Source organism: Corylus avellana (assembly GCF_965113065.1).
Source record: "Corylus avellana chromosome 8 unlocalized genomic scaffold, dhCorAvel1.hap1.2 SUPER_8_unloc_1, whole genome shotgun sequence".
Lineage (NCBI taxonomy): Eukaryota > Viridiplantae > Streptophyta > Magnoliopsida > Fagales > Betulaceae > Corylus > Corylus avellana.
This window is the reverse complement of record NW_028290471.1, coordinates 1-72,089: the sequence shown is the minus strand read 5'-3', so window position 1 is coordinate 72,089 and position 72,089 is coordinate 1. Positions and strand designations below refer to the sequence as shown.

The 72,089-nt window shown below is 34.1% G+C and overlaps 5 protein-coding genes and 2 pseudogenes across 5 annotated transcripts; 1 reads left to right on the top strand and 6 right to left on the bottom strand.

Moving 5' to 3' along the window:
* Positions 1 to 117: 117 nt before the first annotated feature.
* LOC132163080 (receptor-like protein 49) lies at positions 118 to 3,971 on the bottom strand. Its single transcript, XM_088512026.1, has one exon. The coding sequence runs from the start codon at positions 3,969 to 3,971 to the stop codon at positions 975 to 977; it is 2,997 nt and encodes a 998-aa protein (XP_088368152.1). The 3' UTR covers positions 118 to 974.
* A 2,502-nt stretch (positions 3,972 to 6,473) lies between these two features.
* Positions 6,474 to 8,946, top strand: LOC132164430 (pentatricopeptide repeat-containing protein At5g59600 pseudogene; annotated as a pseudogene).
* Positions 8,947 to 9,707: 761 nt separating this feature from the next.
* LOC132163227 (receptor-like protein 54) lies at positions 9,708 to 12,761 on the bottom strand (annotated as a pseudogene).
* A 5,769-nt stretch (positions 12,762 to 18,530) lies between these two features.
* Positions 18,531 to 22,596, bottom strand: LOC132163075 (receptor-like protein 6). Its single transcript, XM_088512029.1, has 2 exons — positions 19,412 to 22,596; positions 18,531 to 18,684 (listed from the first exon to the last, which is right to left on the bottom strand). Exon 1 carries the CDS (start codon positions 22,533 to 22,535, stop codon positions 19,440 to 19,442), a length of 3,096 nt encoding a protein of 1,031 aa, XP_088368155.1. The 5' UTR covers positions 22,536 to 22,596; the 3' UTR covers positions 18,531 to 18,684; positions 19,412 to 19,439.
* Positions 22,597 to 39,662: 17,066 nt separating this feature from the next.
* Positions 39,663 to 43,372, bottom strand: LOC148582958 (receptor-like protein 41). The gene is made up of 2 exons (XM_088512030.1): positions 40,150 to 43,372; positions 39,663 to 39,755 (listed from the first exon to the last, which is right to left on the bottom strand). The coding sequence occupies exon 1, from the start codon at positions 43,315 to 43,317 to the stop codon at positions 40,210 to 40,212; it is 3,108 nt and encodes a 1,035-aa protein (XP_088368156.1). The 5' UTR covers positions 43,318 to 43,372; the 3' UTR covers positions 39,663 to 39,755; positions 40,150 to 40,209.
* A 20,697-nt stretch (positions 43,373 to 64,069) lies between these two features.
* LOC148582957 (18.5 kDa class I heat shock protein) lies at positions 64,070 to 64,758 on the bottom strand. The gene has a single exon (XM_088512025.1). The coding sequence runs from the start codon at positions 64,549 to 64,551 to the stop codon at positions 64,108 to 64,110; it is 444 nt and encodes a 147-aa protein (XP_088368151.1). The 5' UTR covers positions 64,552 to 64,758; the 3' UTR covers positions 64,070 to 64,107.
* A 3,293-nt stretch (positions 64,759 to 68,051) lies between these two features.
* Positions 68,052 to 71,905, bottom strand: LOC148582956 (receptor-like protein 49). The gene has a single exon (XM_088512024.1). The coding sequence runs from the start codon at positions 71,903 to 71,905 to the stop codon at positions 68,909 to 68,911; it is 2,997 nt and encodes a 998-aa protein (XP_088368150.1). The 3' UTR covers positions 68,052 to 68,908.
* Between the last annotated feature and the right edge of the window lie 184 nt (positions 71,906 to 72,089).

Genomic DNA, 72,089 nt, shown 5'->3' with positions numbered 1-72,089 from the left:
AAATGAAGCATGAATTTCAACTCAAACACATTATAATGTCATCCAAGACCACTTCCAATACCATCTAAGAGAAAACACTATTCAATTATTCATCATTTTAATACCCTTCAAAGATATGCAAGTAATGGAGTTGTCCTTTAAGTCAAAAGTCATTTTCACCTATGCCTCTCTAAATCTGCTCTTCTATTAAAAGTGTTTGGATAAATTTCACACACAGCACTTGGGGAAGATTTTCTTCATCGTCATAGAAATTGATAAGTCTAATATCTAGCCCTACAGCTTCTCGATCTAGTCCTTTCACAAAGCCTTTCTCCTGCAGAAAAATGACTTCTGCAACAGGAGGTCTAAAACATATATAGGGTCTGCAGATTTATTAAGTAAAAAAACATTTCTAACTTATATCATTCATTTGGCTTCAAAGCCACTGTAGATCTTCTTTAAGTTCAAATATATGAGTTGCACATTGAGATGACTTTTGAAACTAACCATAGTCCCTATGGAAAAGAGGATGTGAGCACAACAGATGGTGAGCAAACATAGAACACAATCTAAAGTTAGGAGTGTAGATAAAATTCCTTTCCATTTCCATACTTCTAGACAAAATATTCTAGCCCCAAAAGATCTGCTTACTAAACCATTATTCATTTCTCTTTCCAAAAACTGAATTCGTCTCAAACAATTGGATAACCCCAGCTGCCAACAAATCCCAATACAGACATGCACCAAATGAGTAAAATATATCCAGACATCAAATCTATACAGCTATACAAGACAACCGTAATACAAACAAAACCACACCAGAAGAGTTCTGCTGGTGTTGCCATGTAAAGTTAAATTTTCCATTGGAGTCATACCTTAAGAAAATGACAGCATCCAATCACGTGCATCCATTTTTTCATTTTGATTTATATTGAAACTGAAAAAGCAAGTGTTTATCATGACAAACCTGGAGGTGTTGTGCCTCAAAACTGAAACTAGCGCCTCGGCTCCTGATTGCGGAATGCTCGTCTTTGACGATGTTCGTTTCGGAGATACAGTTTAGGGAAGATCCTAAAACCAATGTCATCAACATGTTTATAGTACCATATCTTCCATTTCTTCCAAAACATAAGAGGCCCAATTATAATTCCGAAGCCAAAAACAAATCCTAGTTCAGCGCTTATATAATTCCACTCAATCACAGTCCCAGAATTGGAATGAGATTCTTCATATGCTGGAGGTGACAACCGTGGCTCCTCATGCGAGCACTGTGATTTCAAAGGGAAACCACATAATCTTTCATTTCCTTTGAAGCAATTTTCTGAAAATGTAGCAAATTGCTTGATGAATGGAATCTGTCCCACCAATTGGTTGAACGAAAGGTTGAGGACCGAAAGGAAAATAAGACCATTTGCGAGTTGCATAGGAATCTCTCCGGTAAGCTTGTTACTTGACAAGTCTAGAGACTCAAGATGACTCAATTTCCCCAGAGATGCAGGGATTTTGCCCGTGAAAGCATTATGTGACAAGTTGAGATTATATAACAGGGTGAATTCCCCAATTTCTTCAGGTATAGCACCTTCAAAGTTGTTGCAAGAAAAATCAATGGTGGTGAAAATATTTAGAATCTTCACAAGTTCCACCTCTAAACCTTTGGTGATAACTATTACCATATCTCGATAATAAAAACTACCAATATTAACTTGGATGTGATCGAGCTCAGAGGTTGCCTCATGTGCATTATCCATCACTGCCATCCAAGTAGAAAGGAGTATTATTGGAAGTTTACCAGTAAAATTGTTTGAGGCTACATCTAGGATTTGAAGCATCGGCCAAGGGACATCAAGCTTTGGATGAGCAATGAGCCCGTAAAATTTGTTAGATCGCAAAATAAGAACCTTCAATATGGTTATTCCGTTCAAGTAAAATGGGAAGGTATCCTCAATGTGGTTGTTCCCAACATCCAAGACCTCCAAAGAATGGCAATTCGCCAAAGATTTTGGTAACTCTCCTTCGAGATGGTTTTCATTGATAACTAAAGTTTGAAAATAACAAGACTCTGGAAATGTATCAGGAATTGTACCACTGAGATTGTTTCTCCTTAAACTCAACACCTGAAGAAGAGTCCCACTCATCTCAATCAAGCATTGAGGAATTTTGCCACTAAAGTAATTATCAGACATATCGAGAAATCGAAGATACGTGGCATTGCATATCGATACAGGGATACTCCCATATAATTTATTGCTTGAAATAGAAAAGAATTGTGTGGAATCAAGGGACTGGCCAATGCTAGCCGGTATGGCAGAATGGAAATTATTCATCGAGAAATCCAAGTAGCTCACAAGTGGGAGAACTGGGAGTTGACCATGGAACTGGTTGGAGCGAAAGTCTAGATATCTTGCAACAGGAAGAGAAAGATTAAGGATAGGCCCTTCGAGAGTCACCAAGAGGTTATAAGAGAGATTTAGAAATCTAAGTTGAGGAAGTTTCCAGATCCAGTTGGGCATCTCTCCATAAATCTGGTTTTTTGAAAGGTCTAAAGAGTATAAACTGGATTGGTTTCTAAGGAAATCGGGGATTTTTTCCAACTTGCTAGAAGCCAAGCCTAAAGAAGCAATTTGGGGGAAAGGGGGTGATGAAAGGTTAAAACCACTATATTCAATCAACAAATTGGAGCCATCAAAGTTGTTTGAAGAAAGTGAAAGGATTTCAAGACCTCGAAGTTCAAAGATAGACATGGGTATTGGACCTTCCAAGTCGTTATTGCTCAAATCAAGTTCTTGTAGCATGTAAGAAGAAATGTTAGAAAATTCTTTGAGTTGACCAGAAAATTGGTTATTGGAAAGTTGTAATACCTGCAATGATGGAAGGGAAAAGAGTGAAATTGGAATATCCCCATTCAGTGAATTGTCACTTAAATCAAGAATCTCTAAATTCAGAAGTTCTGCCCATTGAGTGGAAGCAATCTGACCAGTTAGATTATTGGAAGAAAGGTCTAGTTTGGTTAGATTCTTGGCCATACTAAATACTGGAATTAATCCACTAAACATGTTCGATGACATGTCTAAATAGACCAACTGTGTGAGGTTGCCAATAGAATGTGGCAAAGAACCTTGCAAGTCATTGTATGATAAGTCAAGCGTCCGTAGTGTTGGAATCTGGAAGATCTTTTTCGAAAATTTTCCATTCAACCCAGAAGAGGAGACTTCCAAAGATGTCAAGTTTTTGAAATCTGCAAAAAATTCTGGAACTGGAGCAGAAAAGTCGTTATAATTCAAACGAATAATTGAGAGGGACTTAAGATTTCGTAAAGATGAATCAATAGGGCCTGAAAGATTGCAGTTTGACAAGCTTAACACTCTCAAATTTGGTAATGAAGATGATAAGACCTGACACCACTTGTTACCTTGTGCTGATATAGCTACACCATCAAGATAAAGTTCGATAAGCTTTGAAAGGTTCCGAAGAAGCATATTTAAATTTGGTTTCTCAAGATAAAGGCCATTGTTGATAAATAAATCAAGAGTAACCAACCTTGTCAAATGCGAAATTGCAATAGGAATCTGCTCAGCAAACCCAGCATTGGATAGATTCAAATAACTCAAATTCTTAAGCTTGCCAAACTTTGATGGAATCTGAGAATTGTCGAAGCCGTTATAAGCCAAACTCAGGCTCTGAAGATGTTGAAGATTGAAGAGGGTGTTTGAATTGTCAAGTCCACCCGCGATGGATTCATTGGTCAGGTCGAGACCAATAACATGTCCCTCATTACAGGTTATGCCTTCCCAGGAACAGCAATCAAAACTTCGATTCCACTTAACAAGTTTTGTGGACATAGTAGGATCGAATGTAAGGTTGTTCTTAAGTTGCAGCAACAAGGACTTCTGATTGCTACTACATTGGCCAGGCAACCCAAAGACAGAAATGGTGAGGAAAAGTGAGTAAATGGCCATCAAGAAAAGCCACGATAAGACTGCAGGAAGTCTCATTGAAGGCTGTTACAAGAGATAACCTTACAATAATAAAGAATCGAAAGGTTGTTGCCTAATTTCTTTTGAGTGTGATTAAATTTATAGATGGGGGTTGTGGCTCCGAGTAGCTCTCATCATGTGCATGCTGAAAATATAATGGTTCCACTAACACGACTTTTTGACCTGTGACTTTGAGTCGTACGTGGCCGACCAAGAAGAAGAAGTAAGAGAAGATGATCTTATAGATCGAGCTCCATTCTTTGATCTTATTTAAGTATGAATTTCTTTCAAATGTCTTTCCTTTTTCGAGTGCTTTTTGAGGTTTACTTGGCTCCTGGCAATACGTTTTGAATCATTGGTCTTCCATTACAAGTGGAGTTGACCCAAGTGGTCAAAAAGTAGAACATTGGGTCATAGAAAACAGAAAAAGAGGAATGTGGAAGACAAGTGGTGGTGGGGAATTCCTACCGGTTCTGGCCCGCACGGCAACGTTTTGGAGAGAAATAAGATACCATCTTATTTATTTCCTTTATTTTTCATCCATAAAGCATTAAAAAAATAATCCTAACAAAATTATCACTTAGTCTAACTTTTCTTATCTAACCTTAACAACATAATGTGACTTCTTATTTATTTCTCATTAACTTTATTTGGATTTATTCTCGGTTAGTTAAGAGTGGGTACTCAAAAAGTCTTTACTCATTTTCTCAACATCAATAAAGTATTATACCTCAGGCTTTCAATGGAAGGGTACGTACGTACCATATAACATACAATATGTTAGATATAATTTTAACTCGAAATTGAGTTAGATGGTATGAATTGAATAACATTAAATTTGTTATTCATTTATCCAATATTATCTTATATGAAACCTTATGCTACAGAAATTATATATATGCTCCTTTTTCTATCTTCTTGTCACTATTTGAGGTGTTAACTTGCTGTTTAATTTCTATCTTCTTGTCGTATGGTTTTGAGTCCCAATGCTCTCTTTGAGGACGACACTAGAAATATTGCACCCATTTTACTGTATTGCTGAAATGGTTTTAGTTGGTTTACTAAAATCAAGAAGTTGCCATATAAGGAAAGTCTGTCTTTGGTTGATAACTCCTCTGTATTGCATCAATATTATGGCTTTCTGAGTACCGATGGAGTTTACTGCAGATGAATGAGTTTGTTCTGAAAACTTGTTGATTGGTTGGCCACTTGGCCATTGAAGCAATGAATATCAGTTTTATCAAATGAAGGCTTCATCCTTCATCATGGTAAAACAATACATCCATCCGATTACATGGATCCATTTCTTTATTTTGCTGAACAGTGAAACCAAAATGACGAGTTAATTAATCATGATAAACTGAGAGGCATTGCTTCTCATAGCTCTCACTAGTGCCTCGGCCTCGGCCTCCGATTTCTCTATCTACGTCTTTGATGGTATTATTTTACTAAGCGGAAGTAATTTCACTTGACAAATTATTTGCAAAAAGATGTACTTGAGTTAGATTCTTGCACTTGCTGAAAATTGGAATCGGTCCACTGAAATTGTTTAATGACATGTCCAAATAGATCAATTGTGTAAGGCCGGCCATTGAACTTAGAATTGATCCACTAAATCCATTGAACAAAATGTCTAAATAGACCAATTGGGATGGCCGAACCACCCATGGCCCTTGGGGTGGTCCGGCCACCCCCAGAAATCAAACTCATATTTTTTTTTTATTTTCTTTTGCCCCTTTGGGGGTGACTGGACAACCCCCAATGGCCATGGGGTAATTCGTCCACTCCAGACAGGCCATGCGAGGTGGCTCCAGCCACCCCTTGGCCAAGATGGGGTGGCTGGCCTCAAGACTTTGTCTGAACTAAAGATTGCATCACTGTTCTCTCAAACTACAAAAAAATTGCAATTTTGTCTTACAAAAACACAAAAATGATTATACAAAAATTTCAATAAGATGAAGTACCCTTATAAATTCAAAATAAACACTAATAAATTTTATTTAAAACAAAAAACAAAAAAAACAAAAAAAAGAAAGAAAGTGGAAGAGCTGGCCACCTCAAGGTCACGAGGTCGTTCAACCACCCTCATGGCCAAAAAATTAAAAAAAACGAGTGTGACTAAACCACCCCTAATGGTCCAATTCAAGTTCAACCACCCCCTAAATGGCTGAACCACTCCTGACCATGTGGAGTGGTTTGGCCAACCTCATTTGGCTGATGGGTAGGTTTTAATCTATTTTTTAATTTTTTTTAATAAAAAAATATTAATGCTTCTTTTGTCATCTGAGGTATATTGCAATTTTTTATAGTTTGGAGGGGTTGATGCAATCTTTAAGTCAGACTTGAAGGACATTGCAAATTGCCTATTAATTTGAAGAGAGTATGTCTAATTTTTTTCAGAAAAAATAAAATAAAATCATCGACCACATTTAACTATATGGCTAACCAGTTGTAGGCTGGCAGCCCATGGTGAAAGACAAGTTGAAGTCACATGTCATAACGCAACGACCTTTGGAAGAAATGGTCTATGCTTCCTCCCCGCGTCTGCACCCTCTTACATCAAAGCCACAGCCTTCAATTTTTCAAACATCACACGGCGTCTACGATGAACTCATGGACATGTACGCTGGTGGTCGAGCGTTGCACTCGGGAAAAAAACTCCACGCCCACTTCATCATCACTGGCTTGGCTCGTTTAACCCGTTTTGCCGCCAAGCTCATTGCCTTCTACGCGGGATGTGGAGAACCTTCCTATGCTCGCAAACTGTTCGACCAAATTCCCGCTACAAATGCACGCCGCTGGATCGTCCTTATCGGGGCCTACTATCAATACGGCTTTTATGAAGAGGCTCTGGGTCTGTTCCGTGAGATGTAGGGGCAAGGCCTGAGACCCAACGAGTTTGTCATTCCCAGCACTCTCAAAGCCTGTGGGTGCATCTCAAATAGGGAAACCGGGGAGAAAATACATGGTGTAGTTTTGAAATGTTCGTTTGAATCTGATGCTTTTGTTAGAAGTGCATTGATTAATATGTACTCAAAATCTGGTTTAATTGAAAAGGCGAGGCGAGTATACGATGCAATGGTTGAGAAGGATTTGGTGGCTTTGAACGCTATGGTTTCGGGCTATGCTCAACATGGGTTTGCTAAAGAAGCAATGGACTTGGTGGAAAAGATGCAGGCTTTAGGAGTCAAGCCTAATGTGGTGACTTGGAACACCTTAATTGCTGGGTTTTCGCAAAAGGGTGATGAAGTAATGGTCTCTGAACTTTTTAATTTGATGCGCAGCAATGGGGTTGAGCCTGATGTGGTCTCTTGGACTTCGGTTATATCAGGGTTTGTGCAGAACTTTCGAAATGAGGAGGCGTTTGCCACTTTTAGAAAGCTGTTGGATCATGGGTTCTATCCGAAGTCGGCTACAATAAGTAGTCTCTTGCCTGCTTGTGCAACTGCGGCCAATGTGAGGCGTGGGAAGGAGATTCATGGGTATGCACTGGTGATTGGAGTAGCGGATGATATATTTGTAAGGAGTGCCCTTGTTGACATGTATTCAAAATGCGGTTTTATAGCCGAAGCAAGGAATTTGTTCCATCGGATGTCTAAGAGGAACATAGTTACTTGGAATTCAATGATATTTGGGTATGCTAATCATGGGTATTGCAATGAAGCAATTGAGCTTTTCAATCAGATGGAAAAGGAAGAGGGAAAGAAGCTTGATCATCTGACTTTCACAGCAGTTCTCACAGCATGTAGCCATGCTGGAATGGTTGAACTCGGACAAAGTCTGTTTCACTTGATGCAAGAAAAGTATGGGATATTTCCCAGATTAGAGCATTATGCATGCATGGTGGATCTTCTTGGTAGAGCAGGAAAACTTGCTGAAGCTTATGATATGATTATGAAAATGCCGGTTGAACCTGATTTATTTGTATGGGGTGCACTATTAGGGGCATGTAGGAATTATGGGAATGTTGATCTTGCTAAAGTAGCAGCTAAGCATTTGTCGGAGCTTGAACCTGACAATGCAGGAAACAACTTACTATTGTCAAATTTGTATGCTAATGCTGGGAGTTGGGGAAATGTGGCAAGGTTGAAGACGACAATGAAGAAAAGGAAGTTTAGAAAATTTCCAGAGTGCAGTTGGGTAGAGGCAACCTGACACATGGGCATTACTTTACAAGAAGCTGTACAAATCTTCATCCAGAACAGAAGGAATCTTGGGGTTTGATGCAAGTTGCAATTGATCATTAGGCTCGTGCTAGCTTTCTTCTTCTAAAGTTTGCTCGCCAGAGCTCCCCTCTGAATCTTTTTACAGATTTGCTTTTGGGTTATCCATGGTTTGAGTTCTAACGACAGTTTCCAATGAAATCTACAGCAAGATGACAATTGTCCATCAGCTGACTCTTATGGACAATCAATCCTCTACAACCAAATTGAAGATGGGAGACAAGAGGGGCAATTTAAGAATTACCCCAAGGTGTTGGGGGGTGAAGAAGTCGACAGTAGAAAGACATACACTCAAGAAACTGCTTAGAAAATAAAAATAGCATGGGAAAATTGTGAAGGACAGAGGAGCATGAATTTCTTCTACAATGTTTGATGAGCCAGCTGTGCTCATTTGAGGTTATAGGAATAGCAGCTGCATTTTTAATTTATTTTAAGACTGCCAAACCAGAATGGACAGGAAACAAGACTCCCTGAGGAGGTCAGTGCATATTAGGTGTTTGAAATTCTTAAGAGGCTGCATTAGCTACTGTCATTAAGGTTATGTCTTTGTTTTTCCTGATAACAAAGTTATTGTTCTTTTCTGGAGATTCATCTAAAACTGAATAGCCCCAGGCCCCCATATGCAATACTTTCCCAATCCTATGGTCTAATTTGAACTAAATAAAGAGAAGAAGATTAGTGAAGCCAGAAACTATTTTCATTCATATGTCAAGGAGAAGAGGAGGTCGTTCAGCAGTTGTATATATTCAGATCAAATATTTTTATCTGTATGTTGTTGTTTGTGCTTCATTAGAGTTAGAAGAGATATTCTTCCTGTATTATGTGTGAAGGCTCAAAGACCTGTCGAAAGAGTGAAATGGAATAAAGCAGTGCGCTATCAACCAAAACTCATACAAGTTCAATTCATTAATTATTTACTGAGTAGGATTCAGTCTGACATGCTTTTCAAGCATAAGCAACACTAAAATAAAGCACTAAATAGGAAAAATAATTAGAATTATTAAGTGGTACATGTCTATGAAGAGGTACACTGGTAATCATCTTTATTGATAGCTTGACAAAAGTACTATGAATTATTAAGTACCCTGGGAGAGACGTTACAGACTTCAGCAAACTCCCTCCAAAGTAAACTTGGAGCAACATATCTCTGCAAATGAGGCATACCTTGGTGTAAGTCAGTATCAACCGAAAGTTCTTTTACACAACCTAACGCAATTTTTAAAAACGCACTTATTGAAATCGCAATCTCAAACGGGCCCTGAATTAATGCAAAATGAACCGTTATATTGTCATCCAATACCATCTAAGAGAGAACACTAATCAATTATTGACCATGAAAAATATATTGTTAATACCATTCAAACAATTGAAACTAATTAAGCATGGACTTAGTCCTTTCAGTCAAAAGCCATTTCTCCAACGCCTCTCTGATTCTACTCTTCTATTAGTATTGTTTGGACAAATTTCAAGCACTAGCACTTGGGGAAGACTTCTTCATCCTTACAGAAGTTGACAAGTCTAATATCTAGCCCTACAAATTCTCTAGCCCTTTCACAAAGCCTTGCTCCTGCTGAAAAATGACTTCTACAACAGGAGGTCTAAAACATACGGTCTGCAAATTTATTGAGTGAAAAAACATTTCTAACTTGTACCGCTAACTTAGATATACATAATTCATTTGGCTTCGAAGCCACTGTAGTTCTTCTTTAAGTTTTAGATCTTTTAACTCTTCCAAGTTCAGATATATAAACTGCAACTAATTATTAATATAAGATACAACTAATTAACACAGAGTTGAAAACAAATGGTCATAGGAAGCCATTTTGTTCAAGGCATCCCGGATTTCCCACGGAAGCCCACATTGCGGAAAATTCTCGCAAATAAGATGCTTGGAAGTGTTGGAAATTCCTCTTTTGGGTTGCTATGAAAAGCTACATTTGCCATTGGAGTCATATATACCTTAAGAAAATGCTGGCATCCAATTATGTGGATCCATTTCTCATCTTGATTTATATTGATGAAGTTGAAAAGGCAAGAGTTTATCATGACAAACCTGGAGGCATTGCATCTCATAACGAAAACTCGTTCCTCGGCTCTTGATTTCTGAATGCTTGTCTTCGACGATATCCTTTTCCAAGATATAGTTGAGGGAAGATCTGAAAAATAATATCATCAACATGTTTATAATACCATATCCTCCACCTCTTCCAAAACATAAGGGGCCCAATTACAACTCCAAAGCCAAAACAAAATCCCACTTCAGCACTTATGTAATTCCACTCAATCACAATCCTAGTATTCAAATGAGATTCTTCATTTGTTGGAGGTGACAATAGTGGCTCCGCATAACTACATTTTGATTTCAAAGGCAAACCACATAATCTCTCGTTTCCTTTAAAGGAAGTTTCCGAAAATGTAGCAAATTGCTTGATGAATGGAATATGTCCCACCAATTGATTGAAGGAAAGGTTGAGAACTGATTGGAAAATAAGACCATCGGTAAGTTGCATAGGAATATTACCAAAAAGCTCGTTGCTTGACAAGTCTAGTGACTCAAGATTACTCAATCTCCCCAAAGATGGTAGAATTTGGCCTGTGAAAATATTATGCGACAAGTTGAGAATATATAGGATTTTGAGTTCTCCCATTTCTTCAGGTATAGGACCGTCAAAATCGTTGCAAGAAAAGTCAATAGTTGTGAAGATTGTTAGGATCTTCACCAACTCCACCTCTAAACCCTTGCTAGTAATTCTTACCGAGTCTCGATAATAAAAATTGCTCGTATCCATTAGGTAACTAGGCTCTAATTGGACCTCAGGTGCACGATCTATCATTGCCTTCCAAGTCAAAAGTAGCATTATTGGTAGGTTACTAGTAAAATTGTTTGAAGCCACATCTACAATTTGAAGCATCGGCTAGGTCACATTGGGCCCTGGATCAATAATGGGCCCATAAAATCTGAGGAAGATACCTTGGATATGGTTGTTCCCAATGTCCAAGACCTCCAACACGAAGCAATTGGACAAAGATTTTGGTAACCATCCTTCTAGTTGGTTTTTATTGAGAGCTAAAGTTTGTAAACAACAATTATCAGGAAATGCATCAAGAATTGTGCCATTGAAGTTGCTTGTCCTCAAATTCAACACCTGAAGAATCCCACTCATCTCAATCAAGCATTGGGGAATTGTACCATTGAAGAAATTATTGGACAAATCTCGAAGTTAAAGATTTGTTGCATTGCATATTGATCTAGGGATGCTCCCATATAATTTATTTCTTGAAAGAAACAAGAATTTAGTTGAAACAAGGAACTGACCGATGCTTTCTGGTATAACAAAATGGAAACTATTGCTCGAGAAATCCAAGTATGAGAAGGATGTAAAGATGATTTTTCTTTGGAAATCCAAGTATTTGACAGACGAAATAATTGGGAGCTGTCCTTGGAGCTGATTGGAGCGAGGGTTTAGGCTTTTAAGAGAAACATTGAGGATAGGTCCTGCCAAAGTCACCAAACAATTATAAGAGAGATTTCAGTCATAAAGATGAGGAAGTTTCCAAATCCAGTTGGGTATCTCTCCGTTGTTTGAAAGGTCTAGAGATAATAAATCGGATTGGTTTCTCAAGAATTCAGGAAATGTTTTCAACTTGCAAGAAGCAAGATATAATGTTTCAAGGGGAATAGAGGATAACGAAATGTCAAAACCATTATCTTCATCAATCAACAAGTTGATGTTAGAAAGATCAAGGATATTAAGATCTTTTAACTGCTGATCACACTAAGGTCTAGGGAGTTATTAAATTTGTTTGAACCAAGTGATAAGGCTTCAAGACCTCGAAATTCAAAGATCGACATGGGTACTAGCCCTTCCAATTGGTTGTTACTCAAATCACGACTTTTTAGTTTGTAAGAAGACGCATTGGAAAATTCTTACTGGGTGGGGACACGTTTTTAGGACGCCGAAATTCAAATAGTCGCCGATCGTGGCAAGAAGATTCGTAACGAGGCAAACGTTGTTTTGTGTTTGGTGTCTTTTTCTCGTGAAATTGACGAATTTGGGCCCCACTACTCTAATAATGCTTTGTTTGTTCTTTGTTTAGGTTAGGATTAGGAACGTGCTGAGTGTAATGCAAAGTTTATTTAAAAAAAATATATGAAAAAATTCCATAAATTTTCTTGGAATTTCATTTTAATTTTTGAGTTTTCAACTTAAGCAATTAATTTCCTAAATTTTAAATTGTAAATAGTTTCCTTATAAAGCGATGTCAAATTAATTAAGGGTATGTCACCAATTAATTAACACATAGTGACTTTTTGTTTGACATATCATGTTTTTTTTTTTTTAAAGGGAAGCATTTCATACTCATTTATTAATAAAAGGTTGTAAGCAAAAAGTTCTGAAATAAATCATAGCCGAAGCTAAAGTTACAGTCGTCACCAACATACCAAATCAACCATTACAAAAACATCCGCTAACCCATGACTAATCATCATGTTTAATATCAAATCTGCACCAAAACAAACACCATCCAATGCATAGGTAGCACTTATTTTTTGGCCTTGAGAGCAAAGAACCCTCAAGCCCATGCTCATCATGTGTTAATTATAAGTGCAAGTGCCATGCACATAGCACAACTAGTGGTCATCTTTATTTATTTATTTTTTTTTAAAAAAGGAAATAAATTCGAAATTGAAAAGTTAAAAATTAAATTAAAATTACATGATAAGACTAAGGACTAAAATTGATTTTTTTATTTCTCCCTTAAAAAAAAATGGTGTGTTGGTTTAATGGTCACGATTACGTCCAAATACCAAGTCATATTGATGTTAAACGGCATAAACTTTTGTGGGTTCAAAGTACTTGCGATTTACAAGTTGTATTTGTTTTAATGTATATGGTGATGAAGCATGCTGGTGTGAACGAATAATTAAATGTTTTTTGTGAAAATGTTGATGTATATGTGTGAACAGATAACGAGCTGTGGTTCAATAATGTATTAAATTAAGATAAGAAGTTAGGAGTAAAGCAAAATTAAGTTCAACTTAATCTTCTCACTCCTCACATTTATTATACCACACTGTATCTCATTAGACAGTAACGTTTTGAAACGGTGCGTTACGATAGGAGTAGGAAGATAAGGAAGAATATTAGGTATTTTTTTGGTATTTTATTGAAAATATCCCCCCCTTTTTTTTTTCTTTTATCTTTTTGTTCATTGAAGGGACATTGCTATTCCTTATATATGTGTGTTTTTTTTCTTGTGAGAACAATGTGATTGTAATAAGTCCATGTATTGTCAAAGCATTAGATCTTATTTGGACCGTGTAATATTCCCGTAACATGCTTCATGTTGATTGAATTAGAAAATTAATTAAATAATTAAATTTATTGTTATTTTCAACTTAAAATTTTCAAATAATTGATCATTTAACATAATATTAAAGCAATTTGAACTCAAACTTTATCTCTGCAATTCACTTCACATTAATATTTTATGTCTTGCGACTCATTAAGAAAAAGTTTCAAGTAATATTAAAAATTATATTTTTATCTCATAATTATCCAACAATACTAATGCGGCAACCTCAACCAACCCGGACTTATTGGAATTGACACTCAAACATTGTATAATAATTATAAGAATAAAATGTAGTTTCTAGTATTACGAGAAAGTTTAACTTCACATTTTTATTAAATATTTTACGTGTTAAGTCACACTTAAAAAAAAGTTTAAATATGCATAAAAATTATTAAAATATTAAATATAATACCAACATTATGAAAAAGCTAAAGGCAGAAAACGGTGAAAAGCATCTTATTGTCTTTGTCAATTTATTTATTTTCATTTGATTTGGGAGATGGTAGTAAGGTAAATATTGTAGTTGGTGTGGGGTTGGATGGATGACTGATAAAAAGCGAAAGTTGAGTTTGTGTGTCTTGTTTCCTTAATATTCGTAGAGAGCTTTTGTTGAGGTGCACGCGTGAAGCATGTCTATCATTGCAACTCCCACGAGATGCGCCGGATTCCATTTTCTCCTACTTTTTGCCCTATAGTACCATAAATTATCATCAAATATTACACCTATTTTTTTTTTTTTTTAGCAAATAAATTTTCTCCAATCCAGTCTGAGCGAAATATTCTCTAACTCATTTAAAATAGTGCAAAGTGTCTACAAACATTTAAAACACATATTAAATTATTAAGATCATTAATTGCAGTTTACTAACTTAGACTAACGTTTTAAATGCTTATACACAGTTGACACTATTTTAAATGAGTTGAAAAATATTTTCTCCAAACTAATTTAGAGGAAATTTCTGTCCATTTTTTAGTATATCATCCTAAGCTAATTTTCACTTAGAGTGAACATGTGGTATTTGTCTTAATACAATTCGTTGGGATAATAAATTAGCTTAGGGCTCAAGTTTAAAGCCCATTTAAAATAAAAGGAAAATTACAGTTTAGCCCTTTAAAGTTGACAGCGTTTTTCAATTCGAACACTAAAGTTTCAATTTTTGCAATCCTCCCCCCAAAGTTCCAAATTTTTCCAATTTGACCAATTGTATCCAAAACTTCCCATATTGTCCCTAATTTTTTTTTTTTTCATAAAATTTTTTTTAAAAAAAATTCGGGGTGGTCGTAGCCACCCTTTGCCCATCTGGCCATTTTTGTACCCCCAAATTTGTATTTTTTTTCATAAAAAAATAAAAATCAGGGGCAATATGGGAATTTTGAGATAATATTAGTCGAATTGAAAAAAATTGAAACTTTGTGGGGGTGGATTGCAAAAATTAAAATTTTGATGTTCGAATTGAAAAACGCTGTCAACTTTGGAGGGTGAACTGTAATTTTCCCTAAAATAAAAGATCCACTCAAAAAACTAACTATATAACAAGAATTAAATGGGTCTCGGTCCGTCTCTTTATCTCCACATTCCATTGTTCTTCCTCTTAAGCACTGTATTGAGTTAATGATCAGAGTGTCTTCGATCTCTTGAGAGATAGATTAGCAGCTTGAGAAATATTTTTTATTTTCTTTTGTCTTTTGGTTTCTCTTCTAAAAAATTATTGACAAACGACTCCAATCCACCAACATTTTGAGAGCATTATGATCACTTCTCTCTTCTCTCCCCTCAAACTACACTCTCTGAGCTCCTCCTCCTCTGAATTTCATTTTGTCTCATTAAATAAAAAAAGAAAAAGAAAAAGAAAAAGAAAAAGTAAAGTAGAAAGACGAGTATAATATATTGACTGACCCAGCCAATGAGATTGACCTCAATGAAAAGGAAAAGGTCAAGAAAAACCCGTAACGTGCTTTATGGTCTTTGTCTTTGAGGTAATTGATTATGCCCCTCAACTTGTTTAATTATAAGCACCCAACAAAGAACAAAAATAAAAAGTCTATAAATTACTCTATTTGTGTCCAAGAAAAGAGAAGTTGCTTTTCATCAAGCCTTTAAAAAGCAGCTTGTGACCAGTGGCGGAGCCAGCCATTTTATATTGGGGGTGCCACTAAATATTTTTTTGCGTCTTACAAATTTTATTTACCCTAAAAATTTGGTAATTCACACAATATATGTATTACAAAAAATATCTATAAAAGTTCATAAATATGTGCTTAAATTAATATATTAAAAATGTAACATGTCGACATTATATCAAAAAGATAAAAATACAAAAAAAAAAAAAAATTGTCTAGAATTTTTTGAGGGTGCCGTGGGTTAAAACAATTTTTTGAAGGTGCCGTGAGTTAAAACAAAAAAGAATTTTGAGGGTAAAAAGAATAGAATTTTTTGTAAAAAGATTTTTTTTTCTTTATTTTTTATTTTGAGGGTGCCGTGGGTTAAAACCAAAATAATAATAATAATAATAATAATAATAATAAAATTAAAATCCTTGGGGGTGCGGTGAGGGGCAACGTGGCTCCACCACTGATTTACTTTTTATATCATATCATTTATTTTTTACTACTATTCAAATAAAGAAATCATTACAAAACAAAAATTTTCACTTTTTAATATAATTATTTTTACTTTTTTATACTAATTATTATTCTTTTTTTTTTTTTTTCACAAATTGATAACAAACAACTCCTAGGTTTCGTTTGGCAAAGGCCTTTGAGACTTGATACTATTATCTTACTTTTTCATTTTCTCAACATTCTTACTTTTTATATTACACAAATCACTTTTTATTACTGTTAAAAAAAAATCATTACAAAATAAAAAAGTTTCACTTTTTCATACAAAACATCCATACTTTTTCATTTTTCTAAAAAAAAAAAAAAAATTTCTTTTTTTTTACGTCAAAAAAATATATTTCCACTAAAACCTCTAAAGCCTTTAACAAACGGAAAGTGAACCAATTATATACACACATTTCATTCCCTTGGTTGACAAGTTGTGTTGGTATGGGAATAGAATAAACGTGAGTGGCATTGGTCTCCTGTTATCACTCATTTCTTGAAATTATCTTTTACTGCAATAATCGTATTGGACATGACTTTTAAAAAAGAAGTCCTCCACTACCCCTATGAAAAGGATATGCACGAAAGAGGACTGTGAACAGTACATGCACGAAAGAAGTCCTCCACTGTTTCGTGCCTCACGAAAGAAGTCCTCCACTACCGGTGGTGGAGTCAGTCATTTTATATTGGATGTGACATTAAAAAATTTTTTGCGTCTTAAAATTTTTTTTTATCCTAAAATTTTAGTAATTCACACAATATATACATTACAAAAAATATTTATAAAAGGTCATAAATATGTGCTCAAATTGATATATTAAAAATGTAACATGTCAACATTATATCAAAAAGATAAAAATACAAAAAAAAAAAAAAAAAAAATTGTCTAGAATTTTTTGAGGGTGCCGTGGGTTAAAACAATTTTTTGAAAGTCCCTTGAGTTAAAAAAAAAAAAAAAAAAAAATTAAAATCCTTGGGGGTGCCGTGCAACGTGGCTCCGCCACTGCTTGTGACGAAGACTTCCCCACGACAAGAAAACGCGTTGCCCTCAGCCAACATCAAATACAATACACCATATATACGTACGGGCTTTGTTGGTGTCGTTTTCTGCCACAGACCATCAAAGTGTCTTGAAAACCCAACGAATGGATCCCCTGTAATACCCAATGTCTAATTGTAGGCTGAGCCAAGGGTCTCGAAACCGCTTATAACTGCTAACCGCAAAGCGGAACGGTTAGCCATTTTAAGAGTAGAAAAAAGTAGTTAATAAGTGCTAACCGCCCACGCTTATATATAATAATATAAATATATATTATATTAAATATAACATTAAAAACAACGCCGTTTTGGTGTCATTTTAAATACGAGTTAGGGCTATAGTTTCATCATATTCATTGTTTTTTAGAATACTTTGATTTGATCCAAAACTATTTAAAATAAGCTCAAAAAATAGGCACAATGAAGGCCCAAAATATCTACAAAAGCTCATATAAAAAAAATGGTTATAAAACTGCTGGTTATCGACTTGAATAACCATTAACCGTCAGTTATAAAATAACCGCTAAACGCCTAAGCGGAGCGGTTGCGGTTATTAAAATTCAATAACAGCCTTACGCGGTTGCGGTTAACGGTTTTAACCAATAACCGCTAACCACAACCGCTTGTAAACCCTTAGGTCGAACTAAAATTTTTTTGAGTCATATGTTCGTCTCAAACAACTAGCCCATTGTTAATGTTTCCTAAAATAATTTCTCTCAAATTATAAAAAATTGTCATCCTCTTCTAAAAACAAAAATATTCTTAATAAAAGTAAAAAATAAGAAAATGAAAAAATGGTGACCCACAGCCGTGGGGAAAAATTATTCTTAATAAAAAAAATAAAATAAAATAAGCTAGTATTTTTTTTCTTATTATTTTGGCCCTTGGGGAAAAAACTTTGATAAATTTCATAAAAAGACTAAAGGATAGTCAAAGTCAAATTCTTTGTCTCACTCTCCAGTCTCCACTGAGTGATAATTTGAAGCTATTTACCTTTAAATGATATTCTTCACTTTTATTTTACTCTGCTTTATGACCATCTCCTCAATCACTAAAGAAGCTTTAGACAAAAACGTAAAAATTCACCTTTGATTCGGTCTGCTTTCATTCTTTCCTATTTACGGTTTATAATTTTTCACTTTATTTAAATTTTATTACTATCTTCACTATAAAGCCTTCACAAATCATGAAGCATCTTCTTCTGCGTCATTTGTTATATCAGAACTTAAAAATTTTATTTTTCACATCAATTTTATTTTTTATTAATAACTGTTACATCGACATGTCAGTCTGACATGCTTTTGATCAGGCACAAACAACACTAAAATAGGAAAAATAATTAGAATTCAAAGAGGTACATGTAACATGTCTATATATGGAAAGGTACACTGGTAATTATCTTTATTAACGGTATAACAAAAGTACTGTGAATTATTTAACCCCATCAGAGAGACCTTATGGACTTCAGCAAACACCTTTCAGAGTAAACTTGGAGCAACATATCTCTGCAAGTGAGGAGTACAGTGGTGTAAGTCATTATCAACCAAAAGTTCTTTTAAAAAAAACCAGATTGAATAATTGCAAAATGAAGCATGAATCTCAACTCAAACACATTATAATGTCATCCAAGACCACTTCCAATATCATCTAAGAGGGCAAAAAAAAAAAAAAAAATTAATTAGAAGTGTTTGGACAGATTTATTAAGTGACAAAACATTTCAAACTTATATCATTCATTGGGCTTCAAAGCCACTGTAGCACAAGAGAATATAGTTGCACTTTTAATTTTTTGTGAATTTTTAAGCTAAAGAGAAGTTCAAACAATACTCTACGAAAGTAGAATCACATGCATAGAAGGGATTAGAAGATTCATAAAGTTTGCATTCAAAACATTAATTGTACAAACTTCAATGAATCTGCAACAACATTTCCCCCTACCTGCATTGATCCGAGTCACTGCAAGTCTGCAACTAATTACTAATTACTAATTAAAGATACATAATGAATTGTGAATAGTCTCGAGGCCCATAGAGTTGAAAAGAAATGGCCCATACATAAGAGGTCCATTTGATTCAAGGCATCCTAGATTCCTAGGAAAGCCCACATGCATTTCCGCAAATAAGATGCTTAGAAATGTGGGCATTCCTCATTCAAGGTGCTATGTGCAGTTACATTTTAAATTAATTTTTCATTTTGATTTAAAAAAATAAGCAAGAGTTTGTCATGACAAACCTGGAGGTGTTGCGCCTCATAACCATAACTAGTGCCTCGGCTCTTGATTTCTGAATGCCTGTCTTTGATGATATTCTTTTCTAAGACACAGTTGAGGGAAGATCCTAAACATAATGTCATCAACATGTTTATAGTACCATATCCTCCACCTCCTCCAAAACATAAGGGGGGCAATTACAATTCCAAAGCCAAAAACAAATCCCAGTTCAGCACTTATGTAATTCCACTCAATCATACTCCTATGACTTTCTTCATATGTTTGAGGTGGCAATCGTGGATCCTCATATGTGCATTGTGATTTCAAAGGCAAACCACATAATCTTTCATTTCCTTCGAAGGAAGTTGACGAAAATGTATTAAATTGCTTGATCAATGGAATCTGTCCCTCCAATTGGTTGAATGAAAGGTTAAGGACCGACAGAAAAATCAGACCATTGGCAAGTTGCACGGAAATCTCACCAGAAAGCTCGTTGTTTGATAGGTCTAGTGACTCAAGATGACTCAATTTTCCCAAAGATGGTGGAATTTCGCCTGTGAAAGCATTATGCGACAGGTTGAGAGTATATAACAGTGTGAGTTCTCCAATTTCTTCAGGTATAGGACCATCAAAGTAGTTACAAGAGAAGTCAAGGGTGGTGAGGATAGTTGGAATCTTCACCAGCTCCATCTCTAAACCCTTGCTAATAATTGTTACCGTATCTTGATAAGAAAAATTACCGTTATATGCAAGGTAATTACTCCCCATGCCCACCCCACGCCCACGATCCATCATTGACGTCCAAGACAAAAGAAGTATTATTGGAAGGTTACCAGTAAAATTATTTGAAGCTATGTCTACAATTTGAAGCCATGGCCAAGTGACATTAAGTTCTAGATGAGTAATGGATCCGTAAAATTTGTTAGATCGCAAAACAAGAACGCTCAACCAGGGTGTGTTCTTCAAGTAAATTGGGAACGTACCCTCGATGTGGTTGTTCCCAATGTCCAAGACCTCCAACCCAATGCAATTGGCCAAAGATTTTGGTAACCCTCCTTCCAGTTGGTTTTTATTGAGAGATAAAGTTTGTAAACGACAATTATCTGGAAATGCATTAGGAATTGTGCCAATGAGGTTGTTTGTCCTTAAATTTATCACATTAAGTGAACCACTCATCTCAATCAAGCACTGGGGAATTGTGCCACTGAAGAAATTATTAGACAAATCTAGACCTTCAAAATATGTAGCATTGCATATTGATCTAGGGATGCTCCCATTCAATTTATTACTTGAAAGAAAAATGAATCTAACGGAAGGAAGGGACCAACTGATGTTAGCTAGAATGGAGGGATCCAAACTATTCTCTGAGAAATCCAAGTATTCGACATGCGGGATATTTGGGAGCTGCCCTTGGAGTTGATTGGAGCGAAGATTTAGGCTAGAAAGAGAAACATTAAGGATAGGTCCTTCCAAAGTCACTAGAAAATTGTAAGAGAGATCTAAGTCAAAAAGATTAGGAAGTTTCCAGATCCAGTTGGGCATCTCTCCAAAGATCTGGTTGTGTGAAAGGTCTAGATAAAATAAATAGGATTGGTTTCTCAAGAAATCAGGAATTTTTTTCAACTTGCAGGAAGCGAGACTTAATGCTTCAAGGGGAACAGAGGATAACGAAAAGTTAAAATCATTATATTCAGATAACAAGCTGGTGTGAGAAAGCTCAAGGTATGAAAGATTTTTTAGCTGCTGAATCACACTAAGGTTCAGGGAGTTATTAAATTTGTTTGAACCAAGATAGAGGTATTTAAGACCATGGAGTTCAAAGATAGACATGGGTATTGGCCCTTCCAAATGGTTGTTATCCAAATAAAGGCCTTCCAAGAAGGAAGAAGCGTTGGAAAATTCTTTGAGTTGACCGGAAAATTGATTATGGGAAAGATATAACACTTGCAATGATGGATGTGAAAATAGAGAATCTGGAATATTCCCATTCAGTAAATTGTCACCCAAGTACAAAATCTCAAGATTCTTGCACATGCTGAAATTTGGAATTGATCCACTGAATTTGTTGTCTGAGATATCCAAATACTTCAATTGTGTGAGGCTCGCCATTGAATCTGGAATTGATCCAACAAAATTGCATCTCCAAAGATCTATTTTTGACAAGATTTTAAGGTTACCGATAGAAGATGGTAATGTCCCAGAAAAACTTGTTCCCCAAAGAACCATGGTTTGAAGAGATCCATTTAGAGGAAATTCTGGCAAAGAACCCTGCAGGTCATCATTATATGACAAATCGAGCGTTTGTAGTGTTGGAACTTGGAAGATCTTTTCTGGAAACTTTCCATTCAACTCAGAATGGGAGACTTTCAAGGATGTCAAATTTTTGAAATCTGCAAAAAATTCTGGAACTGGAGCAGAAAAGTGGTTATCGTTCAAACGAATAATTGAGAGGGAATGAAGATTCGGCAAGGAGGAATCAATCGGGCCTGAAAGATTGCAGGATGACAAGCTCAACACTCTCAGATTTAGAAGTGAAGATGATAAGGCCCGACACCACTCATTACCTGGAGCTGATATAAGTACATCATCAAGATTAAGTTCCATAAGCTCTGAAAGGTTTTGAACCAACACTTTAAAATTTGGATTCTCAAGATGAAGGTCATTGAAAGATAAATCAAGAGTAACCAACCTTGTCAAATGCGAAATCGCAATAGGAATCTGCCCTGTAAAGCCAGCAGATGAAAGATTCAAATAACTCAAATTCGCAAGCTTGTCAAACTCTGATGGAATCTCATGAGAATAGTTGAAGTTGTTATAAGCCAAACTCAGGCTCCCAAGATGCTGAAGACAGAAAAGGCTGCTTGAATTGTTGAGTCCACCCGAGATGGATTCGTTGGTCAGGTCGAGACCAATAACACGGCCCTCGTTGCAGGTTACGCCATCCCAAGAGCAGCAATCAGCACTTTGATTCCACTTAACAAGTTTAGTGGACATAGTAGAATTGAACGTAAGATTGTTCTTCAATTGCAGCAACAAGGACTGCTCATTGCGGAAACATGGGCTAGACACCCCAAAGACAGAAATGGTCATCAAGAAAAGTGAGTAAATGGCCATTAAGAAAAGCCAAGAAAAGACCGGGAGTCTCATTGGAGGGCGTTATATATATAAATAAGAGGAGTACAGTTTTACAGTAAATTAAGGATGGAAGACGTGGTGGTGATATAAGATATATGAATGGTGGATTCAGGAGTATATATATAGATGGGGGTTGTGGGCCCGATCGAGTAGAGCCAAAATGTAATTAAGCTGAAAATATAATGGTGGGATCAGAACTGCAATTGAAGATCACGTGGTCACCCAATTTCTTGTGTTTGGGCAGGTGGAATTATTGGGGAATGTCCTTTTTTCTAATACATATTTGTATTAACAAGGATTATTAATAATTGGAGGTCATTGCTTCAGCCATGGGATTAAACCCATGTTTTATTGGGTTTCACTCTTCTTTCTTTTGCGTAGCAAGATTCTTATTTGAATAGTTAGTGATGTATTCTTAATCAACTCTCTATTCTTTAGCTAAATAATAAACTCTCTAAATTTAAGTAAATAATAAACTCTCTAAATTTTTTTATCCTATTTAAATATAATATTTATTTTATCTTCATTCATTTTTTATTCTCAAAAGCACTCCACAAAGTTACAAACCCATAAGGTTGTTGGATACAAAATTATTTAAAAATTAAATAAAAAATTATAGGAAAGAAAAATCATATATAAAACTTGGTTTTTCTTTAATTTTCCAATATATAAACTATTTATATTATTTAATTATTTTTGTTATCTATTTTCCCTAAATAAAACATGTTCATTAATTCGATTTTTGTGGAACAAAATAGTTCAAATACAGATTTATATACAGATTTTACAAATGATCACAATCAAATCCAAGAAAAAATTTCATATTTCAGCAGAAGACAATTGGGAGGGGATTCAGTGATTCACATTTCTTTGAGTATCCGAATTCTCTATATTTAAATATAACCAAACGAAATAATCTTTTAAAATTCTCAAAAATCTTAAAAGCGAGTATTAAAACGATAATCTTCAGAAATCTTAAAATCCTCATAAATCTTAATACTCTCATAAGTGTGTATGAAAATGATAGTCAACACATTAAGTCTTTTGTGCCCACTTTTGATGCAATGCCCCTCCCTTTCAACAAATTTGGTTGCCGTGTAGTGGGGTTGGACCCTTTTTCACTTTGCGTATTTAGATTTGGATGGAGAAACTTGTTTTCAATTTGAATACAAAACTTGAAATTAACAGGCAATTTACATGTATAAAACTCAAGGCATGGAGTCTTTGCATCAAGATAAGATTTATTTTTTGTTGTCTATCGTCTTTACTTTTGAGATAAGCTTCAAAAATCAAAGTGGACGGACCATAATAACAAATGTGACCTCTTATTTATTTCTTATTGTCTTTCTTTGTATTTATTCTCAGTCAATCAGAAGTGGGTGCTCAAAAAGTTCTTACTCCTTTTTCTCAACTACTGACGTTTAATTTGTTTTCGTGAAATTTATGTAAGGATTGACTTCATGTCATGCTTTTATTGATTATTAGTTTCAAATAATTGAGATGATGGAGCCCATATGGAACTTCACAGGCAATTTACATGAATGAGACTTAAAGCACAGAGTCTTTGAATGGAGATAAAACTTATTCCTCATGATGGTCTATCGTCATTTCATTGAGATAAGCTTTAAAACCCAAAGTGGACGGACCAGCATAACAAATGTGTCATAACTCACATATTTAATTAATAACAATTTTTAAATGGGTAAAAACAATTTAAAGCTATATTATTAAATTTAAATCTTAAAATTATTTTAGAAGACTATGTGAACTGAATGATTAATATCACTATCGATCGATTGATGGAACTCTAACACTGAACGAGGTTTCCATTTATCGATAGATGAAGGTAACGAACAATCGATTAACAGTTACAAGGAATAAAAATAAAGACCATAGAACCACCTTCTCGTGCATGAGCGTTCATAAAATCACCATCTCGTCCATAATCTTCATTTTGGTAATCCATAACCTCTGAAAAATCTTAAAGTGAGTGAGAAAATAAATGAGAAGAGAGAAAGAGTTCATACTTGGAGGAGTCAATCCTCAAACCTTGAAAGCTTATGATTTGAGTTAATCTTTTTAATATAAACCTTCATACTCTGTTTTCTACGTTCTTAAAATGTTTAATCTATATCTAAGTTATGTTTAGCTATTTTCATAACTATGTGTAAGATATAGTCATCTTTTGAAATATATGGTTTTCGTTCAAGTTTAAAAATACCCAAAATGAATTCGCTCCCCTTTTTCTTTTTCTTTTTTTCCTCAAAGTTAGATCAATATATATGATTCTTTTTGCAATGAGCATAAATTACTGAAAATAAATTATGTTCGCATGATTAGAATTATCAAGTATATTTCTTCTTTAGAACATAACTTCAAACTTTCTTCCCCCATTCTTCACCTTTATTTTTTATTTTTTATTTTATTTTATTTTGTAAATAACTTTATGTTTTGTATTATTGGCCTTCACTCTTGTGATTTGTAAACACCTTTAAGTTTGTGTAGGAAGATTCTTATTTGAATCATATACAGATGGAGTTCATGATGTCGTCAAAAATTAGAACGTGGAAGACAAGTGGTGTGGAGGTGGGGGGAACTGGGAAGTCCTACCTGGTCTGGCACGGCAACTTCACGGAGAGACTAGTGCGTCAATATATATTCCAAATTTGATATTTTGATTTTTAGGAATGCAATTATTTTTAGAGAAATGCTAAGTATTCTTCTAGTGTTTTTCTGGTGTCCTCCCAACTGTGATGTGACTTTTAAAATCACCAACAGATTAAAAGTCAATAATGATAATATCAAATTCAATAATAATTTTAAAAGACACCGGGACAACACTAGAAGAACACCCAACATTTTCCTTATTTTTACGTTTGGAAATAATTAACAGTCGGATAGGATTTTTGATGATAAAAGATTTTCATGTTTGGTTCATTCCTAAACATGTTATAAAATATCTTTATATTAATTTTTCTCTTCTAATAGATAAGGCTGTTTGATACAAAATTATTTAAAAATTATATATAAAACGCAATATTTCTTTAATTTTCCAATATAGAGATTATATATTATTTGATTTATTTTTCATCTATGACCAAATAAAACATGTTTATTTCTCTTTTTGTGGAATAAGATACATAGTTCCTCACTTTAATGTTCAGACTTTGCAAATGATAACAATCAAATCCAAAAAAATAGCAGTAAAAAAATAACTATAACAAAATTGTCACATATATAGTCTAATTTTTCTTATATAACCATAATAATATCCAATAATTTTTTTTTAAAAAAAATAATAATAATAGCATCAAAATGTCAAAAAGTAAATAAATGAAAAATAATTTTCGAACAAAAAAAAAATTAATGATGTTTTTTTTACTATTCACACGTCACTACTGGCACGTCAGCTTTGGAAGGTGACATGCCACTGTTCACACGTCACCAATTGGTTATATATATAGATGGGCATTGTGGGCCCATCTATATATATAATTAATCTGAAACTATATAGAATGGTTGGATAAGTAGTAGCTAGCTACACTATTGTCCGCAATTAAAGATGACGTTGGCGTGGGAGTTGTGGGCACTCTACTAGTAGTAGTGTTTTGTCGCCCAATTTGTTTAATTAGTGTTTGATTAAACATAATTAATAAGCTAAAAGTATTATTTGGTTTTTAAAGTATGGATGGGAAAATAGTGAACCCACTTGAAATTATATTACAACACTAATTAAAATAAAGTTGTGGTTTTGATTTCAAGTAAACAAGTTGGGACTCTACCAAAACTGAAACTACCCAATTGTACGTTGATTGCCGTCAATTTTGGATTATTAATAATCGAGGTAGAAAGCAGAAATTCTAGAAAGAACGAGTAAAAAGTAAACAAAGACAAAGGAGGTGGGGGAAGTCCTACCGGGTTTGTCACGGCAACAAAGACTTGGATAGGATTTTCCACAATAAAAGATTCTCATGTTTGGTTTACTTGTAAATCATTTATTTATTTATTTCAAAATGTCTTTATATTTTTCTCTTCCAATACATGAGGTTAATTGTTGGATACAAAATTATTTAAAAATTAAATAAAATATGTTCATTTCGATTTTTGTGGAACAAAATAGTTCCTTACTTTTATATACAGATTTAAAAAATTGATGACAATCAAATCCAAGAAAAAATTTCATATTTTTAGGGATTCGCATTTCTTTGAGTATCTGAATTCTCTATATTTAAATATAACCAAACGAGATAATCTTTTAAAATTCTCAAAAATCTTAAAAGGGAGTAATATGAAAACGATAATCTTCAAAAATATTAAAAGATAATCTTAAAGTCCTCAGAAATCTTAAAACTCTCATAAGTGTATATGAAAATGATAGTCAACACAGTTAAGTATTTTGTGCCCACTTTTGATGCAATGCCCCTCCTTTTCAATAAATTTGGTTTCCGTGTAGTGGGGTTGGACCCTTTTTCACTTTGCGTATTTACTATTTAGATTGGGATATGGAGAAACTTGTTTTCAATTTGAATACAAAACTTGAAATTAATAGGCAATTTACATGTATAAGACTCAAAGCATGGAGTCTTTGCATCAAGATAATAATTATTTTTCACTGTCTTACGTCTTTACATTTGAGATAAGCTTCAAAAACCAAAGTGGGCGGATCATAATAACAAATGTGACTTGTTTTTCTTTGTATTTATTATCAATTAGTCAAGAGTGTGTGCTAAAAAAGTTCTTACTCATTTTTCTCATTTTTGTAAAATATATGTAAGGATTGACTTCATGTCATGCATTATTGATTATTAGTTGCAAATAATTGAGATGATAGAGCCCATATCGAACTTAACAGGCAATTTACATGCATGAGACTCAAAGCATAGAGTCTTTGCATGAAGATAAAATTTATTTCTAATGGTCTATATATCTTCTTTCTATTGAGATAAGCTTTAAAACCCAAAGTGGACGGACTAGCATAACTAATATGTCACGCCCCGCGTATTTAAATAGTAGTAATTTTAAAAAGAGAAATGTTAGGGATACTAACTCTTTTACTAACATATGTGTACTAACATGATGTGGAGCTTATTCATTGGAGATGATCAAAACAATTAATAATAAAAAAAATGCTACAAATACCAATAAATAAACTCCACATCATGTTTTTTTTTTTTGACATGTCCGTACAAGAGGGGGGAGGAGGATTCGAACTAGTGACCTCCGCTTCATTAGGCGTGGTCCCAGCCGATTGAACTACCTCTTGGGGACACTTCACATCATGTTAGTACTCGTATGTTAGTAAAAGAGTTAATACCCCTAGCATTTTTAAAAGAAGAAAATTTAAATGTATATTGTTAAATTTAAATTTTAAAATTATTTTACAAGATTATGTGTACCGAATGATTAATATCACTATTGATCGATTGATGGAACCCTAACTCCAAATGAGGTTTCCATTGATCGATTGATGCAGGTAACGAACAATCGATTAGCAATTACAAGGAATAAAAATAAAGACCATAGAACCACCCTCTTGTACATGAGCGTTCATAAAACCACCATCTTGTCCATCTTGTCCACCTTGGGTTTTTTATTTTTTATTTTAATTTTATTAAGGGTATTTGGGTCATTGGGTAGACATTTACAATTTTTTATTTTGATTCCAAAGTAAAGAAGTTGGGACTCTTTGCGAAAAGAAACAACTCAATTGTTGAATTTGAATTTTGGATTCTGTAGCAAGATTCTTATTTGAATCGTAAGTGGAGCTAATAGCATTCTCAATGACTAAAAAGGTTAATTACATCCAATTAATTAAAATATAGATAAATTATTCACGTCAATATTTTTTTCATCTTTTTCCTATCTCATCCTACAAATTTAATATATCAATAATTAGATTTGTGGACTCATGTGGACCACATACAAATTCAATAGTGAATTCATTCATTTCCTATGAAGATGATTAAAAGATGATTAAAAATTGAATGAATTCTATTATGGGCAATACTCTTTTTTCTTGTTCTGTATTTGGTTGGATAGGTAGGAGTAGGACAAGGCTTTCTTAACAATTTTGTTGTTCAATAATGATCATCTCAAATTTATTATTAAATTTGAGATGATCATTATTGAATTTTAATCTATTAGTAATTTTAAAAGTCACATTATATTTAAAAGAATTAAAAAAATTATTAAAGTCTTTTTTCTAGCATTATTGAGATGATTTCTATTTGTCCCCATAAAGTGATAATAAAGGCTATGGATGATTCATGTTCCATTAGTAAGTTGTGTAATAATTATGGTATTTTCATTTATTTTAGTTAATGAAATGTATTAGAATATTAATTAAATATTATTATATTTATTTCTTTTTATTAACTTAAGTATTTAAGACAAATTGTAATTTAAAATGGTATTACGATATGTTGAACTAAGTAAAGTCTCACGTAAAATGGACTTGTTTACTACTGCTTTTTATATGACTACTTTTTTTTTTTTTTTTTTTTAACAAAAACATTATCAAATAATTAAACACATAAATCATTCAAAATCAATTTTACTTTTAGGACACATTACAACCAAAATATTAAAAAGCACCCCTTAATTCTTAAAAAGTCCTAACCTGTGGGCTCTGTTTTCCAATAAATTAAATTAAATTGACCTGGGAAGAAGACTCTGAAAAGTGTGCATGAAAACGAGAGTGGGACTTGGGGTGGAGGAAGACCCCAAGTCTTCTGAGCTCCCTTTTTTTTATGCAATGCCCCTCTCTTTCAACAATTAGTAGGTATAATCATCTTGGTTTGTCATTAATTATGTCATCAACACTATCAATTAAATGCATCCACGAGAAAAAAACTTGGTAGGAAAGACTTACAAAAGTCTTTTTCCTCCCACCTATCCAACCAAATAAAGAACAAAGAAAAAAGTCTTGCCCATCTAATCTAATGAAGGCTACGGATGAGTCATGTTCGATTAATAAGTGTTCTAATAATTTTGGTGTTTTCATTTATTTTAGTTAATGAAATATGTTAAAATATTAATTAAATAAATAAATTGACTTCTACTTAGCTTTTGGGAGAATGAGTGATTTAATATGGTATTAAAACAAATGTTATGAGTTTGATCCCCTAGTCCCCGAATGTGTTGAGTTAGGTAAAGTCCCATGAAAAATGAGTTTGTTTGGTAATGCTTTTTTTAACTTATTTATTTTTATTTTTTAACAAAAGTAATAAATAACTGAACAAATAAGTCACTCAAAATTATTTTTTATTTATATCACATCACAACCCAAAATAAAAGATAAATGATAAAAACTAATCACTCAACCATCTTTCGACCATCTTCATATGGTAAATGACGTCAGAGGAAGACTCTGAGAAATGTGTATGAAAATAAGAGTGAATGCAGATGGTGGAAGACCCAAGTAAGTCTTTCAACAAATTTTGTTGCCGTGTAACGGGGTTGGACCCTGGCTTGGATGGGATGGAGAAACACGTTTTCAAATTGAATACAAAACTTTTAACCATTCATTTGTTTGAACTTGTGTTGTGTGTGACAACATTTTTAGAGTTGTCACATGAAGTGAATGCCTACAAAAGAATTGACTTCATGTCATCCCTTATACAACAGCGGAAATAGAATTTTAGGTTTGGGAAACAAAAATAAAAAAATAAAATTCGGGGAGTAAAAATTTGATTTTAAAAGGAGTATAAGGGTATTTAAAAAAATAAATAAAATTGTGGAAGACACCCCCAAACCTCTCCATGTACTTTGGCCTCTCTTAAAATAATCTTTATTGATTATTAGTTGCAAATAATTGACAAATTGGACCCACATTAAACTTAACAGGCAATTGGTACTTGGACTAAATTGGCCCCAAAAAAAAGGTTACCTGTAATACTCTTGGAAATTTACTTTTGGGGATCTTGGCATGCCTTTGGGCATTGGTTCCAGACTTCCAGCTCTTGCTTCTTTCTATTTCGTACTCAATGGGTTTTCTTGTGGGGGTTCATTTGACCCCTATCTCCATCCACCCCTTCCACCTATGTATATCCTCTCAAATAATTATCCATCTGTTAATGTCTCATAAAATTATAAATTGTCTCAATATTCTCTCAAACTATTAAAAATTAAGGAAAACTTCACTTACCCCTTATGAACTTACGCACCTTTTGCAATCCCCCCCTCCCTCCCAATATTCAAAGTCTCTCATTTTGGTGTATCAAACTTTCGTTTTGTTTTGTTCCAAATACCCCCTACCGTTAAATATTGCATTTAAATTAAATGGAAAAGTGAGTAAAATGAGTAGGGTATTTTAGTAATTCCACACCCTTCCGTTAGGATTTAACAAAAAATCCTAACAGAAGAAAGTAGAAGGAAATTAAAGTTCGATACACTAAAGTGAGAGACTTTGAATATTTGATAGTGTTTGCAAAAGGGGCGTAAGTTCATGGGAGGTGTAAGTTCATGGGAGGTATGTGACGTTTCTCCTAAAAATTATTATTGTCTCATAAGAACAAAAATTCCCTTAATAAAAATAAAAATTAAAAAATTGAAAAAAAAAAAAATGGTGACCCAAGGCAATGGGTCTTCACAAATTGTTTTTTTCTTTCTAAATTTAAAAGAATTTTTTTTTTCTTTTTCAAAAATTATTAAAGATTATTTTTGTCTTTTTGCGACACAAAAGTGGTACAATAACAAATTTTGGCGATTTGGAAAATTGGAAGGATGCAGAAGCAATCTATAATTTTGGGAGGAGCGACATTGACAATAGTAGTTCAAGGGAGCATATGTACTTTTTCAAAAAAAAAAAAAAAAAAAAAATTGTGTGAGGGATTAACGTCATTAACCTATCTAAATAGTCTCCAAGAGGTAGCTCAATCGGTTAGGACCACGCCTACTGAAGCGGAGGTTACTAGTTCGAATCCCCCTCCCCCTTCTTGTGCGGACATGTCAAAACAAAAAAAAAAAATTAACCTATCTAAATAGAGAGCCGAGCCTAAGGGAGGGCGGGAGCGGGTCCCTCCAAAAACAAAATAGTTAAAAAAAAATGAGTTTTAGTCTTTGAATTTGTTAAAAAATTAAATAGATTTTTTTTTTTTTTTTTTTTTTTTTTTTTTCAATCGATACATATAATCTCTGTTTACATGTGTATGCACACATTTACACAAAATAAAAGAAAACAATTATTAAATGAGAAAACATTTTATCAGGACCATACTGATAACACCCCTTTTACAACCCTCAATTAATAACCGACACATAAGAAAAAACATAAAAAGTACACAAAAATAACTTGGACACTAGATTTTAAGGTGATAAAATTTCTAAAGGGTAACCTTTCACCTCTAAGTTTTAGTTTTGAATCCAAAAACGAGTTTTGAGGCATTATAAATGAGTTTTGAGGCACTAAAAACGAATTTTGAAGTATTAGAAACAGATTTTGAGGCATTAGAAACAAGTTTTGAGGCATTAGAAACGGGTTTTGAGGTTTTTTTTCTTTGATTTGGTGTGATTGTTCTCACTTTTATTTTTTGCATTTTTTTTAAATTGATGATGTGTCACGTGGTAATTGGAGGCTGCAAAAAAATTGTTATCAAGATGAACCTGATAGTAGGGGCTCTATTATTAAATATAATTTCATAAAAAGATTCATGGATAGTAAAAGTCAATTCTTTGCCTCCCTCTCCCCTGAGTGATAATTATTTGAAGCTATTTAATTACCTTTAAATGACCTTCTTCACTTATACCGATAGCTTTATTTTACTCTGCTCCATGACCATCTCATCAATCACTAAAGACCCTAAAGAAGCTTTACTTTAGACAAAAACAGAACGATTCACCTCTGATTCAGTCTGCTTTCATTCTTTTCCATTTACGGTTTAGAATTTGTCAGTCATTTAAATTTTTGTAGAATTTTCACAAAATCTTTTGTACTTTAAAAGTATTCTCAAAATTCATGTACTCCCAACATTTAAAATAAAAAATGGGGTATTTTAAAAATTTTGACAATATTTAACGAAAAATCCTAACAAAATGAGGTAATTGAAATAGATTGAAAGTTCGATACTCTTAATTGAGAGTTTTTAAAATTTGAGAATAGTGTTAAAACGAGTAAAAGTTCAAGAAAATTTATAGAACTCTACCCCAAATTGTATTACTATTTTCACTACAAAGCCTCCACAAACTCATGTAGCATCTTCTTCTGTGTCAATTGCTATATAATCAACTTAAATTTTTTTATTAGTAACTGTTACATCGCCATGTCATCTGACATGCTTTTGATCAAGCACAAGCAACACTAAAATAGGAAAAACAACTCGAATTCAAAGAGGTACATGTCTATATATGAAAAGGTACACATGTAATCATCTTTATAAACAACATCACAAAAGTACTGTGAATTATTTAACGCCATCAGAGAGATCTCATAGACTTCAGCAAACTCCCTCCAGAGTAAACTTGGAGTAACATATCTCTGCAAGACTGCAAGTGAGGTGTTCATCGGTATAAGTCAGTATCAACCAAAAATTCTTTTAAAAAAACCAAACTGAATAATTGTAGAATGAAGCATGAATCTCAACTCAAACACATTATAATGTCATCCAACACCACTTCCAATATCATCTAAGAGATAAAAATAAAAAATAAAAAAATAAAAAAATAAAACTATTTAATTAGAAGTGTTTGGACAAATTTCACACATTAGCACTTAGGGGAAGTTTTCTTCATCCTTATAGAAGTTGAAAACTCAAACATCTTGCTTTACAGATTCTCTTACAAAGCCTTGCTCCCGCAGAAAAATGACTTCTGCAACAGGAGGTCTAAAACATTGGTTCTGCAGATTTATTAAGTGACAAAACATTTCTAACTTATATCACTAATTTGGCTTCAAAGATAGAATAGACTGGAAACAATAATACTCCCTGAGGACTTCAGTGCCTAGTAGGTGTTCAAAATTCTTTAGTATCATTCGATCTGAACCATAGGATGCTTTTTGAAAAGTTTTGAACAAGAGATTGATTTGTAATTCACTAGATAATTTACATACATGCTGCTCTCTGTATTATATACACGAGAGTGATAGGCTTGTACAACAAGACAATTCCACATAATGAGAAATTGCCAAATACAAAGATATCAATCAACATTTGCCTTATGGAGGGAGATACAGATTTGAGTGATAACATTTCCTTGTAGAGTTGGATGATTTGACAATCAGCATTGAAGTGGGATTTTCCACAATCAACTTCTTTCCTATTGTATGCGAATCATCCCATGCATGGTTTGCCTTTCCTGACTTAGTTGGACAAGCTGGCATTGCTGCCACAGCACGCATGGCTGTGATTGTAGTAATTTCCTTATCTGTAGCTTGACAACCAATGCCATGATCAGTGGCAGAATCTGCAGTAGCTTCATCAAGAGCTTCACCTGCTGCAGCGAGACTTACCTTAACATCTCCCCGCAAGCTAATGGGAGGGAGGCTCACCATTAGCTTGGACTTAAGGTAAGATAAATGGGCTGAAGACAACCCTTTGGTAAAGATGTCGGCAACCTTATCCTTGGTGGAAATAAATTTAACCAAAATGTCTCCATTGAGGACCTTCTCACGAATAAAGTGGTAGTCGACTTTGATGTGTTTGGTGTGAGCATGGTACACACGGTTGGAGGCAAGGGCAAAGGCACTTATGTTGTCACACCATAACACGGGAGGTGAAGTGAGTGGAAGACAAAGATCTTTAAAGAGCATACGCAGCCAAAATAACTTCACAGTGGTAAGAGCCATGGATCTATACTCTGCTTCGGTACTAGACCGAGACGCAACAGCTTGCTTCTTTGCACTCCAAGAGACCAAACAATTGCCAAGGCAGACACCAAAGCTGGATGTAGAACGGCAATAATCTGGGTTACCGACCGAATCGGAGTCACAAAATGCTTGCAGTCGAAGAGGTCCAGGAGTGTATAGAAACCCGTGATCAATAGTGTCCTTGAGGTAGCGTAGGACACGCTTGGCAGCAACCCAATGTGTTGTAGATGGAGAATGCATATGCTGGCACAGTTGGTTCACAGAAAAGGTAGTCTCTGGGCGAGTGAGGGTATAGTATAGGAGTGCGCCAATTACCTGCCTGTATTCCGTAATGTCAGGAAGAGGATCTCCATCAAATTTGGAGAGTTTGGTGCCTACCGAGCAGGGAGAAGATGACGGTTTGGCACCCAGCATTCATGTACGGTGAAGGAGATCTTTGATGTATTTGGCTTGACACAAATGGAGGGAACCCTCTGACCTTGTAGCTTGAATACCCAAGAGAAAGCTAAGATTGCCCAAATCCTTTAGAGGAAACTTTTGCTGCAATTGAAAAATCAGTGCACTAATAATTGAGAAATGAGTGCCAGTAACAATTATATCATCGACATAAATCAACATAAACACTTTAATCTTGTCTTGAATGAAAATGAAGAGAGAGGTGTCCACCAAGGATGCTGTAAAGCCAAGTTCCACTAAAGAGGAGGAGAGACAATGAAACCAAGCTCTTGGAGCTTGTTTAAGCCCATAGATAGACTTGTGTAGTTTATGAACATAGTCAGGATGTTCCTTGTTGATAAAACCTTGGGGTTGCTCCATATATACTTTTTCCGTGAGAGAGCCATGAAGAAAGGCATTAGACACGTCCGATTACCTTATAGGCCAGTTTAGAGACACTGCCATAGCCAACACAATTCTGACAGTTGAAGATTTAATTACAGGACTGAAGGTGTTGGTATAGTCGATGCCAAGTTGTTGCTCAAACCCTTTTGCCACCAAGCGAGCCTTGAATCTATCTATAGAACCATCTGATTTTTGCTTGATCTTGTAGACCCACTTATTTTGAATCACGTTATGCTTCAAGGGTCGTCGACAGAGAGTCGATGTTCCACTAGTGATCAAGGCCTCATATTCTTGAGCCATAGCAGTTTTCCATCTAGGATCAGTAGCTGCTTTGGAGTAGCAAGTTGGTTCAATGATAGATGATGTGGGCAAGAGAACCTTTGGAGGATAGTGGGTGGTGTAGTATAACTGATAGTCAGCAAAAAGCTTGGGTTTGAGGGAACCAGTACGAGACCTGGTTGTCATGGAATGGCCAGGAATAGGTTGTGATGCACTAGAGGTAGTTGCTACAGAAGAGGTTATTGTGGGTTCGAAGTGGACTTGTGTAGGGGCAGAGCACTAAGTAGGTAGGGTAGGAGGCGGCAGTATGGGAGCAGAGGATTCAATGGAGGCAGCAACCTCAGATGGGACTGTCGCAGGTTCGATGTGGTCAGGTTCAGTGACAGGGAACTCAATTGGCAATGTACTACTAGATGGCTGTAGAGAAACAAGGGATGAATCTCTTGTTTGGGGGCTCGAGGATTCAGGTGTTTGAAATCAGATTGTGCATCAGCAAAGGAAGAAGAAATGGGAATTGAAAGAGGCTGGGATAAAATATGACTTACCGGAATCATGAAAGGAGAGTTAGACGCAGCATTGATCCTGGTTGGCAGCTTCAAATGGGCATGATCCTTAGCAGGAAAAGAGTGTTCATCAAAGACAACATGATGTGAGAGGTGCACCCAATCAGTGAGAGGGTCTAAGCAGCGATAACCAGCATGACTTATAGCCTAAGAAAATGCATGCTTTTGACCTATACTCCAATTTGTTTGCAGTGTAGGGTCTGAGTAAAGGGAAGCATTTACAACCAAAGACCCTAAGAAGAGTGTAGTTAGGAACCTTTCCAAAGAGTTTTTCATAGGGAGAACAATGGTTGAGGATGGGTGTAGGCAACAGGTTTATAATGTAAACAGATGTAAGAAATGCATCTACCCAATATTTATTGGATAAACCCGAGTGTGCTAGCAGGGTAAGACCAGTCTCCAAGATATGTCTAAGCTTCCTCTCAGCTAGGTCATTTTGCTGAGAGGTATGGGGACATGATTTCCGATGAATTATCCCATTTTGGGAGAGGAAAGTTTGGAAACGAAGAGAGGTAAACTCTCCCCCACCATGAGATTGTAATTTTTGTATCTTGCTGTTGAGTTGTGTTTCCACCAGAATTTTGAATTTGACAAAGGTTTCAAAAGCTTCAGCTTTGTTATGTAGAGGATGGAACCAGGTGTATCTTGTGGAATCATCTACAAATATTATGTAATATTTGCAGCCACTGATGGATGGAATGGGAGATGTCCATAGATCAGTGTGGATGAGAGCAAGTGGTGCTATACTAATGCGATTGGATGTAGAGAATGGAAGTTTTTTACTTTTACCCAACTGACATGAATCGCAAAACAGAATTTTATTTGAATCATTGGAAGTAGGCAATTGATTAGCCTTTATTACACGTGCAACATTGGCAAAAGAAGAGTGGCCTAGCCTATAATGCCCCATGGAGAGAGATGTTGTTAACCCTAAGAGTGCAGTAAAAAAAGGTTTGAATTTTGATGAAGCTCCTTTGAACCGCAGTGGATATAGCCCATTTTCACTCTTGCCCGTGAAGCAATGCGTGTGTCCGAAGGTCCTTCACAAAAAAACAAGCAGATGTGAGTATAAAGTAACAATCATTATCTTTACAAAACTTTTGAATAGAAATGAGGTTTGTTTCAGCCTTAGGACAATGTAAAATATTATTCAGATGAAAATGAGAATTTGAAGAGGTTAAGATTGTTGAACCAGTGTTCTCAATTGCAAGACCTCTACCATTGCCAACTGCTACTGCTTCTGATCCTTTGAAGGGCTGCTGCTGAAGGGTCAAGTTCTCCAATTCATTGGTGATGTGAGAATTGGCCCCACTGTCGGAAAACCATTGTTGATCTTCTAATTCATTGTTGGTTCGGGCTACCATGGCAGCAAGTTGTGTGGGGGGGGTGCTTGCCCTGATATGCGTAATCCATCCCGTGAAAATAGTCAAGAGCCTGATGGCTTGTTTTACCACATATTTGGCAAGGCATCCGAGTGGTTGGCTAGAATGGAGAACCATTTGGAGTCGATAGCTGCTGCTGCTGGGCTGAATTTCTAGAGGTAGCAGAATTTCTTTGAGATGCATGACGTGGAAAACTAGTTGTTGGTCGAGGAGAGAACATACTGTATTGACCATTCTTGGGCGTGCGATTGAAGGAATGAAAATTCTGCTTTGACGGGCCTCTTTGACGCTGTGTGAAAAATGCAAAGTTGGAGGCATCATTCACTATAGATTGCTATTGATTGATAAGTGTCTCATGGTTGAGAAGTTGATCCTGAAGCTTTATGAAAGTCAAGGATTTGTCTGTTGTGGTCATATAGAATGTTGTAACAAAAGAGTTGAATGTGGGATTAAGGCCACTAATGATAAAAGAGACTAAATCTTCGTCATCAATAGGCCTCCCAATTGCAGCAAGTTGGTTGGCCAAATCTTTGGCTTCCTGCAAGTATGTAGCGCAGGTCTTGGATCCTTGACGAAGGCCTTGAAGTTGGCGCTTTAGGTTAGACACCCAAGTCCTAGATTTTGAAGCAAATCTAGTTGCCAAAAACCTCCATTTCTGATATGTATGGAAACCATAGAGTTAAGAGCAAGGACTCAGTGAGAGTCATGTTGAGCCAACTGAGAATAAATTGGTCCGTTTTGTTCCAGAGGGAATAAGCTGGATTAAGGACCTCCTTACCTTGATCATCAGGCAGGAATTGAGATGGGCATGGTTCTGTACCATCCACAATGCCCATAAAATCATGACTCTTAAGTATAGGAACAACAAGAAAGTGCCATGCGAAATACTTAGGTCCATCAAGTTTGATACCTGTATATGGAGCAAGATTTGGCAAAACAAAAGTGAGAGTGGTAGTGTCAGAGGTGGTTGAGGTAGTGGCCATGACTGATTATGAGCGGAAGCAGGGGAATTGGAATTTTGAAAGAAAATAGAGAATTGGCGTTAGCCTATGAGGGCTCTGATACCATGAAAAGTTTTGAACAAGAGATTGATTTTGTAATTCACTAGATAATTTACATACATGCTACTCTCTGTATTACTTCAAGACAATTCCACATAATGAGAAATTTCCAAATACAAAGATATCAGTCAACATTTGCCTTATGGAGGGAGATACAGATTTGAGTGATAACATTTCCTTGTAGAGTTGGATGATTTGACAATCAGAATTGAAGTGGGATTTTCCACAATCAGCTTCTTTCCTATTGTATGCGAATCATCCCTTGCATGGTTTGCTTTTCCTGACTTAGTTGGACAAGTTGGCATTGCTGCCACAGCACGCATGGCTGTGATTGTAGTAATTTCCTATCTGTAGCTTGACAACCAATGCCATGATCAGTGGCAGAATCTGCAGCAGCTTCATCAAGAGTTGCACCTGCTGCAGAGGGACTTACCTTAACACTTTTAAGGCAGATTAATTCAACAGTCAGATTTACTAGACCGTTAGTAAAGTCAACTGTAATGTCAAATTAAGTTTGATCTAATGGTTGAGATCAAGTGATCATTACTAACTTTTATGGTCAAATAGATATAACTAAATAAATTTTGTTAAGATTTGGAGTTTGTTACTATTAGATTAGATGTTTAGACATAAATAACTGCTATTTTAACACTATAAATAATCCATTGCACTCAACTTTTTCATAAACAGAAAATTAAAAATTTTGAAGGTGTTTAGGTATAGTTTCGTTCAATTAAAACATAACTAAACAACAAAGGATTTCTAGGCTCCATTGTATCCTGAAAAAATATTTGCCGTAACCCTTTGCATACCGGGTTTGTTAGAGGCAAATAATTTCTTAAGAAAAGTGATTTTGTAATGCATTTTTGGAGCAATTTCATTTCCTGCTTTCTATTATTGTTATAACAAATCTTTGGATTGAGTGCTGGTTAGTTTTAATGTATATTAGGTGTTTGAAATCCAATCAAGTATTGCGCTATTGTTGTTTAGATACCAATCAACCAAAACTCATATTAAGTTCAATTCCGTAATTATTTGTTGAGTACGATTGTCTTACATGCTTTTCAACACAAGCATCAGTAAAATCAAGCAATAAATAAGAAAAATATTTAGAATTCGAAGAGGTACATACATGTCTATGGAAAGTACTGTAAATTATTAAGCACGCATCAAACATATATATATATATATATATATATATATATATATATATATATATATATGAGCAACTGAGCATAACTTCCATTGTAGAGGTCTTATAAACATCAGCAAACTTCCTCCAGAGTAAACTTGGAGCAACATATCTGCAATTGAGCCGTATATTGGTATAAGTTTCCTTTACACAACCTAATTGAATAATTACAAAATGAACTCAAACACAATATAATGTCATGCAAGACCACTTCCAATACCATCTAAGAGAATACACAAATCAATAATGTAAATTAACTAAAATTATAATTTTTTTTTTTTTTAAAAAAAAAAAAATCAGCTTAAAATGTAAAGGTATATAGTAGTAGTCATCTTGCAGTCTTTGATCAGTATTGAGTGCAAATCTGAAACAATACTGACCAACGCAAACGTGATACCATGGGCACTTTTTACTCCACATGACATTTACGCCTCACAAGTTGCCCCAAAACATAATATCAAACAAGTACTTGAGTAATATAAGTTTGCCAATTACAAATATCATACCTTAAACACAGCGAAAGGTAATCATGATAAATCTGGAGCCATTGCAACTCATAACTATGACTAGTGCCTTTGCCTTTGATTTCGATATCTGCGTCTTTGACAGTATTCTATTCGAAGATACAATTGAGGGAAGATCTTGAAAAGAATGTCGTCAACGTGTTTGTAATACCATATCCTCCACCTCTTCCAGATCACAAGAGGCCCAATGACAATTCCAATCCCAAAAATAAATCCAAATTCAACACTTATGTAATTCCACTCAATCACAATCCCAGATTTCCAATGTTTTTCATCATGTGTTGGAGGTAGTAACCGTGGCTCCTCATAAGTACACTGTGATTTCAAAGGGAGCCCACATAATTTATCGTTTCCTTTGAAGGAAGATTCTGAAAATGTAGCAAATTGCTTGATGAATGGAATCTGTCCCACCAATTGATTGAAGGAAAGGTTGAGAACGGATAGAAAAATAAGACCATCAGCAAGTTGCACAGGAATCTTACTAGAAAGCTCATTGCATGATAGGTCTAGTGTCTCAAGATTACTCAATTTCCCCAAAGATGATGGAATTTTTCCTGTGAAAACATTATGCGACAAGTTGAGACAATGTAGCACTTTGAGTTCTCCTATTTTTTCAGGTATAGGACCGTCAAAGTTGTTGCAAGAGAGGTCAAGGATGGTGAAGATTCTTACTAGCTCCACCTCTAAACCCTTGTTGATAACAGTTATTGTATCTTCATAAGAATATCGATTAACAATAATTTGGAGGTAACGAAGCTCTGAGTGCGCCTTATGTTCACGATCCATCATGGCCATCAAAGATGAAAGAATAATTATTGGAAGGTTACCAATAAAATTATTTGATGCCAAATCTACAACTTGAAGCATTGGCCACGGAGCATTAAGCTTTGGATGAGTAATGGGCCCATAAAATTTGTTAGATCGCAAAACAAGAACCTCCAACGTGGTTGTGCTCTTCAAGAAAAATGGGAAGGTACCCTTGATGTGGTTGTTCCCAATATCCAAGACCACCAATCCAATGCAATTGGCCAAAGATTTTGGTAACCCTCCTTCTAGTTGGTTTTTATTGAGAGCTAAAATTTGTAAACCACAATTATCTGGAAATGCATCAGGAATTGTGCCATTGAGCTTGTTTCTCCTTAGATCCAGCACTTGAAGTTTATTATTCATCTCAATCAAGCATTGAGGAATTGTGCCGCTGATGGAATTATTAGATAAATCTATTAGTTTAAGATTTGTAGCATTGCATATTGATATGGGGATGCTCCCATAGATTTTATTACTTGAAAGAAACAAGAATCCAATAGAAGGAAATGATCGACTGATGTTAGCTGGAATGGAGGAATGCAAACTATTCCCTGAGAAATCCAAGTATTCAACATATGAGATAATTGGGAGCTGGCCTCGCAGTTGATTGGAGCGAAGGTCTAGTCTATGAAGAGAAACATTGAGGATAGGTCCTTCCAAAGTCACTAGAAAATTGTAAGAGAGATCTAAGTCAAAAAGATTAGGAAGTTTCCAGATCCAATTGGGCATCTCTCCAAAGATCTGGTTGTGTGAAAGGTCTAGATAAGATAAATAGGATTGGTTTCTCAAGAAATTAGGAATTTTTTTCAACTTGCAAGAAGCGAGAATTAATATGTCAAGGGAAACAGAGGATAACGAAAAGTTAAAATCATTATATTCAGATAACAAGCTTGTGTGAGAAAGATCAAGGTATGAAAGATTTTTTAACTGCTGAATCACACTAAGGTTCAGGGAGTTATTAAATTTGTTTGAACCAAGCGAGAGGAATTGAAGACCATGGAGTTCAAAGATAGACATGGGTATTGGCCCTTCCAAATGGTTGTTATCCAAAAAAAGTAATTCCAAGAAGGAAGAAGCGTTGGAAAATTCTTTGAGTTGACCAGAAAATTGATTATCGGAAAGATATAACACTTGCAATGATGGATGTGAAAATAGAGAATCTGGAATATTCCCATCCAGTAAATTGCCACTCAAGTCCAAAAGCTCAAGATTCTTGCACATGCTGAAATTTGGAATTGATCCACTGAATTTGTTGTTTGAGATATCCAAATACTTCAATTGTGTGAGGCTCGCCATTGAGTTTGGAATTGATCCAACAAAATTGCATCCCCAAAGATGTATTGTTGACAACATTTTAAGGTTACCGATAGAAGATGGTAATGCCCCAGAAAATCTTATTCCACTAAGTTTCAAAGTTCGAAGAGATCCATTCAAAGGAAATTCTGGCAAAGAACCCTGCAAGTCATAATTATATGACAAGTCAAGAGTTTGCAACGTTGGAACTTGGAAGATCTTGTTTGGAAATTTTCCACTCAACCCAGAATAAAAGACTTCCAAGGATGTCAAATTTTTGAAATCTGCAAAAAATTCTGGAACTGGAACAGAAAAGTCGTTCTCATTCAAACGAATAATTGAGAGGTGATGAAGATTCCGCAAGGAGGAATCAATCGGGCCTGAAAGATTGCAGTATGACAAGCTCAACACTCTCAGATTTGGGAGTGAAGATGATAAAGCTCGACACCACTCATTACCTGGAGCTGATATAAGTGCACCATCAAGATTAAGTTCCATAAGCTCCGAAAGGTTTTGAACCAACACTTTTAAATTTGGATTCTCAAGTTTCAGTTCATAGATGTAATAATCAGAAGATAAATCAAGACTGACCAACCTTGCCAAGCGCGAAATCGCAATAGGAATCTGCCCTGCGAAGCCAGCATTTGATAGATTCAAATAACTCAAATTCGCAAGCTTGTCAAACTCTGATGGAATCACATGAGAATAGTTGAAGTCGTTATAAGCCAAACTCAAGCTCTCAAGATGCTGAAGACTGAAAAGGCTGCTTGAATTGTCGAGTCCACCCGAGATGGATTCGTTGGTCAGGTCGAGACCAATAACTCGGCCTTCATTGCAGGTTACGCCTTCCCAAGAGCAACAATCAGCACTTTGATTCCACTTAACAAGTTTAGTGGACATAGTAGAATTAAACGTAAGATTGTTCTTCAATTGCAGCAACAAGGACTGCTCATTGCGGAAACATAGGCTAGACACCCCAAAGACAGAAATGGTGAGGAAAAGTGAGTAAATGGCCATCAAGAAAAGCCAAGAAAAGACCGGGAGTCTCATTGGAGGGCGTTATATATATAAATAAGAGGAGTACAGTTTTATAGTAAATTAAGGATGGAAGAGGTGGTGGTGATATAAGATATATGAATGGTGGATTCAAGAGTATATATATAGATGGGGGTTGTGGGCCCGATTAAGTAGATCCAAAATGTAATTAAGCTGAAAATATAATGGTGGGATCAGTACTGCAATTGAAGATCACGTGGTCACCCAATTTCTTGTGTTTGGGCAGGTAGAATTATTGGGGAATGTCCTTTTTTCTAATACATATTTGTATTAACAAGGATTATTAATAATTGGAGGTCATTGCTTCAGCCATGGGAGTAAACCCATGTTTTATTGGGTTTCACTCTTCTTTCTTTTGCGTAACAAGATTCTTATTTGAATAGTTAGTGAAGTATTCTCAATAAACTCTCTATTCTTTAGCTAAATAATAAACTCTCTAAATTTTTCTATCCTATTTAAATATAATATTTATTCTATTTTCATTCATTTTTTATTCTCAAAAACACTCCACAAAGTTACAAACCCATAAGGTTGTTGGATACAAAATTATTTAAAAATTAAATAAAAAATTATAGGAAAGAAAAATCATATATAAAACTTGGTTTTTCTTTAATTTTCCAATATATAAACTATTTATATTATTTAATTATTTTTGTTATCTATTTTCCCTAAATAAAACATGTTCATTTTGATTTTTGTGGAACAAAATAGTTCAAATACAGATTTATATACAGATTTTACAAATGATCACAATGAAATCCAAGAAAAAATTTCATATTTCAGCAGAAGACAATTGGGAGGGGATTCACATTTCTTTGAGTATCCTAATTCTCTATATTTAAATATAACCAAGGGAAATAATCTTTTAAAATTTTCAAAAAAATCTTAAAAGCAAGTATTAAAACGATAATCTTCAGAAATCTTAAAATCCTCATAAATCTTAATACTCTCATAAGTGTGTATGAAAATGATAGTCAACACATTAAGTCTTTTGTGCCCACTTTTGATGCAATGCCCCTCCCTTTCTACAAATTTGGTTGCCATGTAATGGGGTTGGACCCTTTTTCACTTTGCATATTTAGATTGGGATGGAGAAACTTGTTTTCAATTTGAATTCAAAACTTGAAATTAACAGGCAATTTACATGTATAAGACTCAAAGCATGGAGTCTTTGCATCAAGATAAGATTTATTTTTTGTTGTCTATCGTCTTTACATTTGAGATAAGCTTCAAAAATCAAAGTGGACGGACTATAATAACAAATGTGACATCTTATTTATTTGTCATTTTCTTTCTTTGTATTTATTCTCAGTCAGTCAAAAGTGGGTGCTCAAAAAGTCTTTACTCATTTTTCTCAACTATTGACACCTAATTTGTTTTTGTGAAATTTATGTAAGGACTGACTTCATGTCATGCTCTATTGATTATTAGTTGCAAATAATTGAGATGATGGAGCCCATATTGAACTTCACTTGCAATTTACATGAATGAGACTCAAAGCATGGCGTCTTTGAATGGAGATAAAATTTATTTCTCATGTTCTATTGTCTTTCCATTGAGATAAGCTTTAAAACTCAAAGTGAATGGACCATTGTAACAAATGTGTCACACCCCGCATATATACTTAAATAATAATAGTTTCTAAAATGGGTAAAAAACAATTTAAAGGTATATTATTAAATTTAAATCTTAAAATTATTTTAGAAGATTATGTGAACCAAATGATTGATATCGGTATTGATCGATTGATGGAACCCTAACACCGAACGAGATTTCCATTGATCGATTGATGAAGGTAACAACCGATTGATTAATTAGCAGTTACAAAGAATAAAAATAAAGACCATAGAACCACCCTCTCGTGCATGAGCGTTCATAAAATCACCTTCTCGTCTATAATCTTCATTTTGGTAATCCATAACGTCTGAAAAATCTTAAAGTGAGAGAGAAAATAAATGAGAAGAGAGAAAGAGTTCATACTTGGACTTGAAAGCTTATGATCTGAGTTAATCATTTTAATATAAACCTTCATACTCTGTTTTCTACGTTCTTATAATGTTTAATCTATATCTCAGTTATGTTTAGCTATTTTCATAACTATGTTCAAGATATAGTCATCTTTTGAAAGATATATATACTTTTTGTACAAGTTTAAAAATACCCAAAATGAAGCTTACCTTCTGTTTTTTTTTTCCCCTCAAAGTTAGATCAATATATATATGATTCTTTTTGCCATGAGCATATATTACTCAAAATAAATTATGTTCGCATGATTAGAACATAACTTCAAACTTTCTTCCCCCATTCTTCACCTTTATTTATTTATTTTCATTGTAAAAACCTTTATGTTTTGTATTATTGGCTTTCACACTTGTTTCCGTTGGTCCAATAACAATTAAGTTTGTGTAGGAAGATTCTTATTTGAATCATATACAGGTGTTCATGACGTCGTCAAAGAACGTGGAAGACAAGTGGAGGTGGGGGAACTGGGAAGTCCTACTGGGTCTGGCACGGCAACTTCATGGGGAGAGTGCGTAAATATTGTCAAATTTGATATTTTGTAATTTTGATTTTAGGAATGTAATTATTTTTACGTTGGAAATAATTAAGAGTCGAATAGGATTTTTGATAATAAAAGATTTTTCATGTTTGGTTCACTCCTAAACATGTTATAAAAGATTTTCAAGATAAGATTTATTTTTCGTTGCCTAACGTCTTTACATTTGAGATAAGCTTCAAAAACCAAAGTGGACGGACCATAATAACAAATGTGACTTGTTTTTCTTTGTATTTATTGTCAATCAGTCAAAGGTGTGTGCTCAAAAAGTTCTTACTCATTTTTTTCAACTATTGACACCTAATTTGTTTTTGTGAAATTTATGCAAAGTGGACGGACCATAATAACAAATGTGAATTGTTTTTCTTTGTATTTATTATCAATTAGTCAAAGGTGTGTGCTCAAAAAGTCCTTACTCATTTTTTTCAATTATTGACACCTAATTTGTTTTTGTGAAATTTATGCAAGGATTGACTTCGTGTCATGCTTTACTGATTAATTTTTCTTTTATAATGATTTATTGATTATTAGTTGCAAATAATTGAGATGACAGAGCCCATATTAAACTTCACAGGACGGACCAACATAACAAATGTGTCACGCCCCTCATATTTAAATAATAATAATTTTTTAAATGGGTAAAAAACAATTGAAGGCTATATATATTATTAAATCTAAATCTTAAAATTATTTTAGAAGATTATGTGAACCGAATGGTTTGATATCACTATTGATCGATTGATGGAACCCGAACACCGAACGACGTTTTCATTGATTGATTGATGAAGGTAATGAACAATTGATTAGCAGTTACAAAGAATAAAAGTAAAGACCATAGAACCACCCTCTTGTGCATGAGCGTTCATAAAACCACCATCTCGTTCATATAATCTTCATTTTGGTTAGGGAAAAATGAGAAATTAATCCTTGTGGTTTACCTAATTTACAATTAAGTCATTGTGGTATCAAAATGAACTCAAAGGTCCCCGAAGTATGCCAAAAAAATAATTTAATCCCTACAGTGAAATTTTGTCCACTAATTTAACAAATTCTGTTGATGTGATACTGACTTAAATATAACAAGTATCACAATTTTATTGGTTCTAACGTTTCATGTTATCATAATCTATTAAGCCAGTGAACAGAATTTGATCGTAGGGACTAAATTATTTTTTTGGCATACCTTAGGGACCTTTGAGTTTAATTTGATATTACAATGAGTTAATTGCAAATCAAGTAAACCACAATGACTGATTTTGCATTTTTCCCTTTTGGTTATCCCTAACCTCTAAAAAATCTTAAGTGAGAGAGAGAAAAGAAATGAGAAGAGAGAGAGAGAGTTCATACTTGGAAGAGTCAATCCTCAAGCCTTGAAAGCTTCTAATTTGAGATAATCATTTTAATATAAACCTTCATACTCTGTTTTCTACGTTCTTAAAATGTGTAATCTATATCTAAGTTATGTTTAGCTATTTTCATAACTATGTCGGTCTATGTGTAACCTCAAAGGTAGATCAATAGGATTCTTTTTGCCATGAGCATATATTACACAAACTAAATTATGTTCTCATGATTAGAATTATTATGCATCAACAATCTTGTTCACATTACTTATGAAAAAATATATTTTTTTATTGAGTACGAATCAGTGTGACATGCTGCTCAAGCACAAGCATTAAGCAGCACTAAAATAAAGCAATAAATAGGGAAAAATAATTAGAATTCAATGAGATACATGCCTATGGAGAGGCACTCGGGTAATTATTTGATTCAAAACATGACAAAAGTACTTTGAATTGTTAAGTGCCCATCACACATAAAGTGTATATCAGCATTTGAGCATAACAGCTACCAGAAAGGCCTTGCAGACTTCAGCAAACTTCCTTCAGAGTAAACTTGGAAAACATATCTCTACAATTGAACCCCAGAAGAAAATATGATTGAACCCCAGCTGCCAACAAATCCCAATACAGACACCAAATGAGTAAAATCTATCCAGACACCAAATCTATACAGCTATACAAGGCAACTGTAATACAAACAAAACCACACCAGCAGAATTCTGTTGTTGCCATGTAAAGTTAAATTTTCTGTTGGAGTCATACCTTAAGAAAACGCTAGCATCCAATCAGGTGCATCCATTTTTTTTTTTTCATTTTTTCCTATTTCATCATACAAAATATATTAACCATTATAATTGTGGACTCATGTAGACCACACACAAATTCAATGGTGAATTCATTCATTCACTATGGAAATGGTTAAAAGATAATTAAAAATAGAATGAATTATATTATTTCTCTAAAATATATGAAAACACCATAATTATCAACACACTTATTTACAAAACTTGTTTTCAATTTGAATACAAAACTTAAAATTAACAGGCAATTTACATGTATATGACTCAAAGCATGGAGTCTTTGCATCATGATAAGATTTATTTTTCATTGTCTGTTGTCTTTACATTTGAAATAAGTTTTAAAAACTAAAGTGGACGGACCATAATAACATATGTGACTTCTTATTTATTTATCATTGTCTTTCATTGCGTTTATTCTATGTCAGTCAGAAGTGGAAGATCAAAAAGTCCTTACTCCTTTTTCTCAACTACCACACCTAATTTGTTTTTGTGAAATTTATGTAAGGATTGACTTCATGTCATGCTTTATTGATTATTAGTTGCAAATAATTGAGATGATGGAGCCCATATCGAACTTCACAGGCAATTTACATGAATGAGACTCAAAGCATGGAGAAAAAAAACTTATTTCTCATGATGGTCTATTGTCTTTCCATTGAGATTAGCTTTAAAACCCAAAGTGGACGGACCAGCATAACAACTGTGTCACACCTCGCATATTTAAATAATAATAATTTTAAAATAGTTAAAAAAACAATTTAAAGCTATATTATTAAATTTAAATCTTAAAATTATTTAAAAAGATTATGTGAACCAGATGATCGATATCGCTATCAATCGATTGATGGAACCCTAGCACCGAACGAGGTTTCCATTGATCGATTGATGAAGGTAACAAATGATCAATTAGCAGTTACAATAAATAAAAATAAAGACCATAAAACCACCATCTCGTGTATGAACATTCATAAACCACCATATCGTCCAGAACCTTCATTTTGGTCATCCCTAACCACTGAAAAATCCTAGAGTGATAGAGAGAAAAGAAATGAGAAGAGAGAATGAGTTTATACTTGTAGGAGTCAATACTCCTCAGGCCTTGAAAGCTTATGATTTGAGGTAATCATTTTAATATAAACCTTCATACTCTATTTTCTATGTTCTTATAAATGTTTAATCTATATCTAAGTTATGTTTAGCTATTTTCATAACTATGGTATAGTCATCTTTTGAAAGATATGGTCTTCGTACAATTTTAAAAATACCCAAAATGAAGCTTACCTTTTCCCATTTATTTTTGGGTTTCACTCTTCTTTTCGTTGGTCATATATTCACATAAAATATGTTTATTTTAATTTTTTTTTAATTTTTTTTTTTTTTTTAAAAAAAAAAACATTAAAAGAATGCAAAAGAAAATATAAAGCTATGAAAATTTTGTTTCCACATACATTTTGTCATGGATGTTTGCAAAAAGCATCAAGGAGAAAAATAATTAGTAGATATATATAATCATCTTAGTTTGTCATTAATTATGTCATCAACACTACCAATTAAATGCATCCACGAGAAAAACTTGGTAGGAAAGACTTACAAAAGTCTTGTCCCTCGCACCTATTCAACCACACAAAAAAAAAAAAAAAAGTCTTGTTATGATAATTAAGGTGTTTTCATTTATTTTAGTTAAAAAATGTGATAGAATATTGATTAAATGATTAAATTTACTTTTTTTTTTTAATCAACTTAAACTTTTAGAACAAGTGGTGATTTAACATGACATCAGAGTTAATTCACCTCTCATTTAATTAAATATTCCAAGTTGTTATTCACTATAAAGAATTGACAAGTTGATAAATTTATGATGTGTTGGGCCGGATAAAATCTTACTAAAAATGAACTCATTTGCTAATGCTTTTTATGACTACATTTTTTTTTTTTTTTTAACACATAACTGAACACATGAATCATTCAAAATTAATTTCACTAGTTATTGTGGCTAGTATTTGATGCCTAATTTGCTTTCGAGAAATTTATACCAGAATGGACTTCATTCATCGTTATACAATGATAGAAATAGAATTTTAGGCTGAGAGACAAAACAAAAAAATTATGTCACATGAATGATTTTTTTTTTTTATAAGTAAAAAAATTTAAAATGTCACATGAATGATTTTACAAACACGCAATCGGATAAATTGTTAAGTTTTTAGGAACCTAAATCCCTTTAGATTCATTAAAGAGAACCTAAAACAAAACATTCTCCTTAATATTCTATCCATTTCATTCTCATAACAAATACAAAAAAATAAAATTGAGGGATTTAAATTTTGATTTTAAAGAGATTAGAGCATCCACATCAAACTCTCTATTTCTAACATTTCTTTACAATTTTAACAAAATCTACAAAAAGTCCCTGCATCAAACTCTCTATCAAATGCTAAATATAACATTTGTCAGACATCCTCTTCAAATTTAAAGAGACCAAAAACGAATGTTAAAATATTTATCATATTATTTTATTGCCCTCTGGTGCCACTTTTCGTTTTTCTCCCTCTTTTTCTATTTCTTTCCCTCCAGAGTTTCATCCCCTCCCTTTTTACTTTTTCTCCCCTTCCATTTTTCTTTTCGCCACACACCTTCGTTTCATCACACAACCACAGGAGAGAGAGAGGTCCACCGTCAGCCATTAGAGAACTTTCTCCCCTTTCATTTTTCTTTTCGTCACACAACCAGAGAGTGTGAGATCGTCACTACCTCTTTTCGTTACACAACCACAAAGAGAGTGAGAGGTCCACTGTCAGCCATCCAAGGAACTTTTTTTATGTATTTATTTTTTGTTTCATCTTTGGATGGGTTTGATTGTAAATTAGTTTGTTTTTGGTTGAAAGGGGAATTTTTATTACTTGCTTTGAGTATGGGTTTGATTGTTGAAATCTCTTGAATTAAAGATGCAATTGGGCACAAAAAATAATTCCATGTATGTGAGCATGAAAGTGAGTTTCATGGTAGTTAAAGTAGTTTGGTTTCACAATAAAAAATATATATATATATATATATATATTTGGTAAAAGTAGCAAAATATTTAAAGAGTTTGATATTTGATAATCTTTAAAAGTGACTAGCTATATCTAAAAAATTACATTTTGAAAGTTAAATTTAACTAAATTTTGCATATATATAGCTTGATGTGGATGCTCTTATAGGGGTATTTAAAAAAAATTGTGGAAGACACCACCAAAGTCTCCATATAGTTCCACCCCTGTCCTTATATAAGCTTTAATGACACCATGGCCCATATTGAAACTTACAAGCAATTTACACGTATGAGACTCAAAGCAAGGAGTCTTCGCATCAATATAAGATTTTCTCGTTGTTTTTCTTTGTATTTATTATCAACCAGTCAAAGAATGTGTGCTCAAAAGGTCCTTTATCTTTTTTCTCAACTATTAACCCCTAATTTATTTTGGTGAAATTTATGTAAGGATTGATTTCATGTCATGCTTTATTGATTATTAGTTGCAAATAATTGAGATGATGGAGCCCATATCGAACTTCACAGGCAATTTTGAGACTCAAAGCGTGGAGATAATATTTATTTCTCTTGATGATCTATTGTTTTTCCATTGAGATAAGTTTTAAAACCCAAAGTGGACGGACTAGCATAACAAATGTGTCATGCCTTGCATATTTAAATGATAATAATTTTTAAAATAGGTAAAATTATTTTAAATGTTATTAAATTGTTGTTAAATTTAAATGTTAAAATTATTTTAGTAGATTATGTGAGCCAAATGATCGATATCGCTATCGATCAATTGATGGAACCCTAGCACCGAACGAGGTTTCAATTGATCGATTGATGAAGGTAATTACAAACAAGCAGTTAGCAGTTAGGACAAGTGGTGGTTTAACATGATATCAGAGTTAATTCGCCTCTCATTTAATTAAATATTCCAAGTTGTTATTTACTATAAAGAATTGACAATGTGATAAATTTATAATGTGTTGGGCTGGATAAAGTCTTACTAAAAATGAACTCATTTGCTAGTGCTTTTTATGACTACATTTTTTTTTTTTTAAACAAATAACTGAGCACATGAATCATTCAAAATTAATTTTACTTTTATGTTAAATCACAATATATATATATATAGATATATATACATATATATATATATATATATATATATATATAAACTCCATTTAAAGAGCAATAACAACGAACCCTACAATCTTTAACTTGTCGGCTCTATTTTTTGGTCGGCAACCATCACAATAAATTCAATTGACCTGAGAGGAAGACTCTGAGAAGTACGTATGAAAATGAGAAGGAAAACAGGTGGAGGAAGACCCCAAGTCTACTGAGCTCCCTTTTGATGCAATGCCCCTCCCTTTGAACAAACTTTATTTTCGTGAAATTTATATAAGAATTGACGATCATGTCATCCTAAATCCTAATACAATGGCGAAAGTAGAATTTTAGGTTTGAGAGATAAAATTAAAAAATAAAATTGAGGGCTTAAAAATTTAATTTTAAAAGGATAATTAGGGTATTTTTTTAAAAAAATAAATAAATAAATTGTGGAAGACACCCCAAGCTTACATGTATTTCCACGCCTCTCCTAATATTAGCTTTATCGATTATTAGTTAGGGTCTGTTTGCAGGGACGGAGCTAGCCAAATTTTTTCTTTTAGTTCTTTATAATTTTTTTATTAAAAAAAAAATTATTTTGGTTGTTTTTTTTTTGAAATAAAGACTACCGTAAGGGCCAAAAAAAAAAAAAAAAAAAGCATTTGAAAGTAAGAGCTAAAAAAATAGACATTTGAAAGTAGGGACAAAAATAAAAATAAAAAATTAATGGACATAGTGCAAAAAAATAAAAAATAAGGCCAAAAGTTTTTATTAGATATGGCCAAAAAATCTAAAAATAGGACCAAATTGTTTTTTAGGGAGGCCCAAATGGCTAAACTTAATTTTTTTTTTTTTTCCTTATTTTGGAGGGACCATAGCCTACCCCGATCCCCCTCCCTCCGTCTCTGGTTCTGCTTGTTGCCATGTAAAGATAAATTTTCCATTGGAGTCATACCTTAAAGAAAACGCCAGCATCCAATCATGTGCATCCATTTTTTCATTTTCTTTTAATTGACGTCCTTCATCAGCATTTGACGCTAAAAGACAAAAAATAGTGCATGTGACTCACACCTGCTGATTTTCACTTAAATGCCCAAAATACCCTGATTTTGGGAGTTCGAATGTTGTAATTGACCTTTAAATGGAAAAAGAAATTTTAAAAATAGAACTAATATTTGAACCCAAAAAAAAAAAAAAAAAAAAAAAAGGGCCGTGTAGAATGGGCAACCGAACCACCCCTTAATCCAATTAGGTGCTTGGTCACCCATAAAAGCCCTAATGCGGTGGTTAACTACCCTCTCAAGACTGACAAAAATTCATAAAGACGAAGATTACTATCTAATTATATATATATGAGCAATTTGTATATTTCAAGTCCAGAGTTTACAGGTATAAGTTACGCTTTCCGTCCATTTTAATTCAAAAATATAATATGGGGTGCAAAATATAATGAAATAGTAATATGTACAATTAAGTGTCACAAATAGTAGTATGGAGAGGTCTTTGTAAATGGAATGTCAATTCGAAGGGCATAAGCGTAATTTTATACTTTTTTAAAAGGTAATTTCATAATGAAGCTTTTAAATTTTTTCACTTAAACATTCTCTTATTAAAAAGCAATAAATATTGAGATATCAAAATTTAGAGTAATTCTAAAAGTTATTCTTGTGTTCTTGTATTCCTCTAAGTTCGAGGTGACTTCTAAAATTATTATTTAATCAAAATTCAATAATGATCAATCACAAGATCAATAGTGTTTTTAAAAGCTACCTATTCTTGAAAGAACATAAGAGTGACTTCTAACATTACTTATATATTTAAGTTACATTTGTCTAATAATCGGGATGTGGCACTATCAATTAATTAACTATTGAATTAACTTTTATTAAATAAAAAACAAATTAAATATGTATATATAAATCAGTGGCCGACAACAATAAGAGAAAGTTAATTTTGCAACCATATCACGTTTACCAAAAGATTACTCGACAAGAGAAGTGTGAGGCTATCCGTTTAATAGAAATTTTGTTTCCACTGACATTTTGTCAATGGATGTTTGCCAAAAGCATTGAGGAGAAAAACAAATGCATCCACGAGAAAAACTTGGTAGGAAAGACTTACAAAAGTCTTGTTCCTCCAACCTATCCAACCAAATAAAGAGCAACAAAAAAGAGTCTTGCCCATCTCATCTAATGAAGGCTACTATCCTACGGATGAGTCATGTTCCATTACTAATTGTTATGGTGTTTTCATTTATTTTAGTTAATGGAATATGTTAAAATATTTATTAAATTATTTTTTTATATTTGATTAAATTTTTGGGACAATAAATTATTTAATCTGGTATTAAAGCAAAGGTCATGAGTTCGATCCCTCACTCCGTGAATGTGCTAAGTTGAGTAAAGTCTCATGAAAAATTAGCTTGTTTGCTAATGTTTTTTTAACAACATAAAAAGCATTAATAAATAACCAAACACATAAGTCACTCAAAATTACTTTTACTTTTATTATATCACACCACAACCAAAAAAATAAAAGAGAAACGATAAAAATCAATCACTTAACTATCTTTTAACCATCTCCATATAATAAGTATGTGAATCTAGCATTGAATTTTTTAAGGACCCACATGAGTTCACAAATCCAATAGTAGATCCTTTAGATTTACAAAAGGACATAGTTGAAAGAATAATGTATAACATATCTCCAAATTAAAAAAAAAAAAAAAAAACAAAAACAAAATTTTAAAAGTATTAACAAACGAGCCTATCAATCTTAATCTATGGCTCTTTTTTCTGGTCGGCCACCATCACAATAAATTAAATTGACCCTGAAAAGTGTGAGTGAAAACAGGTGGAGGAAGACCCAATTAAGTCTTCGCTGAGCTCCCTTTTGATGCAATGCCCCTCCCTTCCAACAAATTGTGTTGCCGTGTAGTGGGGTTGGACCCTTTTTCACTTTAAGTATTTAGATTGGGATATGGAGAAACTTGTTTTCAATTTGAATACAAAATTTGTTCTCGGTTTGAAAGACCAAACTAAAAAATATTGTCACCTGAATGATTTTATAAATACGCAACCAAATAGATTGTTAGATTTTTACGGAACCTAAACTTTTTAGATTCGTTAAAGGAAAAACATAAAACAAAACATTCTCATTTTACCCATGTCATTCTCGTAACAAATACAAAAAATAAAATTGAGGGGTTAAAATTTTGATTTTAAAGAGATGATAGGGGTATTTAAAAAAAAAAAAAAAAATGTGGAATACACCACCCAAGTCTCCATATACTTCCGCCCCTGTCCTTATATAAGCTTTATTGATTATTAGTTACCAATAATTGACACCATGGGCCCATATTGAAATTAACAGGCAATTTACATGGATAAGACTCAAAGTATGGAGTCTTTGCATCAAGATAAGATTTATTTTTTGTTGTCTATCGTCTTTACATTTGAGATAAGCTTTAAAAACCAAAGTGGGCGGACCATAATAAAATATGTGACTTCTTATTTATTTATTGTTGTTTTTCTTTGTATTTATTATCAATCAGTCAAAGAGTGTGTTGCTCAAAAAGTCTTTACTCTTTTTTCTCAACTATTAGCGCCTAATTTGTTTTTGTGAAATTTATGTAAGGATTGACTTCAAGTCATGCATGCTTTACTGATTATTAGTTGCAAATAATTGACATGATGGAGCCCATATCGAATGTCACTGGCAATTTACATGAATGAGACTCAAAGCATGGAGTCTTTGCATGGAGATAAAACTTATTTCTCATAATGGTCTATCGTCTTTCCATTGAGATAAGCTTTAAAACCCAAAGTGGACGAGCCAGTATAACAAATGTGTCATGCCTTGCATATTTAAATAATAATAATTTTTAAAATAGGTAAAAAAAAAAAATTAAGCTATATTATTAAATTTAAATGTTAAAATTATTTTTGAAGATTATGAGAACCGAATGATCGATATCACTATTGATCAATTGATGGAACCCTAGCACTGAACAAGGTTTCCATTGATCAATTGATGAAGGTAACAAACGATCAATTAGCAGTTATAATAAATAAAAACAACGACCATAAAACCACCTTCTCGTGCATGAATATTTATAAACCACCATATCGTCCATAACCTTCATTTTGGTCATCTCTAAGCACCGAAAAATCTTAAAGTGATAGAGAGAAAAGAAATGAGAAGAGGGAGCGAGTTTATACTTGGAGGAGTCAATATTCCTCAAGCCTTGAAAGCTTATGATTTGAGGTAATCATTTTAATATAAACCTTCATACTCTATTTTCTACGTTCTTATAAATGTTTAATCTATATCTAAGTTATGTTTCGCTATTTTCATAACTATGATATAGTCATCTTTTGAAAGATATGGTCTTCGTACAAGTTTAAAAATACCCAAAATGAAGCTTACCTTTTTCCTATTTATTTTGGGTTTCACTCTTCTTTTCGTTGGTCATATATTCAAATAAAATATGTTTATTTTAATTTTAATTTTTAATTTTTTTAAAAATAAACATTAAAAGAATGCAAAAGAAAATATAAAGCTATGAAAATTTTGTTTCCACATACATTTTGTCATGGATGTTTGCAAAAAGCATCGAGGAGAAAAACAATTAGTAGATATAATCATCTTAGTTTGTCATTAATTATGTCATCAACACTACCAATTAAATGGATCCACGAGAAAAACTTGGTAGGAAAGACTTACAATAGTCTTGTCCCTCCCACCTATCCAACTACACACACACACACACACACACACAAAAAAAAAAAAAAAAAGGTCTTTTTATGATAATTATGGTGTTTTCATTCATTTTAGTTAAAAAAATGTGATAGAATATTGATTAAATGATTAAATTTACTCTTTTTTTTTTTTATCAACTTAATATTTTAGGACAAATGGTGATTTAAAATGATATCAAAGTTAATTCACCTCTCATTTAATTAAATATTTCAAGTTGTTATTTACTATAAAGAGTCGACAAGGTGATAAATTTATGATGTGTTGGGCAGGATAAAGTCTTACTAAAAATGAACTCATTTGCTAATGCTTTTTATGACTACATTTTTTTTTTTTTTTTTAACAAATAACTGAACACATGAATCATTCAAAATTAATTTTACTTTTATATCAAATCACAATCAATATATATATATATATATATATATATATATATATATATATATATATATATATAAAACACCATTTAAAGAGCAATAACAACGAACCCTACAATCTTTAACTTGTCGGCTCTATTTTCTAGTCGGCAACCATCACAATAAATTCAGTTGACCTGGGAGGAAGACTCTGAGAAGTATGTATGAAAATGAGAAGGGAAACAGGTGGAGGAAGACCCCAAGTCTACTGAGCTCCCTTTTGATGCAATGCCCCTCCCTTTCAACAAACTTTATTTTCGTGAAATTTATATAAGAATTGACGATCATGTCATCCTAAATCCTAATACATTGGCGAAAGTAGAATTTTAGGTTTGAGAGACAAAATTAAAAAATAAAAAATAAAATTGAGGGCATAAAAATTTAATTTTAAAAGGATTATTAGGGTATTTTTTTTAAATAAATAAATTGTGGAAGACACCCCAAGCTTACATGTATTTCCGCGCCTCTCCTAATATTTTAGCTTTATTGATTATTAGTTAGGGTTTGTTTGCAAGGACGGAGCCAGCCAAAATTTTTTTTTAGTTCTTTAGATTTTTTTTATTAAAAAAAAATTATTTTAGTTGTTTTTTATGAAATAAAGACTATCGTAAGGGCAAAAAAAAAATGAGCATTTGAAAGTAAGGGACAAAAAATAGACATTTGAAAGTAGGGACAAAAATAAAAAATAAAAAATAAAAAATTAATGGATATGGCACAAAAAAATTAAGAATAGGGCCAAAAGTTTTTATTGAATACGGCTAAAAAATCTAAAAATTGGGCCAAATTGTTTTTTTGGAGGAGCTCAAATGACCAAACTTAAAACTTTTTTTCTTTTTTTTTTTACTTATTTTGGGGGGGACCATAGCCTACCCCGGTCCCCCCTCCCTCTGTCTCCGGAAACAACCTTACAATAAAGAATCGAAGAGGCTCTAACTAGGTTGTCATATTAATGCAGTTGTTGCCTAATTTCTTTTGAGTGTGATTAAATTTATAGATGGGGGTTGTGGCTCCGACTAGCTGATCATGTGCATGCTGAAAATATAATGTATGGTTCCAATAACACGACTTTGAGTCGTGCGTGGCCGACCAAGAAGAAGTAAGAGAAGATGACCTTATAGATCGAGCTCCATTATTTGATCTAAGTCCGAATTTCTTTCATTTTCCGAGTGCTTTGTGAGGTTTACTTGGCTCCTGGCCATACGTTTTGAATCATTGGTCTTCCATTACAAGACTAAAAGAGAGTTGTTTTGTTATCTTCCTTTAATTCTTTCTAATATGCCATATATAATTACTTTAAAGAGAAGTAATACATGCATGAAGAAGCAAAATAAGCATAGCATTCCTCAGTGCTAGCTAAAGGATATTAGAAATTCTTTGGTATCGAGATTATGTAATTTGTATTATTTCTCTTTGCTAAAAGGCTAATGAGATTTTTAGTAAAGATTTTTGGCATTTTTTTTTCTTTATTTATGAAAGTCAACTAAATAAATTAATAATTCTAATACGTCTATTAACAAGGATTATTAATATATAATTGGAGGTCATTGCTTCAGCCACCCATATATTGTTGGGTTTCACTCTTCTTTCCCTTTCTGTATCATTAGTGGAGTTGACCCAAGTGGCCAGTCAAAAATTACAACTTTGGGTCATAGAAAGCAGAAAATTAATAGGAATGTGGAAGACAAGTGGAGGTGGGGGAATTCCTACCGGTTCTGGCACGGCAACGTCTTGGGGAGAAATTTGATGTTGATCAGTAATTTGGAATTGTAGGAATGTGATTTTTCACGCGTTTGGAAGGAATTTGATAGAATTTTTGGAAATATAGCATTCTCATGTTTGGTTTACTTATATATAGGTATCATTAATTAGGAAAGACTTCTCTTTACGAAAAGAGAATAACTTTAATAAGGTCATGGTGTAAATTGGGTGTTTTGCACCCTTCAATAAAAATCATACATTTCAGCTTAAAACACAAAAAAAAAAAAAAAAAAAAAAAAATAATAATAATAATAATATAACCCTTTACACCAAATAATTCCCCTTCTCTTGACAACATACACATTGATAAAATCATGAGATTCACCATCTTAGTTGATTTTGGAGATTTCGGCATTGAGAGCTTGGAGTTGGAGGTGGGTGGGGGTTTTGTGGCGAGTGGTAAGTATTGGGTTAGAATTAATGAAAAAGTTCATGGAATTGATTTGAATTAAAGATACGATGTTTTTATCTTCATTGTATTTGATGTTTTTACCTAATGTGTCAAATTTCTATTGAATACCGTAAAAATGTGTTTTACACCACATCCTATAGAATGTGCTCTCTTAGGAAAAGTAATTGATATTTATCATTCTCCTGTACTTTACTCATGTGAACCCTACATATTCAGTTATTGATTTTTGGTTATTTATTTCTATTTGCTAAAAGGCTAATGAGATTTTTTTGTCTAACTAATATTGCTTTAATATCTGAAATCTTGTAACTTGGCACTTTTGTATTTATGAAAGTCAACTTAATAAATTAATAATTCCAATGCATACTTCTATTCACAAAGATCATTAATTATTGGAGGTCATTGCTTCAGCCATGGGATTAAACCCATTTATTTTTGGGTTAATTTCACTCTTCTTTCCCCCTCTGAATGAAGATTCTTATTTGAATCATAAGTGGAGTTGACCCAAGTGGTCAAAAATTAGAAAGCAGAAATTCTAGAATGAAAGGAGGAATGTGGAACACAAGTAACAGAGGTGGGGGAATTCCGACCGTTTCTTGCACGGCAACTTTACATGTTTTTGAAGGAATTTGATACAATTTAATTCTGAGAATATAAGATTGTCATGTTTGATTTATTCATAGGCATTTTGTAGGAAATATTTGTTCTTCCCAAAATATTTTTATGTTTCTCTGTTCAAATGTATAAGGCTATTTAATACAAAACTATTTAAAAATCAAACAGAAAATGATAAGGAAGAAAAACTATATAAACTGTGGGTTTCTTTAATTTCCCAATATATAAACTGTTTATACTATTTTTTTTTTCTTTTTTTTTTTCATCCATAACAGAATAAAACATGTTGATTTCCATTTTAGTAGAATAAAGTAGTTCCTCACGATAATTATAGATTTTACGTTCATTTCTATTGTGGGATAAAATAGCTCCTCACTTTTGTATACAAATTTTACAAAAAAACCCAGGTAATGGGATTATTTTATTAATGCATCCTACGTACATCAAGGTTACAGGCCCAATATAAGGTAATGGGGGCCCATGACGAATATCAAACCCAGAATTTCAAGCCTAACATGAAAACAAACTCCGGCCCAAACTCCTCGTGAAAACCCACAATTTGTTCAGGAACATTCTAGCAAGTGCCTTTTTTCTTTTGGGGAAACTTCAGAAAAACCCCCCTGAACTTCCAGCCATTTTGAAAAACTCCCCCTGAATTTTCAAAACTCTCACTTCGGCCCCCTGAACTTTGGTTTTCTCTCACTTTTGATCCTTTTAACATTAAACTACGTCGTTTTGGACTCCAAACTACACCGTTTTGGGCTTCAAAACTACATCACCGCCTAACCCAAAACGACGTCGTTTTGAGCATAATATTAATATTAAAAAAAAAAAGGAAAATCAAAATAAAATAAAATAAAATAAAAAAAGAAAAAAAAAAAAAGGAAATCGGGGGTGGCTCAGGCCGGTCTGGGGGTGGCCGGACCACCCCCTTGGCTATGGGCCACCCCCAAAAGGCCCAAAAAAAAAAAAAAAAAAAAAAAAAAAAACTGCGGTGGTTGGGGGGGGGGGGGGGGGGGGGGGATGGGGTGCATTTGGGGTGGCCGAAACCCCAACCCTAAATGCACCCCATCCCCAAGGGGCTGGGGGTGGTTTTGGCCACCCCATACGGCCGGTATGGGGTGGCCAAAACCACCCCAGCCCCTTGGGGGTGGTCCAGCCACCCCCAAATGCACCCCATCCCCTTTTTTTTTTTTTTTTTTTTGGCCAAGGGGGTGGCCGGACCACCCCCTTGGCCATGGGGGTGGTTCGACCACCCCCAGATCGGCCAGGAGGTCCCCCGATTTCCCCATTTTTTCTTCTTTTTTGTTTTTTTTTTTTTTTGTTTTGTTTTTTTTTTAAAAAAAATTTAATTAATTAATTAATTTCTAAAACAACGTCGTTTTGGGCTGGGTATGTGTTGTAGTTTTAGGACACAAAACGACGTAGTTTTAGAAAATGGTAAAATGGGTATAAAAAGTCAAATTGTTTGACTTTAACATTAAAAGGGTCTAAAGTGAGAGAAAACCAAAGTTCAAGGGGCCTAAGTGAGAGTTTTGAAAATTCAGGGGGGTTTTCAAAACGGTTGGAAGTTCAGGGGGGCTTTTTTAAGTTTCCCCTTTTCTTTTCTCGCGAAAATACTAGAATGGTCCTCTCATCACTTCAAATACCCAGCCTATTGGAGGTCATGGTGCAGAATGGACTAAGGTACTGCCCGAAAAATTTAAAGAAAACATTGGCGAGAGGGGTTACATTGTGAAATGAGCACTCCAAACGGAAGTTTTGGCACACGATGCAGTGGGAGGATTTTTAAGTCACTATGATGGAATTCAACGCTAGAGAGCATTTGCGAAGGAATTCCAATGATATGCCGACCATGTTTCAGGGACCAAAAAGTGAATGCAAGATATATTAGCCACGTATGGAGAGTAGGTTTGAAATTAAAAGGTGATCCAAAAAAGAGGTGAAATAGAGAGAGTTGTAAAAAAACTTATGGTGGGCGAAGACGGGGAGGCCATGAGGAAAAATGCTAAGAAATTGAAGGAGAATGTTGAACTTTGCATTAAAGAAGGTGGTTCTTCTTACAATTCCATGAACAAGCTGGTGGAGATGATCAGGTCGTTTTAATATGACTATGGAGGTCTAATATTTTTAATAATTTTTTTTTTTCCTTTTCTTGTCCCTCATATATTATACCGTTGAATTGCCTTTTACTCCCTAGCAAAGAGCTTTTTCTTATTTATTAGTTGGAGAGGCACGTGCTTGATTCAATGTTTGATAATAATATATGTAATTTTTTGTTTGGCAAGTAGATAGACGTTCATTTAGAGTAAAAAAGTAGTTTTTTTTTTTTAAAAAAAAAAAGATAAAAAAAGTAGTTATGAATTAATGAGTATATATATATATGGTTTATACATGGGTTCAACCAGATGACCCTGATTAGCAGTTATTATACGAAGTTTTAACCGAATTTCATAACCTATGGCCAACAACATAATTGAGTCGAGCATGAATTAAGCTTATATGAACCGATTTTGAGTTTTCTCGTTAGCAGTTTCGCTCGCTTCCATCACTACCTACAATTGAGGGTCATTTCTTACTAGGCAGACATCTGCTTTCCTTTTGCCTGATAAAAATCTTTCAAATTTTCTTTCAATCAACTGCTGAGAGATAACTCACACACTAGATTTTGTATATAATGACCACAATACCCCCAAATCACAGTCAATAGTAATTTTTGCAATAATTGAATCAATGAATTAATCAGGACTATAAAGTCTAATCAGACAACACAAAAGTTATAGTTCAAAACCCAATCACATCTGCAGCTCCCAAATCCTTCAAAATCGTCCATGTGCTTTAATGTAATTACTGTCAGAATATATAATCACTAATGATTTTTATTAGTTTGTTTAGCTTGTCCGTGCTAATTAAATTCTAAAAACACTCAATTACCAAAATTCTACTATAATCTCCTCCGTTCAGATTAGGAGTAAAGATCCTCCCTCTCCAATCGAAAAAAAAAAAACACCTCACCATATATTTGGAAAAAGAAAAAGGAAGATTGTTGAATAATGGGTAAGTGGGAGGCCAAAAAGTGGATTGAGATTTTTATAATTTCCTTTAAATTTGAAATTATCAAATTCATAAATTTTAATCGTTCAACTCATCTAAGTGTCTAAAATAATTCATGTTTCAGTATTTAATAACTCATCTTGCTCATTAAATTTTCTCATTAAATGCTAAAACATAGCTTATTTTAGACGCTTAAATAAAATGATTGGTTAAAATTTATGAATTTGAGAATTTCAAATTTAAGAAGAATTTTAAGCGATCTCAATAAAAAACAAAAATAGGGCTAAATATATTGACCCATAAATATCCACGAAACAGGCCCAATAAAAGTTAAGAGGAATGCTAGGCTTAGAGCACTAGCAGCAGACTTCCTATAGCTCATTTATTTCCTTATGTTTAGGAAAAATCTCAAAAAAACACAAAAAAACCAGAAGTCCTAAATATAATCAACATCACTATAAATGTTCAATGCATTATTATAAAAAAATGATTCTCTCTTCTCTTTTATTAGTTATAATTATAAAAAAAAAAAATAATAAATAGTATTTAATTCATATAGGAAAAAATAAGAGAATCTATCATGAAGTGTTTTTTTATAGGGAATAAAAAGTAGTTTTATTTCCTAAATTGAGGGAAAATAGTAGGAAAGTTGTTGCTAGTGCTCTTACAAACACATTTTGCAAAAAAAAATTTACGAACTGATGTGGCAAAGCATGATTGGTATAAGATAAATTCAAATTTTGAGAAACCTCATTTATATCGTGGCACGTCAGTTTGTAAATTTTTTTTTTTTGTAAAATATGTTTGTAAGCCTAATATTTTCTAAAAGTTAATTTAGTTCGTTACACAAAATCCAAATTGTATTTACTTATCCAATTTATTACAATTATTGAACACTTTATTTATTTATTTCAGGACCAAAACAATGCAACGGATACAAGTTCAACCCAAAATTTCAATCGCTTTAACGTCAGGCTTCTTGACCTCCTCCTTTGGAACAGTCACAGTAAGAACCCCATTCTCCATGGACGCCTTCACCTCCTCCATCTTCACATTTTCCGGCAGCCTGAACCTCCTCATGAACTTCCCGCTGCTGCGCTCCACCCTATGCCACGTGTCCTTCTTGTCTTCCTTCTCCACATTCCTCTCTCCGCTGATCTGGAGCACTCTGTCGTCTTCGATCTCCACCTTCACTTCCTCCTTCTTCAGACCCGGAAGATCGGCCTTGAACACGTGGGCTTCTGGGGTCTCCTTCCAGTCGATTCTGGTGTTCACAAACGCAGAATTTTCCTGAGAAAGTTCGGGAAAAGTGGGGAAGGGGAAATCCTTGAAGGGGTCAAAGACACTGCTTCGTCGGCCACCGAAGAAACTTGGGATGATCGACATTCTCACTGCGATTCTGATGTTCGTTGAAAGACTGTATGGTTGATGAGAACTTCTTCGAATTGCTGTTTGTAATTGTACTCGGAGTTGGTTGTTTGCCGGAGGAGGGATAGGCTAGGTATTTGAAGTGATGAGAGGACCATTCTAGTATTTTCGTGAGAAAAGAAAAAAGGCACTTGCTAGAACGTTCCTGAACAAATTGTGGGTTTTCACGAGGAATCTGGGCCGGAGTTTGTTTTCATGTTAGGCTTGGAATTCTGGGTTTGATATTCTTCATGGGCCCCCATTACCTTATATTGGGCTTGTAACCTTAGCGTACGTAGAATGCATTAAAAAAATCAAATCCAAAAAAAAAAAAAAATGCATTAAAAAAATAATCCTAACAAAATTATCACATAGTCTAACTTTTCTTATATAACCTTAATAATATCCAATAAAAAATAAAAAATAAATAAATAAATAAAAACAGATAGTAGCATGTTTACTGCTTCTTCTTTTTTTTTTTGAAAAAAATATTGACTATCATATAATAATCTCAAAAGATAAAGCATAAAAACTCCATCAAAGAACATCACAAATACACTCCGGAATCTCCCATCCTCACTTTATCCACGACATTTTGTTTTGCCACATTCGCTAATCGATAGGCCACTCTATTAAGATTTCAACTAAAAAAAAAACATTACTGCCTTATTAATAAAAGAGTAAAGCTAAATACTATATTTTCATCTTACAATTATCTAATAATGTGAATGCTTATTTATTTATCATTGACTTTATTTGGATTTATTCTCAATCAGTTAAGAGTAGATACTCAAAAAGTCCTTACTCCTTTTCCCAACATCAATAAAGTATTACAACTCAAGCTTTCTATGAAGGGGTACCATATAACATACAACATGTTGAGATAGAATTTTAACTCGAAATTGAGTTAAATGGTATGAATTGAATAATATTAAATTCGTTATTCATTTATCTAATATTATCTTATATGAAACCTTGTGCTCCTACAGAAGTTATATGCCCCTTCTACTATCTTCTTGTCACTATTTGAGGTGTTAACTTGCTGTTTTCTTGTCACTGTTTTCTATCTTCTTGTCGTATGGTTTTGAGTCCCAATGCTCTCTTTGAGGATGGCACTAGGAATATTGCACCCATCTTAATTTACTGTATTGCTGAAATGGTTTTAGTTTCTGGTTTACTGAAATCAAGAAGTTGCCAATTAAGGAAAGTCTGTCTTTGGTTGATAACTCCTCTGTATTGCATCAATATTATGGCTTTCTGAGTAGCATTGGAATTCTTTTGCAGATGAATGAGTTTGTTCTGAAAACTAGTTAATTGGTTGGCCTTGAAGCAATGAATATTGGTGTTATCAAATGAAGGCTTCATCATGGTAAGACAATACTTCCATCCAATTACATGGATCCATTTTTTTTATTTTGCTGAACAGTGAAACGAAAATGACAAGAGTGAATTAATCATGATAAACTGGAAGGCATTGCTCCTCATAGCTATGACTAGTGCCTCGGCCTTGGCCTCGGATTTCTATATCTACGTCTTTGATGTTATTCTTTTCCAAGATACAATCGCGGGAAGATCTTGAAAAAAATGTGGTCAACATGTTTGTAATACCATATCCAAAAATATCCTCCACCTCTTCCAAAACATAAGAGGCCCAATGACAACTCCAATGCCAAAAGCAAATCCCAATTCAGCACTTGTGTAATTCCTCTCAATCATACTCCTATGACTTTCTTCATATGCTGGAAGTGACAATCGTGGCTCCTCATATGTGAATTGTGATTTCAAAGGAAAGCCACACAATCTTTCATTCCCTTCAAAGGAAGTTTCCGAAAATGTTGCAAATTGTTTAGTCGATGGAATTTGCCCCACCAATTGATTGAAGGAAATGAAAATAAGACCAGCGGCAAGTTGCACTGGAATCTTATCAAAAAGTTCATTGCTTGATGGGTCTAGTGACTCAAGATTACTCAATTTTTTCAAAGATAATGGAATTTGGACTGTGAAAGCACTTTGAGTTCTCCTATTTCTTCAGATATAGGACGATCCAAACCGTTGCAATAAAGTCAATAGTGGTGAAGATTGTTAATTCAATTAACAAAGAGATCAGTAATTAGATATTTCTGGCGTGCAAGTGGTAGCCTTTATTGCCCACAATTTTTTGTCTGACTAAATGTAGAGATGAGCAGCTCATGGCCGCCCATGTTCAACATCTCACAAACTGAAAGTAAGCTGAAAATATGGCTCCCTTTGTTTAAGCATGGGAAAAAGAGTGAATAATGTTGCCGGCCGGAAGCATTGACGAGGAAAACATGGTAGATATGTGCAATATTATCGTCAGAGTTGTCATTAATTATGTCATCAACGCTACCAAAGAATCCTATTTCCTTCCATAAACATTAATGGCATCAACGCCCGCAACCAAGCCACTGACCAGAAAAACTTGGAACCAAGACTTACAAAATTCCAACTTCTCCAAGAAATAAAGAAGACAGAGCAACGAGTTTTGCCCATCAACTGACTCTGGTGGACAATCAATCCTCTGCAACTAGATTGATGATGTGACACAAGAGGGGCCATTTAAGAATTATCTCAAGGTGTTGGGGGATGAAGAAGTCGACACTAGAAAGACAGAGAAACACTTTTGAGCAAGAGACTGCTTAGAGGAAAAAAAAAAAAAGCAGGGAAATTTTTTGAAGGATATTAGGTGTTTGATGAGCCAACATATATAATAATAATAATAATAATAATAATAATAATAATAATAAAATAAAAAACAGGGGAAAAAGACATGAATTCCTTCTATATACAATGTTTGATGAGTCAACTGTGATCATTTGATAATTAGGTGTTTGAAATTCTTAAGAGGCTGTATTAGCTGCCGTCAGTTAGGTTATGTCTTTGTTTTCCTAATGAACAAGTTTTTTCTTTTTCTTTTGAGGAGATTCATCTAAAACTGAATAGCCTCACATGCAATACTTTCTCAATCCAATGGTCTGATCGATTCAAACTAAATAAAGAGAACAAGATTAGTGGAGCCAGAAACCATTTTCATTGATACATATAGGATTCATCCTCATATGCTTTCCAAGCACAAGCAAAACAAAAATAAAGCACTGAAATAGGAAAAAATAATTAGAATTAAAAGAGGTACACTGGTAATCATCTTGATTAACAGCATCACAAAAGTACTGAGCGTGTATATCAGCAACTGAACATAACTGCCACTGGAGAGGCCTTACAGACTTCAGCAAACTTCCTCCAAAGGAAGCTCATGGAGTAACATATCTCTACAAGTGAGTGTATATTGGAGCAAGTCAGTATCAACCAAAAGCTACTTTACACTACTTAACTGAATAATTGCAAAATGAAGCATGAATTTCAACTCAAACACATTATAATGTCATCCAAGACCACTTCCAATACCATCTAAGAGAAAACACTATTCAATTATTCATCATTTTAATACCCTTCAAAGATATGCAAGTAATGGAGTTGTCCTTTAAGTCAAAAGTCATTTTCACCTATGCCTCTCTAAATCTGCTCTTCTATTAAAAGTGTTTGGATAAATTTCACACACAGCACTTGGGGAAGATTTTCTTCATCGTCATAGAAATTGATAAGTCTAATATCTAGCCCTACAGCTTCTCGATCTAGTCCTTTCACAAAGCCTTTCTCCTGCAGAAAAATGACTTCTGCAACAGGAGGTCTAAAACATATATAGGGTCTGCAGATTTATTAAGTAAAAAAACATTTCTAACTTATATCATTCATTTGGCTTCAAAGCCACTGTAGATCTTCTTTAAGTTCAAATATATGAGTTGCACATTGAGATGACTTTTGAAACTAACCATAGTCCCTATGGAAAAGAGGATGTGAGCACAACAGATGGTGAGCAAACATAGAACACAATCTAAAGTTAGGAGTGTAGATAAAATTCCTTTCCATTTCCATACTTCTAGACAAAATATTCTAGCCCCAAAAGATCTGCTTACTAAACCATTATTCATTTCTCTTTCCAAAAACTGAATTCGTCTCAAACAATTGGATAACCCCAGCTGCCAACAAATCCCAATACAGACATGCACCAAATGAGTAAAATATATCCAGACATCAAATCTATACAGCTATACAAGACAACCGTAATACAAACAAAACCACACCAGAAGAGTTCTGCTGGTGTTGCCATGTAAAGTTAAATTTTCCATTGGAGTCATACCTTAAGAAAATGACAGCATCCAATCACGTGCATCCATTTTTTCATTTTGATTTATATTGAAACTGAAAAAGCAAGTGTTTATCATGACAAACCTGGAGGTGTTGTGCCTCAAAACTGAAACTAGCGCCTCGGCTCCTGATTGCGGAATGCTCGTCTTTGACGATGTTCGTTTCGGAGATACAGTTTAGGGAAGATCCTAAAACCAATGTCATCAACATGTTTATAGTACCATATCTTCCATTTCTTCCAAAACATAAGAGGCCCAATTATAATTCCGAAGCCAAAAACAAATCCTAGTTCAGCGCTTATATAATTCCACTCAATCACAGTCCCAGAATTGGAATGAGATTCTTCATATGCTGGAGGTGACAACCGTGGCTCCTCATGCGAGCACTGTGATTTCAAAGGGAAACCACATAATCTTTCATTTCCTTTGAAGCAATTTTCTGAAAATGTAGCAAATTGCTTGATGAATGGAATCTGTCCCACCAATTGGTTGAACGAAAGGTTGAGGACCGAAAGGAAAATAAGACCATTTGCGAGTTGCATAGGAATCTCTCCGGTAAGCTTGTTACTTGACAAGTCTAGAGACTCAAGATGACTCAATTTCCCCAGAGATGCAGGGATTTTGCCCGTGAAAGCATTATGTGACAAGTTGAGATTATATAACAGGGTGAATTCCCCAATTTCTTCAGGTATAGCACCTTCAAAGTTGTTGCAAGAAAAATCAATGGTGGTGAAAATATTTAGAATCTTCACAAGTTCCACCTCTAAACCTTTGGTGATAACTATTACCATATCTCGATAATAAAAACTACCAATATTAACTTGGATGTGATCGAGCTCAGAGGTTGCCTCATGTGCATTATCCATCACTGCCATCCAAGTAGAAAGGAGTATTATTGGAAGTTTACCAGTAAAATTGTTTGAGGCTACATCTAGGATTTGAAGCATCGGCCAAGGGACATCAAGCTTTGGATGAGCAATGAGCCCGTAAAATTTGTTAGATCGCAAAATAAGAACCTTCAATATGGTTATTCCGTTCAAGTAAAATGGGAAGGTATCCTCAATGTGGTTGTTCCCAACATCCAAGACCTCCAAAGAATGGCAATTCGCCAAAGATTTTGGTAACTCTCCTTCGAGATGGTTTTCATTGATAACTAAAGTTTGAAAATAACAAGACTCTGGAAATGTATCAGGAATTGTACCACTGAGATTGTTTCTCCTTAAACTCAACACCTGAAGAAGAGTCCCACTCATCTCAATCAAGCATTGAGGAATTTTGCCACTAAAGTAATTATCAGACATATCGAGAAATCGAAGATACGTGGCATTGCATATCGATACAGGGATACTCCCATATAATTTATTGCTTGAAATAGAAAAGAATTGTGTGGAATCAAGGGACTGGCCAATGCTAGCCGGTATGGCAGAATGGAAATTATTCATCGAGAAATCCAAGTAGCTCACAAGTGGGAGAACTGGGAGTTGACCATGGAACTGGTTGGAGCGAAAGTCTAGATATCTTGCAACAGGAAGAGAAAGATTAAGGATAGGCCCTTCGAGAGTCACCAAGAGGTTATAAGAGAGATTTAGAAATCTAAGTTGAGGAAGTTTCCAGATCCAGTTGGGCATCTCTCCATAAATCTGGTTTTTTGAAAGGTCTAAAGAGTATAAACTGGATTGGTTTCTAAGGAAATCGGGGATTTTTTCCAACTTGCTAGAAGCCAAGCCTAAAGAAGCAATTTGGGGGAAAGGGGGTGATGAAAGGTTAAAACCACTATATTCAATCAACAAATTGGAGCCATCAAAGTTGTTTGAAGAAAGTGAAAGGATTTCAAGACCTCGAAGTTCAAAGATAGACATGGGTATTGGACCTTCCAAGTCGTTATTGCTCAAATCAAGTTCTTGTAGCATGTAAGAAGAAATGTTAGAAAATTCTTTGAGTTGACCAGAAAATTGGTTATTGGAAAGTTGTAATACCTGCAATGATGGAAGGGAAAAGAGTGAAATTGGAATATCCCCATTCAGTGAATTGTCACTTAAATCAAGAATCTCTAAATTCAGAAGTTCTGCCCATTGAGTGGAAGCAATCTGACCAGTTAGATTATTGGAAGAAAGGTCTAGTTTGGTTAGATTCTTGGCCATACTAAATACTGGAATTAATCCACTAAACATGTTCGATGACATGTCTAAATAGACCAACTGTGTGAGGTTGCCAATAGAATGTGGCAAAGAACCTTGCAAGTCATTGTATGATAAGTCAAGCGTCCGTAGTGTTGGAATCTGGAAGATCTTTTTCGAAAATTTTCCATTCAACCCAGAAGAGGAGACTTCCAAAGATGTCAAGTTTTTGAAATCTGCAAAAAATTCTGGAACTGGAGCAGAAAAGTCGTTATAATTCAAACGAATAATTGAGAGGGACTTAAGATTTCGTAAAGATGAATCAATAGGGCCTGAAAGATTGCAGTTTGACAAGCTTAACACTCTCAAATTTGGTAATGAAGATGATAAGACCTGACACCACTTGTTACCTTGTGCTGATATAGCTACACCATCAAGATAAAGTTCGATAAGCTTTGAAAGGTTCCGAAGAAGCATATTTAAATTTGGTTTCTCAAGATAAAGGCCATTGTTGATAAATAAATCAAGAGTAACCAACCTTGTCAAATGCGAAATTGCAATAGGAATCTGCTCAGCAAACCCAGCATTGGATAGATTCAAATAACTCAAATTCTTAAGCTTGCCAAACTTTGATGGAATCTGAGAATTGTCGAAGCCGTTATAAGCCAAACTCAGGCTCTGAAGATGTTGAAGATTGAAGAGGGTGTTTGAATTGTCAAGTCCACCCGCGATGGATTCATTGGTCAGGTCGAGACCAATAACATGTCCCTCATTACAGGTTATGCCTTCCCAGGAACAGCAATCAAAACTTCGATTCCACTTAACAAGTTTTGTGGACATAGTAGGATCGAATGTAAGGTTGTTCTTAAGTTGCAGCAACAAGGACTTCTGATTGCTACTACATTGGCCAGGCAACCCAAAGACAGAAATGGTGAGGAAAAGTGAGTAAATGGCCATCAAGAAAAGCCACGATAAGACTGCAGGAAGTCTCATTGAAGGCTGTTACAAGAGATAACCTTACAATAATAAAGAATCGAAAGGTTGTTGCCTAATTTCTTTTGAGTGTGATTAAATTTATAGATGGGGGTTGTGGCTCCGAGTAGCTCTCATCATGTGCATGCTGAAAATATAATGGTTCCACTAACACGACTTTTTGACCTGTGACTTTGAGTCGTAC

What these genes read in the sequence shown, in the direction of transcription:
- LOC132163080 (XM_088512026.1), bottom strand. Translation starts at nt 3,971, where the DNA reads ATGAGACTTCCTGCAGTCTTATCGTGGCTTTTCTTGATGGCCATTTAC.
- LOC132163075 (XM_088512029.1), bottom strand. Translation starts at nt 22,535, where the DNA reads ATGAGACTCCCGGTCTTTTCTTGGCTTTTCTTAATGGCCATTTACTCA.
- LOC148582958 (XM_088512030.1), bottom strand. Translation starts at nt 43,317, where the DNA reads ATGAGACTCCCGGTCTTTTCTTGGCTTTTCTTGATGGCCATTTACTCA.
- LOC148582957 (XM_088512025.1), bottom strand. Translation starts at nt 64,551, where the DNA reads ATGTCGATCATCCCAAGTTTCTTCGGTGGCCGACGAAGCAGTGTCTTT.
- LOC148582956 (XM_088512024.1), bottom strand. Translation starts at nt 71,905, where the DNA reads ATGAGACTTCCTGCAGTCTTATCGTGGCTTTTCTTGATGGCCATTTAC.